The following is a 66157-nucleotide window of genomic DNA, read 5'->3' on the forward strand; positions in this document are numbered from 1 at the left end:
TGTAACTGTAAGGCCACCGCCGGTGACTCACAAGGAGCTACTCTGGGAAGTAGTCTCTCTGGGCGCCCTGAGATCTGCCGTGGCCTCGCACAGGGCCCAGCACACAGCAGTTGCTCAATGGATGTTTGCTGAGCTCCCAGCTACCGAAACCAGCCCCAGCAAGAGGGGCGAACTCTTCTTGGACAGCCTAGCAGTGACCAAGGGCCCATCCTCCTGCCTCTCTGAGGTACACGGACCAGGGAGGTGGCACCTGTCACCCGGCGTCCCCGCATCCGCGGGCACACAGGCCGGTCTGGGAACCAGGCTGCCTGCTCTCCTCTAGCCAGCGGGCCTCGCCTGCCGCCCAGCTCAGGAATGCTGACCGCGATTGCTGACTTCCAATGGCCGGTGAGGAGGAGGAAGGTCGTGGAGGACACTCGGCCCCTTCCCGGCGGGGCGGGCTGACCGCAGGCACAGCCAATGACCCGGGCTGACAGCTCAGGCCGCCTGATCGCAGCCTGGAGGGCTGGCTTGCTGCAAATGTGCGCCTTCCTGCCCGGGGACAGGCATCGCACGGCCGGGGACCATCCTGAGGGGCCCCCGGGAGCCTCCCTCCCTCCCTTCCTTGGCAGGGTGAGTTCCAGACCACCGGGCAAGACTGCTCTAGGAGGAGCCGCCCCTACGCTGCAGCCCCCAGCCCCACGCTGAGGGTCACCTGCAGGGGCAGGTGAGGCCAGGGGAGGGTGTGCGTGTGTCCCCAAAACAGTCCTGGCCGGGGAGCGGCAGGGCAGTGCTCAGCTGGCCCTGCGCCTGAGAAAGGGGCCAAGGGCTGGTGGTGAAGCTGGACGTTGTCAGGGTGGCAGTTGTGAGGCAGGGAGGTGCCTCCCCATGGGTGGGGTTCGTTGCGGGGGAAGCGGGGAGGGCTCTTGAGGGCCCAGGAGGCAGCAGCCCCGGGGATTCTGATCTTGGCTGAGCCCCTGGCCTGTGAGTAAGTGACTCCCCCTCTGAGCCTCAGTTTGCCGTCTGCGAGATGAGAGCATCCGTGCTGGGGCCCAGGACGGTGTGCCCGGGTGGCACGGCGCCGACGGCCCTGGAGAGGAGCAGGAGCCCTGGGCTGGGGGCCAGGTCCCGGCTTCCCCTTGCCTCTAAGGCTGCCCCGCCCGCACTGGGCATCAGCACCGGGGGTCTCTGCTCCTCCTCCTTCCCCCGGCCCCCATCCCACCCCCCAGGGGCCAAAGTCCCTGAGACACTGGGCAGTGGGCCTGAGAGTGGATTTTGAATGGGGACAGGGCGCAGGTGGAAGGGGTGGCGAACGGCCCTGCCCCACGGCCCTGGGGTGTACTGCAGACCTCGCATAGACTGATGGCGGGCACGGGGACGGGGTGGGGTGAGGGGCAGCCCTGTGGCCCAGGCGAGAATGTGGCCCTCTGATCCTCAGGCACCGTGAGCCTGGTGACCCTCCCGCTCTCCCTCCCCCCCTCGGGGGCTTCGGGTCAGGCCCTGGGCTGAGTTTTGTTTACACAAAACAGAGCCTACAATTCTCAGGTGACCTGTGGAGGGGCCTGGCCTCACGCTGGATTTACAGAGGGGGCCCGAGGCTCGAGGGGGGGTAACTTGCCCGAGATCACCCGCAGGTCGTGGCTGGAACCGCAGCCTCCCCTGAAGGCCCGCCTCGGCTTTCCCAGTGCCCCCGGACCGCAAGGAGAGCGCAGGGAGAGCCAGGCTTGGCCCCTCTTGCCCTCCTTGTGCCGCCTAGGGCAGCTCCAAGGCTGGCCCAAGGCCACACGGCGAGTAGGCCTGAGACATGCCCTCTGGTGTCTTTGGGCTTTCAACATTCTCTCTCCACACTTGCAGATTGTTCCACCTTACTGGGCCTCTTTAAAAAAAAAAGATGTGATTTTTTAAGAACAGTTTTATTTTTTTAATTTTAATTTTATTATTTATTTACTTATTTATTTTTTGGCTGCATCAGGTCTTCATTGCGATGTGCGGGCTTCTCGTTGCAGTGGCTTCTCTCATTGCGAGCACGGGCTGTAGACGCGTGGGCTTCAGTAGTTGTGGCGCACGGGCTTAGTTGCTCCGCGGCATGTGGGATCTTCCCGGACCAGGGCTGGAACCCGTGTCCCCTGCCTTGGCAGGCAGATTCTTAACCACTGCACCACCAGGGAAGTCCGAGAACAGTTTTAGATTTACAAAACAATTGCAAATATAGCACAGAGAGTTTTTGTAAGCCCTACCCAGTCTCCTCTATTACTAACATCTTACATGGGTTCGGTGCATTTGTCACAATTAATGAACCAATATTGATTCATTATTACTAAGTGAAGCCCATACTTCATTCAGGTTTCCTTTGTTTCTACCTAATTTCCCTTTTCTGTCCCAGGACCCCAGGACCCCATCGAGGACCCCATGTGACATTTAGTAGTCACATCTCCTAGGGCTTCTGGACTGTGACAATTTCCCAGACTTTCTTTCTTCTTTTTTTTTTCTTTTATTTTTTGAAGTAGAGTTGATTTACAATGCTGTGTTAATTTCTGCTGTACAACAAAGTGACTCAGCTATACATATATATATTCTTTTTCATATTCTTTTCCAGTATGGTTTATCACAGGATATTGAAGGTAGTTCCCTGTGCTATACAGTAGGACCTTGTTGCTTATCCATTCTCTATGTAATAGTTTGCACCCACTAATCCCAAACTCCCACTCTATCCCTCCCCCACCCCCCTCCCCCTCGGCAACCACAAGACTGTTCTCTATGTCTGTGAGTCTGTTTCTGTTTTGTAGATAAGTTCATTTGTGTCATATTTTAGGTTGCACATATAAGTGATATCATATGGTATTTGTCTTTCTCCTTCTGACTTACTTCACTTAGTATGATAATCTCTAGCTGCATCCATGTTGCTGCAAATGGCATTATTTCGTTCTTTTTTATGGCCGAGTAATATTCCATTGTATATATGTACCACATCTTTACCCATTCATCTGTCAACGGACATTTAGGTTGTTTCCATGTCCTGGCTGTTGTGAATAGTACTTCTGTGAACATAGGGGTGCATGCATCTTTTCAAATTATAGTTTTGTCTGGATGTATGCCCAGGAGTGGGATTGCTGGATTATATGGCAACTCTATTTTTAGTTTTTGGAGGAACCTCCATACCGTTTTCCATAGTGGCTGCACCAGTTTACATTCCCAACCGACAGTGTAGAGGGTTCCCTTTTCTCCACACCCTCTCCAGCATTTATTGTTTGTAGACATTTTGATGATGTCTGACTGGTGTGAGGTGATACCTCATTGCAGTTTTGATTTGCATTTCTCTAATAATTAGTGATGTTGAGCATCTTCTCATGTGCCTGTTGGCCATCTGTATAGCCTTCCTTATTTTAATTCTTTTGTTTTTGAGGAGTTTTGGTTTGGTGCTTTGTAAAATGCCCCTCAATTAGGAATTTTCTGATTAGACAGGGATTATGGGTTATATTCTAATGCTAATTAGTTTTTTTTACTCAAGTTTTTCCAGCTTTGGCCACTGGGGGCTCTTTCAGCTGGCCCTGCATCCCTCTGACACGTTCCATCGTGGTGGGATTTCATTCATTTGTTGGTTCATTCATGTCCTTCCTTACTTTTCTGCCACTACAAGCCGGGCTCATCGTGTCTCTATCCTGGCCCAGTCCTAGAATCAGCCATTTCTCCAAGAGTCCTGATTCCTTTTGTGGGAGAAAAGTCTTAGGAACCAAGATTTACCTGCACTCTGTGTGTGCTTGTTGCTGCCTGGGTGTCTTTTCTTTTAGGACCTCTCAGCAGATGTATATGTGTATATGAACCCATGTATAAACACACATGTATGTGTACACTCATGTGTACACATATCCATGTAAATATACATATCTATAAGTTAGCCTGTATATATGCGTATACTAGCCCGTGCATACGCACTTATCTATAAGTGTCTACTCGTGTGTACACGTATCCATATATATACACATATCTATTAGTTAGTGTGTACGTATGTGTATACTAACCCATCTATATACACAGATCTGTAAGTTAGCATGTATATACATGTATACTAACCCGCGTATACACACATACCTAATAAGTGTATCTATATGTAACCTGTGTATCTCTATCAGGTGAAACACGAATTCACAGCGATGTCTCCACCTCTAAGCCGTCACCCATGGGTCACTCCAGCCTCCTCTCCTTGGTTTTCTGTAGCTCCCACTCCCACAGTGAGAAACCCGGCTGTCACCACCCACCACCCATTTACTTAATTATTCACATTCTGACTGCTGGACACACGTATAGGAGCATAAGATTTTGTAACCCAGGCCCCCGTGGGGAACAACACGACCAGCTAGAGCCCAGGGCACATGTGTGAGGCCTTTTGCCTTCAATCTTCAGCCTCCACTCGTTGCCAAACTGATGTGCAGGCACCTCTCCCCTCTCTTCGGTGACGCTGTTTCGTACGCTTGTAATACTGTTCACTGCTTTGTCGCACGCTGCATCAAACCCGGGCTTCCCCTGTCCTCCTAGATTTGTTTTATTTGCATACATTAAGGTTCACTTTGTGCTATAAAGTTTAAAGTCTTTTGACAAATGCACAGCGTCAGGTATCCACGGTCACAGGATCACACAGAGTTTCGCAACCCGAAAAAGTCTCCCAGGCTCCCCTACTCAGCCCTCTGCGGACGCTGATTGGTTGACCCTTCCAGTTCCTTTTCACAAATGCAAGGAAATATGAAGATATTCTAACCTCCCGTTTAGAACACAAAATGTAGCGCACAAATCACTCTGCATCTTGCTTTTTTCCCACTTAATGGGGCTCAGAGATCCTCCCTCGCTGGCACGTGGAGACAGGCCTCGTGCTACTATTCGGTGCGAGTCTGCAGCGTGATTTATTTGACACCTGGGTTACTTCCGAGAAGTCACTGTTATAAAGAGTCCCCGCCCCCTCGGAGCCCTGCCGTCTCAGAAGCAGGCAGTCATCTGCAGAGTGATGCCAGAGGTGGGTTGCCAGGCAAAGGGTGAGCACTGCGGTTTTATAGGAGTTGGCTGGTAACCCAGCCTCAGACTGGCCTGGCCCCGGGCTCCCCGCAGGCCTGCTGAGGGTGTCCTGACAGATGCCGGCGGCTGTGGAGCTGGGAAGTGACAAAGGGTCTCTTGGGACCACTTTGCACTTCCAAGCATCATTTCATGCATGTCATGCATTTCAAGGACACGGACAGTTAGGAACTGCCCGTGTCGAGTCCCCACGCTTTTCTGTAGAGTCACTGGTCTCTTCTTCCAGCATTGAATATGGGGGTCAGCATCTCGGGTGCGGTTTAATTAAAAACAGCTGCTGGGAGAGGGCCGGCTCCAGCCTGACTCGGAACCAAAACCTGCAGCAGATTTTGTTTGTTGAAAATGAACAGTAATTTGGACTGAGAAAAACAGCAGACAAATCCCAGCTGAAGTCCAATCTGCAAAAGTACCTGGCCAGTCCTCAAAACTGTCACAAGTCATGAAAAACATGGAAAATCTGAGAAACCATCACAGCTCAGAGAAGCCTAAAGAGACATGATACTTAAGTGTGAGGCAGTGTCCCCAGTGGGCTCTGGGGACAGAAAAGGACACTAGGGAAAAGCCAAGGAAACCGAATGAAGTATGAACTTCAGTTAATAGTGATGTATCAATCAATATTGGTTCATCAGTTGTGACAAACGAACCATAACAACATGAGATGATGTTGTGGAAACAGGGCGTGAGCACGTGGGGATCTCTGCACTGTCATTGCAACTTTTCTGTAAATCTAAAACTATTTTAAATTAAAAAGTTTAGTTAAAAAAAAATACAAGGACGAGGAGCCACTGAAACAAAACAAAATGAGACAAAAAAAGAGCCACTTAAAAAAGTGAAGGGGGGCTTCCCTGGTGGCACAGTGGTTGAGAATCTGCCTGCCAATGCAGGGGACACGGGTTCGAGCCCTGGTCTGGGAAGATCCCACATGCCGCGGAGCAACTAGGCCCGTGAGCCACAACTACTGAGCCTGCGCGTCTGGAGCCTGTGCTCCACAACAAGAGAGGCCATGATAGTGAGAGGCCCATGCACCATGATGAAGAGTGGCCCCCGCTTGCTGCAACTAGAGAAAGCCCTAGCACAGAAACGAAGACCCAACATAGCAATCAATCAATCAATCAATCAATCAATCTTTAAAAAAAAAAAAAAAAAGTGAAGGGACCAGAGGCTGTGCTCTGCAGCTGCCTGGGCTCAGACCCCGACCACCGAGTCTGAGGGTCTGCTTGCTTGGTCCATGTGCCGCCCCAGAAACTCTCTTTAATAAGTCACGTCCACCCTCAACCACATCTGGAACCTCGGCACCATCCCATAGGACAGGACTGTGGTCCCATTTCATGGATAGAGTGATGGAGGCTGAGAGAGGTAAAATACCTTACCCAAGCCACCCTGTTAGCAAGAGGCCAATCTGGAATTAGGGTAAGTGAATGAGAGCCAGGTTAGAGCCTGCAAGTGGCTGGCTCTGATGAAGGGACCAGAAAGAAGGGGAGACTTGTAGTGGACACACAGGGTGGAGTGTGCAGTGAGATGGTCAGTGCCCACGTGAGGCAGGGGCAAAGGAAGAGCAGTTTGTTCCCCTCTTCCCCTAACTCCTCCCAGAACTGGGAGCAATCTGGGAGGCCTCCCAGAGGAGGTGATGATTGAGCAGGGTTTGGTAGGATGCATAAGGGTTTGCCAGGCAGCCAAGGGAGAAATGAAAGCGTTCTGGGCACTGGAGCAGCCTGAGCTGAGTCCTCCCCGTGAGAAATGGCCAAGTGTGGTGATGTGCGGACATCTCCCTTCTTCCTGCTGCCTGACAGGGTGTGTGGGGTGGGCGATGATGGGAGACCCAGAGGCAGAGGGCTCCCGGGTCTCTCCTGGCCACCCTGTGCCCCTGTCTTTCCCGCAGGAATGCGTGTTTCTTGTGTCTAGAAACCCCTGGCCTCGTCTGCCTGTCCCTTGGGTTCATGATTAGAGTCAAAAACCCAGACAGGAACTGGGGTTGGGGGTCCACTTTGGCAGGAACCCAATCAGCCTCTTGTGAGCCTACCACCCACGGTCCTGGTCCCTGAGCTTCAGTCACCAGGGCCCCCAGCCTTGAGAGCCTTTGTCCTCTTTTGGTCACTGTTGCCTCGATGCAGGTGCCGTGATGAGGTCTGTCACCCCATCCTGTCACTTGGCCCCCATGTGGGCCACTTTCCTTCCCCTTCCTGGTAAGGGACTGCAGGGGCTGGCTGTGCGGGGCCCCTCTCACGTGGCTGCCACCCACCCTCCCTGGTCACTCCCCATCCAGCCCTGCCCTCTGGCCGTGCTGGGACTTCTACCTGAACCTCCCTTGCCTGCTCTGACCTATCTTCCAAGGCACTGCCCAAATGTCACCACCTCCAGGAAGACTTCCCTGACTACCAAGCTGAGTTAATCTCCTCACTCCTCACTCCTGCCACCCTACCCCACCCCTGTACATGCTCAATTTGGGTTCGTCTGATGTTTTTCTCATGGTGACGCTGGGGTTATGGGTTTGGGAGAGGAAGGTCACAGAGGTAAAGTGCCCTTCTCATCCCATCCCAGCAAGGGCACCTGCTGTTGACATGACCTATAACTGCTGAGGTCGGCCTGCGTGCCCAGGCCAAGGTGGTGATTGTCAGGTTTCCTCCCATGAAATTACCCTTCCCCTCTATTTCCATGAAGTGCTCCTGAGAAGCAAGTCACCTGCCCAGCCACGCCTGAGGGCTGGGGAGGGTGGAGCAGCTACATAAATCACTTGGAATTCTACTGCATGGGAGATTTGCTTCTTTCTCCTCCATTTACTACTTAGTTATGCAATCTTTTGTTTATATCAGTATGGATTTAGGAATATTCATTTTATACCTGGGGTTATAATCCAATACAACTTTATTTTGTTCCTTAAATTGTCCCAGCTTCCGCCATCGAGACCTCTTCTGTCATCCCCTGCGTCTCTTGGACATAGTCCCATCATTGTGGGGATCCCTGGATCTATCAGCTATCCATCGATCTGTTGTCTGTCTGTCTGTCTGTCTATCTATCCTCTCTATCCCATTTCCTACTCTCTGGCCCTACAAGATGTCCCAGGCTCCCTGTGTACATTTCCTGCCAGGGAGTGTGTTTCATGTGCCAAGGCCAGGCTCGGAGCCCCCTCGTCCAGGCAGCCCCCCCTGCTATCTCCAGTTGACATGGGGGCTGTTTGGTGGCCCCGGCCTCTCTGCTCGCCCTCTGTCACAGTCACTCCGACTGTTTCCTTGGCTGTCTTTACCACTAGGCCGAGAGCCCTGGAGGGCAGGGTCGCCTGATTCATCCATTCATACAGGTCCCCAGTGTCCACACTGAGCTAAGCACAGGGTGGGGCTGGGCAATGCTGTCAGCAGCCGGACCCTGCCCCCGCTGGCCATAATGATAATACTCGCTCTCCTTTGTGGGCCCCCCTTCCCCACGCCGGCAGGGGCTGGGCCTGGGCAGACGACCCAGGGCAAGAGTGAAGTACTCACCAGGGTTCACACCTGGGCAGAATCTGTGCTCTTCGCCACCTTAGCGCGTACTGTGCGGGGTCAGCATGGCATTAACAAGACTGGCACGTGAGGTGCTGGGATGGAAAATCTGACCTTTGTGAAGCCAGGAGGGCTCTGTGGGGGGAGAGAGGCGGAGGCCGTGCCCACCTGCATGGTGAGGGGAGACCCCGGGCTCACACCTGGATTGGCACCAGATCGGTGGGTGCTCCAGCCAGGCCCCCCACGCCGTGGCCTGTGAAACCTGCAGCTGGGTGGCCGGGCGTGTGAAGGGCGCAGGTGTGGCGGTCCAGCTGTGGCGGGGCTGCTGTTCGGAGCCTGCGGTGGCCCGTGGATGAGACCTGAGTCCCTGCCACCCAGCTGCCACCCTGGAGAGCCAGGAAGGAAGTGGGGAACTGGAAATCGGGCAGGAGGAGAGGGGTGAGCGTCCTGCACGGCTTTGCCCTATCCGAGGCGGTAACTCAGGGGGCTGCCCTTTCTGCGCGTCTGGGACAGGCGGGTCCTGCGCACAGGGGCTCCTGTTCAGGTGCCTGTTTGTTAGTCATTCAACAAACGCTCGCAGACTTCCCCGGCAGTGCCCTTGAGGGTCCTCGAGTGTTAGCCTAGCGGCAGCCTAGACACAAACCCCAGTTACAGCACAGATGTGCCCAGGGCCCTCAGGGCTGGGGAAGGGGTGGCTTGTCCACGTCCGCGAGGCCTCAGAAGGAGGCGATGCAGGAAGGAGACTTTGGAGACAGACAGGAGTTGAGGTCACGGCCTGGAGGAGAAGGTGACCAGGAAGAGGATGTGCAAATGCAGGGGAAGTGGGGGGACACAGGGGATCAGGGAGCCTAAGGACCCCAACCATCGGGGGAACCGGGTGGCCTGAGTGTGACAGGTCAGTGGAAAGTGAAGGATCAGGTGCTGAGTGGCCGGTGGTGCTGTTTTCTGAGATTCGGGGGAGGGAGGGAGGGGTGGGTGGTGGGCAATGGGGGCTGTTGTCCAGTCCCACCGAGAGGAAGGCCTGGCACCGCCCTCAGGTGTGAGGTGGCACCTGGACTGTCAGTGGGGGCAGAGGGCTCTGAAGTCCCCGACCTTCATGCTCACACCTAAGAGCGAGTGTAGACAGAGCAGTGTGGCAGGTGAGGCAGAGGGTGACCGCCGAGGGGCCAGTGAGATGAGGACGGGGGCGAAACCATGGGATTTAGCAACGCGGAAGGTGCTGGCGGCCTGGGCAAGGGCAGTTTTGGGGAGTGGGTGAGTGAGGCTCAGGAGGGGGTACCGAGCTGGCTGGGGTAGAAGGTTCTGGAGGTTTCGCCGGAAGGGAGCAGAGATGAGAAGTAGCCAAATGAATGAAACGGGGCCTGAAACGGGGGCTACCCCCCGAGGCAGCGTCACCCACGTGTAGGCCTGGCCCAGCAGGGAGCGACATCGGGGGGGGGCCTGCAGAAGTTCCCCCCGAGCCCTCCTGCCCTGTCCCACCTGCAGTGGTGGGTCTTGGCTGGCAGGCCTCTGGGAAGTGTGTGCTGGGGCCTGGGTTAATGTTTGCACAGCCAAGTTCAAGATCCATCCCCTGGTGCCTGGGCTGGGATAACGTCCAGAATTCCAGTGGGGTTGCCACACCCCGCTTCAGGAAAGCTGGTGCTCTGGGGAGTGGGGCCCCACGGGATCGGGGTGTCCCTGGGGTCTCGTTTATAAGCTGGGTGGCTTCCCCAGGCTCCCAGGGAAAACGGCAGCCGTGAAGGCCACGCCGTGCTTCCCAGTCTGGAGCCCCCTACTCCCACCTCCTCCAGGCGGCCGCCTCCTGGTCACCCACGACTCAGGGGATGGATGGTCCAGGGCAGTGGGGCGAGCCTGTCCTATGATGGGAGGAACCTCTAAGACACGGCCACTGCCAGCTGTGTGGCCGCTTTGAACCCCGTCCCTTAATTTTTTTATATATATTTATTTTTATTTATTTAATTGGTTGCGTCAGGTCTGAGTTGCAGCTCGAGGGCTCCTTAGTTGTGGCTCATCAGCTCCTTAGTTGTGGCACGTGAACTCTTAGTTGTGGCATGTGGGATCTAGTTCCCCGACCAGAGATTGAACCCGGGCCCCCTGCACTGGGAGTGTGGAGTCTTAACCACTGTACCACCAGGGGAGTCCCCACCCCGTCCCTTATTTTTTTTTTTTTTATTTTATTTATGGCTGTGTTGGGTCTTCGTTTCTGTGCGAGGGCTTTCTCTAGTTGCGGCGAGTGGGGGCCACTCTTCATCGCGGTGCGCGGGCCTCTCACCATCGCGGCCTCTCTTGTTGCGGAGCACAGGCTCCAGACGCGCAGGCTCAGTAGTTGTGGCTCACGGGCCTAGTTGCTCCGCGGCATGTGGGATCTTCCCAGACCAGGGCTCGAACCCGTGTCCCCTGCATTGGCAGGCAGATTCTCAACCACTGCGCCACCAGGGAAGCCCCCCGTCCCTTATTTTTTAAAGGAAGGGGCTGCTTTGAACTGGTGGGTACCACAGGGCCCCCCTAAGGATGTGACAAGGAGGACATGCCAGTCCGGGCCTTGCTCCCTTATAGGCTGTGAAAACAGCCTTTGTCCCTTCTTACCAACTTCCTCCGAGTGCCCTGTCCCATTATCTGGGGTGTTGGCGAGGGAGTACCCCTCTTCTGAATGTGGACGAGTCCCAGGCACAAACACACGCAGGCACCTGGCCAGCTCGTGGGCCGAGGAGAGGACCAGGGCAGCAGAGTCAGCGATTCCTGGGCAGAGGGCGGCGCCTGCCCGGACAGAGCCGGACGGCCTGGGGCCACGGCCACTGCGGGTGGCGTCTCTGGTCCACAGGAACTGCTGACCGCTTCCTGCAGGCCTTCGACCCGGCCCGGGTGGCCATCAGTCATCTGGAAAGGCTGTTTGGTCCCGATATCCTTGTTTTGCAAAGAGCATTTCCTGAAATCACGGGGCCTAGAGCTCTGCTCATCTTTGATCGGGCCTGGTTTCAGCTGCTGAGGCCAGAAACAACAAACACAGACCGAGCTCTGCTGAGCACACACACGGTTCTAGCCCTTTCGGCAGGTCCAGCGGCAGCCGCGTGCCAGGCTCCAGACTAGCAGCTTCTCTCTCTGTCCCGGGCTCCGACCTCAGACTTGGATGTGCAAAGGAAGGACCTCTCAGGCAGATTGCTCCTTAGACCCGGGTGGGGCTCAGGAATGCACTGGCCTTGGAAGGAGTGTCTTTCTGGGAGATTGCTTTAGTCGGGTCACATCTGCATCTGACAGATGTGGAGCCAGAGACCAGGAAAGGTGACGGGGCGTTGCTTGGCGTGGACCAGTGGGAGCCCTGGGTTCACCCCCTCCTGTGACTTTGGGTGAGGGGCTTTCTCTTCCCAAGTCTCAGTTTCCCCACAGCCTGAAGGACGGACTTTGCTACCTCACAACCCAGTCACCTGTCTTTATTGGGAACATTCTTAAGTGCTGGTTCTCGGTAACCCTCGATAATTCAGCAGTTACAGTCCTAACCAGCGGGAGGAGGGAGGAAGGGTGCAGCTTCCTGCATCGTGTCCTGAGCCGGCGTCAAGCACAGGACGGTCTTCAGCTCTCTGGTCATGACTGGTCCTCCAGGCTGCCTGGTGCTGGTGCCGGCTCCACCATTCTCTACTTAGATGCTCTCCTAATGTTACCGAATCCAAGCTCGGTCTGCTCGCTGCACGACAGGCCAATAAATCGGGACGAGGTGTTGAGGCAAGGAATAGCGACTTTATTTGGAAAGCCGGGCGTCTGAGAAGATGGAGGACTAACGTCCTAGAGTACCATCTTTTTTTTAAAATAAATTTATTTATTTATTTATTTAATTTTTGGCTGCATTGGGTCTTCGTTGCTGTGCACGGACTTTCCCTAGTTGCGGCGAGCAGGGGCTACTCTTCGTTGCGGTGCGCGGGCTTCTCACTGCGGTGGCTTCTCTTGTTGCGGAGCATGGGCTCTAGGCGCGCAGGCTTCAGTAGTTGTGGTGCGTGGGCTCAGTAGTTGTGACTCGCGGGCTCTAGAGCGCAGCCTCAGTAGTTGGGGCTCACAGGATTAGTTGCTGCGCGGTATGTGGGAACTTCCTGGAGGGCTTGAACCCACGTCCCCTGCATTGGCAGGTGGATTCTTAACCACTGCACCACCTGGGAAGTCCCCTAGAGTACCATCTTATCAGGGTCTGGATGCCAGTTTCTTTTATAGAACAGAGACAGGGAGGAAGTAAAGCAAAAAGGCTTTTTTTTTTTTTTGCATGTCTTGCAAAATATCTCCTGGCTTGGCCAGCCTCAGGGAGGGGATGTGTTAATTTCTTTTCTGCAGCCATTCACAGGTGGGCAGGGTCAGAATGTCTTCCTGTGAGGTGAACAAAGGCACTTTAGTTTAACATTCAGGCAGAGGGGTAGGGTTCCCTGAGGCAAGCCATTATGCTTGCAGCTAACGGCAGCATTCTTTTAGTGATTATAGTAACAAAAGCAGCAAAAAGCAAAGATTAAAGTAAAAGAAACAGATCCAACATGGAGTCAGATTCTGTTCTTCCCTGTTTCACTAATGGTGAACCTTTCCACATCCCAATTCCAGGGTGGCAGGGGACGTTTTGTGGTGACTCCTTCCTGCATCAGTGGCAGGGTGATCCTGAGGTGCTTTTCCATGAATTCCCCATCCCGGCCCCATTCTCTAGAGCAGGGCCCATACCCAGGGCCAAATCCCACCCCTGTTTTGCAAATAAGGTTTTCTTGGCACTGGGCCAAGCCCACTCATTTCCTATCACCTAAGCCTGCTTTCAGGCTGTAAACATAGGGTTGTGGTGGAGCCCACATTATGACCTGAAAAGCCAAACCTATTTATTCTCTGTCCCTTTATGGAAAGTATCTGCTGCCCCTGCTCTAGAATCACCTGTACGTCTTGCTTCCACTGTCTGGGCTGTTGCAGAGACCCAGCAGGGAGTAGTCCTGTCCCCCAACCCTCCACCCACCCCCTCCCCAGGGCCTCTGCATTCCTGGGATTCACCATTTATGTTTATGGCCTGTTGTAGATTAACCCTCAGGGCAAGAGGGTGACCTGCCCCCAGAATCTGCAGCCACCAGAAGTGGCTGTGGGATGCTTCAGCAAGCTGCATACCTGGAGCAGGCCAGGCTCACGTGCTCTTCTGGCTGGACCTGTCCCCAGGTAGACCTTTACACCTTCTCTCTGCCTAGTCCCTCTTCCTCCAAGATTCAGCTGAGGAGACTCCACCTCCAGGAAGCCTTCCTAGATTTCGCCTTCCTCTTCTTCCCCTTCCTTTGGCACTGCACAGATCGTGCTACATCATCCCAGTCTGTTTCCAAGTCTGTAACCCCAACTTGTCTGAGCCCCCTTGTGGGTGGGGACTTGAAGTCAGAACTGGGGTGATGGAGCCAAGATGGGTGGTGGCAGGGGTAGCTCTGAACCCCAAAGTGCAGAGCAGTCACAAGGCGGAGTGGGGGACCCGTGTGACTGCAAGAGGCTGGACCACGTGCCAGAGAGGCTGTCCAGGGGATCCCAGCTGGGCCTGGGGGTTGGGGTAGGTCACCTTTCCTGGCCCAAGACTGTGCTGATACAGCCCCTCACAGTCCCAGAGGACTGAACATGCTCTAAGATGACATGACAAAGTTAGAAATTGCTTTTTGTCTTTGTAGGACCACAGTTGTTGCTATTTGCTCCATGAGTTAAAAAATAAGCAGAGGATGGAAGGCAGGGCACCCCACAGCCCCTGTCCCCCGGCTCTGGATGGCAGCCCAGGGCCAGCGTCTATGGTCTAGGAATCAGGCGGGAGCCGTCCTGGGGGCTCATTGGGAACCTCCGTCCACAATGGCAGAGCAGAGTCCAGGCGGGCTGAAGGTGGGAGGGGGCCAGCTCAGACCCTCAGGGATGGTTAAAGAGAAGCTGCAGCTGGGTTGCTGGTGGGTGGCCACAGGTTTTCCCACAGGAAGTTCCTGAGAGCTCTTCCTCTGGCTGTGTGTCTCCTGCCTTAGAGTGTCGGGGGTCTGCTTTGGCCCCGGGCGGCCCTGGTGTCTGCCTGGGGGCTGTGTGACCCGACCTGGGGCAGGTCCTGCCTCTCCTAAGCCCGTTTGCTACTCAGTCCAGTGGGATGGCGGTAATACACTGGAATGGCTACAATCCACGGATCCAGCATCTTTTTGGCAAGTGATAATTGGAATTTATTACAACCCTGCAGGGATCAGAGCTGCTGACCTGGGAGGGCACTTAGAGATCTCTAAGCCCAAGTTGACCATTTAAAAGGGGGGGAGCGAGGCCCATGGGGTGACAGGCTCTCTCAGGGGCACCCGAAGCCTGGGCTGGGCTGGGGTTGAAACCAGCCTCTTGCATGCAGGGCTATATAGGGTTGCCCTGTGGTGCAACTTCCAGGAGGGACCCCTTATTTGGAAAGGCCCTCCCCACCTGAAAGGCTCGCATTCTTCCCTGGAAGGCTATTAGGGTGCACTTGAAGAGTTGGGGTGCACTCTGTGAAGTTGGGGTAGAATATGCAGAGTTGGGGTGCTCTGTGCAGAGCTGAAGGATGCTGGGCACAGTGGGGGAGGCTCTTGGAAACCCCCCCGGCCTTGGGCCAAGAATGCAGCTAAAGAGACAAACAGGATACGGGGTCTCGGGCCACAGCGGGGCACAATGGCCAGGAGAGGAAACGTGTCCAGAACCTTTTATGGATGTGGAGCCCGTCTGGGGCCTCTTTCAACACAGTTTCCAGAAAAACAAAGGGAGCAGAAGCGAGCAGCTCATGTTCCGCACAATGTGGGGTTCTGGAGAGCCGGCTGGAGAACTGGGGGGCCCCAGTCCACAGACAGAGGCCAGGCTTGGAGAGGTCACACCTCCCTGCGGGGGAGGGAGAGCTGCTGCTGGGAGCAGTTGCCTGGTCCCCTAGGACCCAGGGGGTGGCGTGAAATCCTCCCCCGTTACTTGGCCTGTGGTCTTGGGGGACAGTGAAAATGGCCACCTGGAGCCTCTGGCTCCTGCCGTGTGGTCCCCGAGCATGTTGGTGGCGTGTGGGGTGCGGCCCAGCTGGGCTGGGGGTGTGGGCAGCCCGAGCTCTGGGCCTGGCCTTTCTGGGGCCCCCAGAGGGAGTGGCTTGCCTACCCTGGACCTCAGTGGCCAGAGCTGCTCCGTGAGGGGCTTGAGCCTCATGCTGGCCCTCAGTGGGGACCTTGCTGGTGTGAGGTGGACACGTGCCCAGCACGTCTCCAGCTGCCCCCTCACACCTGGGCTCTGGCCCACTGGGGAGGGGAGGGAGTTTGTGACATTGGGGTGACTGCATTAATGCTGGGAGTTGTTCTGAGAAAGGACAGACAGGGTGGGAGGGGGTCACCCAGAAATATCTCGGCCCTGAGTGGTTCTCACTCTGGGTGACATTGCCCCCAGGAGACAAGTGTCTAGAGATGTGAATGGTTGTCACAGCTGGGGTCGGCTTCAGTTGGTAGAGGCCAGGGATACTGCTAAATTCCTACAGTGTACATGGCAACCCCCTCCCCAGGACAAAGAGCAATCGCCCCAGATGTCAGCAGTGCCGCAGTTAGAAACCTAGCCCAGGGGCTTCAGTGTCTGTCAGACCTGGTTCTGGGCTCACCTTCTAGCTGTCACCAGCCTTGGGCATGCCACCTCATGTCCCAGGCCTCAGTTTCCCTGTCTGTAAAATGGGCACATTACCACTGAACTCAGAGATGTTCCTGGTCATGAAGCCAGGCCATGAGTGAAAGTCCAGCCTTTCTCAAGCACAGGACGGAGAAGGTGGCCCTCTGTTCTTGATTCCTGGGTCTGGGCTGGGGCCAGCAACCAGAGCTACACCCCTGCCTCCGTGAGGGCCTGAAAGCAGATGGGAGGCTAGGGCCAGGGGCCGACCCGTGTTCAGTTCCTGCTTCTTGTCTGAGACCCAGGAGACCCAGTTCTGGCTCCCCAGGCAGGGCTGAGATCCCCTGCTGTCAAACCCAGGTCGGGCCTGCAGCCCAGCGGAAAGGCAAAGAGGGAAGGAGAGCAGATGCCCAGCTGTCCCCTGTGCGCGTTCCCATTGACTGGGCCAACGGGCCGGGGCAGCACCGGAGCAGAGGGAAGGAGCTGCACATACGTGCATGCACACTTGTGTGTGTAGGTGTGCACATGTGTGTATGTTTGCACGCACATCTGTGCACGTGTGTGCATGTACGTCTTGTGTGTGCACATGTATGCACGTGTGTGCGCGCGCGTATGTGTGCACGTGTGTGCGGTAAGTGGAAGAGGAAGAGAGAGCAGAGCTGAGGTTGGCAGGGCAGCTGTCAGACTTCCCCAATCCTGGCAGCTGAGGCGGGGTGGCCTCCACGTCCGAGCCTGGGTGCCGGGCCGTGGGCAGGCGGGGCACGGCCTGGAGCTGGTCCAGGACGGAGCTAATGATCAACCAGCCCTCGGAGGCGGTGCAGCAGCGTGGGGCCCGCCTCTCTCTGGAGGCACGGGCGCAGGGAGGAAGTGGGGCAGGAAGAAGGGGCGGTGGCGGCCACTGTGCAGTCAGCTGGGGCGGTGGACACGGCCCGCAGGGCGAGCCAGTGAGGAGCCGGGAGCGGCCACCCGGTGCCGCGGTCCTGCGGAGCGGGGCGCAGGTACGGGGCGCTGGACGGGCGGGCGAGGACGGCCGAGCAGGCGTCGTCCACAGAGCTGGGTCTTGCCACGGTCGGATCTGAGCCGTCTTTCCTTTCACTTTCTCGGAGACTTTTCTGACCTTCTGGGATCGGGAGGGAGCAGGACTGGAGTCTGGGGCAGCCCGAAGGCTGTGGGCACTGCTTACCGGACCACCGGGCAGAGCTCCGGGAGCACCCCGTGCCGGCCGGCAGCCATGGCCCCAGTGACGATGTCCGGCTTGACCAAGCACCGTCGCTCCCTTGATCTCGCTCGAGCGCCGCTTCACGCAAGCAGGCAGCCAGTGCGTCCCGAAGGTCTGGCCAGGACGCGGGAACATCGCCAGCAAGCAGGGTTCCGGGTCTAGGGGGCCTCCAGTGGGCCTCCACCCTGGGTTGACGCCACTTCTGGCAGACACCACATGTGTCCCGGCCCGGGTGGCACTGTAGCTAGCTGTGACCCAGTCACTCTGAGGTCACCACCCCTGGGCCTCCTCTCCATCAACAAGTGGGACGAGTGACTTGACCAGGGGCCCCAGCCAGAAGGTTCTAGGGGAGACCCAGACCCAAGGCTTCATAGCACCAGGTCCTGCCCTGGGCGTGTGGTCCCAGCACATCACTGAGACCCTCCCCCGGCCTGCAGTGACCCCGCCACCCCCCGGGAGCCCCAAGCCCTGTCTGTGGGAGTTTCCTAGAGATGACAGATGGCAAAGCCACACTGGCGGGATTTAGTGGTGCGGGTCCCTTGGGGCGTGGCCTCCCACGGGGTGGGGGGCTGGGCACGGGGGGCGGTGCTGTGACTGAGCTTGTGGGTAGAGGCGTAGCCATAGAGGGTGTGCTCAGGTTCAGGGTGGGTGTCGAGGGCTGGACTCAGACCCTCCTGGGGTTAAATCCCACCAGATCCCCCGACCGGGCTGAGCCAGCACAGCTGCTCGTGTAGCCTTCACGGCTCCTCTGTGAGATGGGCGCAGTGGCGCTCCTCCAGGCCGTCATGAGGACTAAGCCAGGACACTTAGCGCCGCAGGGTGGTGGCCCCTGACGATGACAAGCCTTCCTGTATCCGGTGTTGAGCAGCGTCTGATGCCTGAGGTCACTTAATCCTCCTCCCGAAACGCCGACTTTACAGCAGAGAAAATCAAGGCAGGGGGGACCCAGGGCGACTACTGTCCTGGGGCTGCCGTAACAAAGGGTCACAAACTGGGGGCTTCTAACAACAGAAGTTAATTCTCCGCCGGTTCTGGAGGCTGGAAGTCTGAAGCCCAGGTGTGGGAAGGGTGCCCCCCTCCCGGGGGGGGGGCTCTGGGGGAGGCCCTTCAGCTCTTGGCTGCTGCAGGCGTCCCTGGGCTCGCGGGGCGCATCGCCCTGGTCTCTGGTTCCCTCTTCACACCGCATCGCAGGTGTGTCTGTGTCCCTCCTCTTCTTATAAGGACCCCAGGCGTGCAGGGACACCTCGGTCCTGTGTGACCTCATCTTAACCTCACCTGCGAAGACCCTGTTTCCAAATAAGGTCACCTTCGGAGGTTAGTGGCGGACATGAATTTGGGGGTGCACTGGTCACCCCAGTACAGGGGGTGACCAGACAACCCTCAAGAGGTGCTTCTTGGTGAGGTGGACGAGGTCTGCATGGCCCTCGAGGCATTTGTTCAGGACGGGTCCAGAGAAAGCTCTGGCCAGACCTCCCCAAATCATCTCCTCCCTTTGTCCAGCCCACATTTGTTAAATGCAGCTGTAACCCAGGAGCACCATCCTTTAATCCACTGACCTCCTTGTAGGCGGTGTTTTCATTCTCATTCTCTGGTGGGTACACTGAGGCATGGGGCGGCCTCCCAGCCCACTGACCCCAGGTCTCGGCGTTCTGGTGCCAAACTCCCGTCCCCTGGGTTTGGGTGCTGTGGCTGGGACCTGGGGCCTGTTGCCGACCCATCGGGTGGCCCGACAGTGAGCAGAGCAAAGAGGTCAGAGGCCACAGGGAAGGAGAGCCCCCGAGTCTCCGCAGGGCCGCCCGCGGGAGCTCTGGACACCCGCCAGGCTGCGGGCTGGGCGGCCCCTCCTGCAGTCGGGAGCCTGCAGCCTGTTGGGCTGAGCAAGGCTATTTTAGGACCCAGCAGGGAGGGACCCTCCCAGGGAGACAGAGCCCACTTCCTCATGCAGGCTGTGACTAGGAACCCCACGCTTACGACTGTCACCGGCAGCCCTGCCTGATGGGAAGGCCCCTCACCAAGCAAGTGGGAAGTCCCCTGAGCCCCGAAGCCTTCCGTTTTCTCAGGAAACCGGCCCTGAGCTGCTGGGGGCAGGCCCGTGGGGCAGGGACGCAGGCGCTGATGCGCTGGTCCTGACTCCTGGGCGGAGGCGGGGAAGGGAGTCAGACGCCCTGGGTGTGGGTTGTGCAAGATGCCTGGCTGTAGAGAGGGGGGACGAGGACCCCCGCTGGGGGTTATAGAGCCCCCACAAACAGGACCTGTGCAGGACAACGGGTCCAAGTGCCCTACTGAGATGCTTCAGAAGAGCAGAGCAGCGGGGATGGCGGCCTGGCCTCCAAGCCGCGTGCTTCCCGGTCCCGGCACCCACCTGTGCCCAGGCCACGGTGCCCTCGATGACAGGTATGGGGCTCGCTGTTTTCAGAGTAAAGAGAGGAAGGAAACAGACGATGGCTTGGCTGGGGGCTGAGGAGGGCCAGACAGACGGAGCGGCACCCTGAAAGATGCCAGGAGGTCTTCGTGCGTGACAAGGGTGGGGATGGCCCCCGGGGACCAGGGAACGGGGAGTACAAGGCACCAGGGCTTGAAATGACATTGGACATTTAACAAAGGTTGCTGGAGAATTCTGCAGCAATGCTGTGCTCCTGGAACCTGCCGGTCCATGCTGCTTCTTCCTCTGGCAAGGGAGCTTCCTCCGGCCTACTCCCTCCTCCCTGGGGGCGAGGGGCTGCCTAGAAGGGTACCAGGGTGGGCATGGACAGGGGTGTGTGTGGGGCGATGTGAGTGTGTGAGAGAGTGTTAATGTGAGAGTATATATATATATGTGTGTGTGTGCGAGTGTGTGTGTGGGGGGGGTTGAGTTGCCCACCCCTCGGAGCCCAGCCCAGTTTCTCCATCCGTAGAACGGGGTGATGTGCTTTCCCCGCCGGCCGCAGTGAACCTGGCTGAGGCACCCGGTGCGTGCAGGTGTTGACAAATACTTGTGTCTGAGGCCCTCTGGGAGCCGGTGGAGACTCGCCACCGCCCCGGGACAGCCTTGGGTCCGTAGTTCTGAAAATACTCCTTGCTGGGTCTGACGGAGGTCCAGCTCCCCTGATCCTGGTGAAAATTCGAGGCAGAGAAGTGAACCCAAGGCCCCCCCCTCGCAGGTGCCACCTCCACTCTCTCCTCCTCTGTCCTTTCTGCACAAATACAGGAACGAAACTTCCAAGGGATAGAACGCAGCCCTTCTCAGGGTTCACGGTGCTCTGGTGGCTCCTCTGTGCGTTCACGGGGCGCTCAGTGCTGTGCCCCCCGCAGCCCTGCGCCTCACCTGGAACAGCCCGTGCCCCGTGTCCTGTGCCTCAGCCCCCAGCCCCGAGGTGGCGTGACAGCTGCCGCCCTCCGCCTCCGCATCTCCCGCCCATTCTCTGCTGCAGGAAGCGGGTGGAGCTGGGAGACCGGCCAGGGGCTCTCGGGGCTGTCCAGGCCCAGTGGGCCCCGAGCCCCATGTTCCTCGCCAGCGTCCTCTGGGTCTCTCCTGGGCCCCCCGCTCCCCAGCACCCACCGCAAGACGGGGTGTGGGTCTGGAGGAGGCCGGACCCGCTTTCCAGTTTGCAGTTTTGTCCCCAGGGAAGGGGCTCAGAGCTGTGCTCTCCTGTCTCCCCGTGCGCTCTGCTCTGTGCGGAGGGAATGCTCGCCAGCCCGGTCTGGGTCTGGGGTTGAAATCTCCCAGCTCTCCATCAGAGAACAGAGAGACCCGACAAGAGGGGCTTCCCTTGCACCTGCTTCCCGGCCTTGCTCTTGCCCACCCTCCGTGTGAGTGAGCAGGGCCATTCCTGTCCCCTCTGCCCCTGAGGTGGAAACTGAGGGGGACGTGGGTGACTCCCGTCCTTGTGGATGGGGGCAGGGGCTCTGCCTCTGTGCCCAGGCTGCACACCGGCCCTCCCTGTCACCCCTGCCTGGAAGGGGTGCCGTGTCCTCCTGTGTCCTCTAACTGGCGACCAAACCCCAGACCCTGGGAGCACTGTCTGTCGGGGTCGTAAAGGCCCTCGCTCCTCTCTGGCCCCAGGAAAGAGCGGTGCATGATGACCGGCTCTCGGGGGGGAGGCCCGAGGGCACCCCGGGAGTGGGGAGCCATCTCTGGTTCCTCCCCGGCCACTCCCTCCTTTCCCGCCCTCTGCCGCCTGCTTCCTTCCCTCACGGGGCGGCCTGGGACCTGGTCCATTTCCTGCAAAACCGGACGGCGTTCCTTCCGGGGGCTCTGCCGGGGGGCAGGCCTCTTCCGGTGAGAGAGGCGGGGCCCACTGAGCCCCCCAGGACGCGGGGTTAGTTAGAAGAGCAGCAGGACCTTCCGGGAATCCGAGGCTGGAGTCACAGCCCAGCTGAGCCCCGTATGAAATGCAGCTGAATATTCTTCTCTCGGGAGACGCGCTGTCTCTGGGGGAGTCTCTCCCTCCCAGCCCTCGCTGGGTGGGGGGTGCCGTGGGCTTATCTCTAAACCATGGTCCCGGCGTGTCCCGAGAGGACACCTGCTCTGTTCCCTGTTGCCACACGGCCTTTATTGCTTCCATGTCGCGCTCGTTGCGGTGCGCGGGCTTCTCGTTGCGGTGGCTTCTCTTGCTGCGGAGCATGGGCTCTAGGCGCGTGGGGTTCAGTAGTTGTGGCACGTGGGCTCAGTAGTTGTGGCACACGGGCTTAGCTGCTCCGCGGCATGCGGAATCTTCCCGGACCAGGTTTCGAACCCGTGTCCCCTGCATTGGCAGGCGGATTCCTAACCACTGCGCCACCAGGGAAGCCCCGGTGGAAACGTTTTGAGCAGCCTCCAGGTGTCAGGATCTGAGCCACTTCCTCGGGGTCTGTGGATGAGCAAGAATGGGCCCCTACCTGCCCACAAGGACTTCCAACTGGAAGCAAACGCAGGCACGTGTCTCCAACAGAGTCCGTTCCAGGCGGACTGTGCTGTTTGGAGGGGAAGTGGCCGGTGAGCAGAGCTCTGGAAGGATGCTCAAGGGTCCACCAGGCAAAGAGGAGGCATTGTCTCCTCTTGATCCCAACTCTGGCGGCAGCATCTGTGCTGGTGCCGGCCGCCTGTCTTCCTAGAGAGGTCGCACTGCTGACCCCTGCACTCTCCTCTCTCCACAGAGGCCAGCCCGGCATGCCGAGCCCTTGGCGCTGAGGCCACTGCGTCATGGAGGGCCCGGCGGAGACGGCCGCTGAGGAGCCGGCCCCGACGGGGAGGGGGCCCGTGGGGGCCTCGGGAGGCAGCGGTGACCGCGGGGTCCAGAGAGCGGGAGCGAGTGCGTCAGTCGTCTGGCAGCGAGCAGGGCCTGAGGAGGCCAAGTCTACCGTTGGAAGCGGTGAGTGCGGCGTGTGTGTCCACCCGGCCATGCACCCCACCCAGGATGGAGCTGGATGGCTGCGCCCGTCAGTGCTTGTGCCGAAGGAGGATGCGCCCAGTGAGCATTTACGATAGATGCGGGCCCCCCTCGTGCTTGTCCAGGGCACGGCGAGAGGGGCAGGGGTGGGAGAGTCTAGAAATGCAGCCCTGGGTGAGTTTATAGCTCTTGTACAGCTTTGGGTGCCCACAGTTCTGCTTTGTCCTTGGAGGTGAGCCCCGGGGATTACTCAGGACGGGGCGTCCCTCATTCTTCCGGGAGGGCAAACCAAGGCCCAGGGAGGGGAAGGAAGCAGTGCCTGGGCCAGGCCCCCGGCAGGATTACTTCCTGAACAGCGGAGGAGGAGGGGTGTGACAAGGGCAGAGCCACCTCCCACCCAACCTGCCCAGCTGCGCGCAAGAGGGGCTGTGCGGGGGGCAGGGCTGGGCTGCCTGCCGGGGGACCTGGGGTTCCCATCCTGAGTGTCGTTGGGCCACTTGACGTGGAAACCTGAGGGGTGGCCTAGGTGATCTCCAGGACCCCTCTTCCTAACTCCTTGGGTCCTGGAGGAGAGGAGGGAAGGGCGGGGGGAAGGCTGAGGTGGGCCCAGGCCCCTCCCCGAGCCCGGGACAGCCTGTCCTCCTGTCCCTCCCCGGGCTTCCCTTCGTCACATCGTCACCTTCAGCCTGGTCACCTGCTTAGTTGCCTCTAGGGCTCAGCACATAGCAGGTGCCCAGTAAATACTGGAATGACGAATGATCGATGCTTTGGGAGAATGGAAACAAAACCTCATACTCGGTGCCTGGCCCAGAGCCTGACGCCACGCATGCTTAGTGATTAGAGGTATTTTTACACCCGTTTTCTTGGTCCTTCCGGGCGTAAGCGGAGATGGGAAAGGTCGGGGTGGCCCTCGTGGGTGCTGACTCCTCTAGTCAGACACCTGCCTGGCCTGGAAGAGGGGCTCTGAGGAGCTGTGGGGCCTGGCCTGGGGATTCCACTGGGTCGGGCGCCCTCCAGAGCTCGCCAGCACGCGACAGAGGAGCTGGGTTCCGCCGGATGCATGGGGGCCGGACCAGCCTCCCGCATGACAGCCCAGCCCAGGATGGGCCGTGAGTCCTAGAGCGCGGGATTCCTGCTGTCGGTGCTGCGGCCGAGCCAGAAGCATTCTGACCGTGTTGCCAAGTGTTTCCTGCCCTAGCTGCCCCACAGCACAGCTGGCATTGGCTGGCATCGGGGTGGACCTGTGAGCCCAGGCAGCGGGGTCTGGGAGCCCCTCCTGTCTTCCTGGGCTCCCTGGCCCCGAGTAGCCAAGTGGCCAGTGGGCTCTCACCCCATCCACCCAGAGCCCCTTCCCCTTTCAGCTTCTTTTGCAAATTGACAACAAAAGTCACAAGAAATAATATAAATAATTCCCATTTACACCACCCAGGTTCCTCAAATGTTGACATTTTCCTACACTTGCTTTCTCTCTTTCTGCATTTACAAATATATTTATATTTCAGGACAGTTTAAGAGTAAACTGCAGACGTGATGCCCCTTTTACCCCCCAGTGCTTTGGCGTGTGTGTTTCCTAAAACCAGGACCTGCTCGTACAGAGCCATTGTGCAATGATTTCAAACTTCAAACTCTCCTGGTTTAAACAACACCATTATCTAATCTACAGACGGACCTCACTCCCATCCTGCCATCTGTCCCCGTAATGTCCTTTCCACCAAAGAAAACCCTCGTCAAGCTTTGCATTCTGTGGCCATGTGCCTGTGGAGCTTTCTAACCTGGAGGTTGATACTTTGAAGATTCCGGGCCAGGAATTCTGTAGAATGTTTGGGTACAGCTCAGTTCAAGTGTGGCTGTTTCTTCAGGATTGCAGGCAGGTACTTGGGCAGAAATACCCCAGAAGTGTTCGGTTCCTCTCAGTGCGGCTGACCAGGAGAACTGGATGTCCATTTGTCTGGTCCCTGGTGACGTTCACGGCTCACGTCCATCACGTGATTAAGGAGGTGTTTGACAGCGTAAATGTCACTGTCAAAGTCACCCTTCTTCCCTTTGTCATGAGTAAGGAGCCCGTGGGAAGATACTTGGGGACTTTGTGACTAGTCGGTTCCTCTGGTCCTAATAAAGCACTAGTTTTATCATCTGTGCAAGGTTCTTGACTGAAATCATAACATTACGAAGGTTGCTAAATGGTGACTTTCTAATGCTGTGTTCTTCTGACATTTGTTAATGGACCTTCCATGGAAAAGAAGAGTTGTCCCCTCTCCCCAGGTATTCATTTATTTATTTTAGCGTGTGTGGGCTCAGAGGTCTTTATTTCATTCTCTGGACTCTAGCAGTTGCTGTCATTTATTTTGTTGTTCACCTTGCCCCCGATTTGGTCTTGTGATGCATCTCCAGCATCCTGTGAGCACGTCCTACTTTCTGGGACAACAAGAGGCTCATATCTCATCTCTGCTCTCCCTGTCGCAGCCCTGGAATCGGCCGTTCCTCAAGGAGCCCTGGCTTCTCAGGGGGAGGATGGTGCTTAAAGCCAAGATCTGGGTGCCGTGCCCTTGTTTGGATTTGACAGGCATTTCTGAGTCCTCGCTCTGGGGATGCAGAGCAAACAAGGGCTGGAAATGGGCTCTGACCACACAGGCTTAGGGCTGGTGTACCGTAGGTGGGGAGAGAGCAGAAATGAGCCTATCGTTTTGCACAGTCCAAGGCCAACGTGGCAGTACCGTGCCCACGGCTGAGCGGGACTTCCCCGGGGTGAAGAAGCTGCAGTGAGGTTGGTTCAGTACCGTCTGTCGGAACCACAGGTGTTTCCAGATCAGATCCCCTTTGAGCTGAAGGCCCTGATTGCTCATCCCATTCTACAGATGAGAACCAAGCAGGGCGGAGATGGGTGTGTGTGTGTGGAGGGGTCGGGCCAAGGTGCAGACTGGGAGCTGGCTTCCCGGCTGGGGGCTGGGGGCAGCGACAACCAGCAGAGGACCGGCCTCACAGGCCAGTCAAAATCAGGATGCAGCCCCATCTGCCGCAGACCCCGAGTTCCCCCTGGGCTGTCACCTCCCCTCTCTGGTCAACAGAGTAAAGGCCCCCAAAGCAGTCCACATCTTCGTCCCCAGAACCTGTGCACACACACGTTACCTCCGCGGCCAAAGAGACTTTGCCAAGGGGATTAAGGATCTTGAGACGGGGAGATTACCCTGGGGTCAGAATCACAGAGAGGTTGAAGATGCTGTGCTTTGGGGATGGAGGAGGGGCCACAAGCCAAGGAATGCGGACCCCTCTGGAAGCTGGAGAAGCAAGGACACAGATTCTCTCCTGGAGCCTCCAGAAGAAAGGAACCAGCCCTGACCACACCTTGTTTTGTCCCAGCAAGACCCTTCTCAAACCCCAGAACAGCAAGATAGCACTGTGTTGTTTCCAGAAGCCTCTAGGGTAGGGTAATTAGTCACAGCACAGTAGGAGACTCATAGCCTCCCGACCTTGTTGGGCTTTGTGACCCTGGAGGAAGGGTGTGAACGGTGGTTTGTAGGGGTGTGGACATACCTTTCTTCTAGAAATACCTGGGCAGTGGGGCCTGCCTAGCTGAGAGTTGCCTGTTCTCACCTTCGTCACAGGACCCTGCTCTGACACAGATGCCACTCCTGCCCCTGGCGTCTCTCCGCCGGCTGCTGGGCCCTCTCCCGGCCAGATGGGCTCCTACCCCACAGGTAGACGTCCTGGGCGCTACGCTGCATGTCGGGGTTAAGTCTGGGCTGGGGACGTGAATGTGGGATCCCTGGGCGTCCCCCCCTTCCCTCCGGCCTCACCCGTCCTGTGGGCTTCTGGTTCAGGAGCGTCTAACCCAGGCTTCTCTAATGTGGATGCCCTGCTTTAAGGTCACCCTGAATGTGGAGGAGAGGCTTGTTAAACACAGATGCCTGCGTCCTGCCGGGTTCTGATGCAGGGAGTCTGGGGTAGGGCCCAGGACTCTGCATTTTTCACTTGGGGACAGAAGGCTGGGGTTCGCCTGCACGTGCAAAGGCCTTCCCTGGACTCTGTGTTTGCATCTGCCCACACAAGAGGGGGGCGTGGCCCTGGAGGCCGCACGCAGGGGAAGTGAAACCCCAGGAGGGACACCCTGGGGGGCCAGGGGGATGGCAAGGGCCCTCGGGAGAGGCATCGGGGACCTGCTTCCGGGGAGGGGCTCCCAGGACGGGACGGCGGGACTTCCGCAGGGCGCTGATGGGCGGAGGGGGGCAGCAAGAAGCCCCTAACGCTGGAGACCCGACTCCCGAGCCCCAGCTGTGGGGGGCATGGAGACCCCAGCGTTGTCGGCCGTCCACCTTTGCCGTGACAGCCGCCCGTCCTCCAGCTTTTCCTTCGGGTGGGCAGCGCTGCCTGGGGTCACTCGGGATGACCAGGACTGTTGAGCAACGAGGCAGATTATTATGAGATTGACAATTCAACCCCACCCTCTTACGGGAGTAGGAGGGGTCACATCTTAGAACTGGTTGGGAAACGCTGGCCTGGCTTCCTGCTGGGGGAGGGGCCTGATTCCAGATCCCAGATGTGCTCCTCTGCCCCGGCCCCGCCCCCCAGGAGGGGGTGGGGATGTTTGCTCGAGGGTCCCCCAGCTAGAAAATTCCAAGGCAGGTGCAAGGCTTATTCAGAGGATGTGAGGAACCTCTCTCCCTCGCCCTCTCCGCGTTCTGTCCCTCTTCCTCTCTCCCTCTCTCTTCTCCCCTCCCCCTTCCCATCCTCTCCCCTTCATCTCCCCTCTCCAGTTTTGGAACAGCCCATGATCTGAGGATCCCTGCGGCCAGGAGGCCTCTCAGGGAGATGGGGTGTGGGTGGCCAGGGGACATTTGAGCTGGGATCCAGTCATAGGGCACCAGCCAGGCCAGGAATTGGTCTGGGAGAGGGTGCTTCAGGTGGAGGACACGGTGAGTGCAAAGGCCCTGGGGTGGGTTGCGGGGGGTATGCCTCGATGTCTCAGGGCAGCAGAGAGGCGGCCACGGGCTGGAAGGGAGGGGGAGAAGAGGTGGGGCTGTGCGGGGCGGGGTGAAGCGCAAGATGCTCCAGGCTGTGCCTGGAAAGGTGGAAAGGATCTGCATTTTATTCTTCCTGAGATGGAAAACCACCGCGGCTGTGCTGTCTAATACAGTAGCTACAGGTGGCTGTTTGTTTATGTTTAAATTTAACTTAAATAAAATTAAAAATCCAGTTCCTCAATTACACTGTCCACATTTCAAGAGCTCAGGGCCCTATGTGGCTGGTGGCCACCGTGCAGGTCAGTGCAGAGAGCAAACATGTCCATTGCTGCAGAAATTTCTGGCAGACAGCACTGCGCGGAGGGCTGAGAGCCAAGGCGTTCCATAAGCCAGAGCTGGTTGTGAGGGGACCCTCTGGCCCTCTGTGGACCAGAGAACCATCTGGAGGGAGGGCCAGGGCTCACACACTGCTCAGGAGGACCTATGGGGCGGGGCCGTGGTGAGGGGTGAGCATGGTGGGTTCAGCCTGGTTTTGCAGGGGGGTCAGTGGGGTTCGCTGGTGGACCAGCCAGTGGTGTGTGAGGGAAGGAGGTGTCGTTGGTCTGAGCAGGACTGGGGATGCGGTCCTTCTGGAGATGGTAAAGAAAGGAGGACAAGCCAGTTTTGGGTGCGGGGGGTGATGAAGAGTTCTAGGATGCCCGTGTGGTGTCTGCTGGAGTTTGGATGCCCCACTGGAGCCCAGGCGTGGAAGAAGTCGGGGCTGGAGGTCACGGTGACTTGGGACCATTTGCTGAATGCCTGCCCTGTGCTGGCCTGTCTCTGGGCTGTGACGCAGTACACTTCCTCCCATCTCTGTAAGATGTGGGTGGCACGTAGCTCATTTACCACCAAAGAAACTGGGCCTCAGGGGAGAAACGCAGCTGTGCAGAGTTCCCACAGGCCGTGCACGTGGGGTGTGAATCCGGGTCCCCGTGTTTGTGGGCGGGGGCCCTCGGGGGAGGGAGGGCACCCCACAGAACTGGCCTGGGCCAGGGAAACTGCCCACCTTGATCTGTCCCCTTCCAGACCTGACCTTGCAGCTGCTGGCTGTGCAGAGGAAGAGCGGATTGCCCGACCCCAGCCTGCAGCAGGTCCTGCGGGGCCGGCTCCGTCTTCTGGAGAATGACAGCTGGCAGGTGGCCCGTGCCCTCGGGGTGAGTCTGGCTCCTCGGGGGGCCTGGGTGGGCGAAGGTGCAGGGGATCCACACTTGCGAATGGGGTGGAGGAGGACTGCTCGGAGGAGAGGGCAGTGGACCGAGGAGGAGGTCTGTCCATGATGTCCAGACCTTACCTGATGGTGCCACCACCAGGGTGACTTGTCCCCCGTCTGCTCTCCTGGCTCTCTGGCTCCAGGAACGATGATCACACAGCCCCAGACACACATGGGCCACCACTCTCTGAATGCCCCAGTCCCTTTCTCCATGGACACCCCACCCTGCTAGGGTTTTTAGTCTCTTCATAGGGAGCAGAAAGGACTGCTGTGAGTTGATCTTATTCTTTGCTTGATTTGTGGGTGACTGGCCTCGCACAGATGCACGGTCTGCCAGGAGGTTGGTGGAGAAGGAGGCTGAGCTGGTCACCTCCCCATGGCAGAGGAGAAGGAGGCTGAGCTGGTCACCTCCCCATGGCAGAGGTCCTGCGGCTTAGGGTTGACAGGCCACAACCTGACCTTGCACTCAGCCTGGCCTGACCTTGACCGAGGTCCCTTAGCCTCTGTGAACGCAGCTTCCTCAGCCACATACGGGGGATGCTTAGCTTTATTACCCCACGGAGCTGCTGTGAGGACTTGCGAACAGCAGGCATGGTGCACCCAGCACGGAGCTCTGCAGTGGGGCTGCCCCTGTGATGCCAGGCCAGGGTGCGTGCTGGCTCTGGGCTGAATCCCGGCTGCCCCAGGGTCAGACCTCGGAAAGGAACCGGGACCTTATTTCCTAATCCAGATGGAGATGATAATAGTACCCTCTCCCCCTTGGTCAGCGTCAGCTGGTGTCACTTTTAATGCCCCAGCCCCACCAGGAGTGTTCATGGGATGGATGTCAGGAGAGGGGGTGCTGGACCTGCCACAGAGGGTGCAGGTCCAGGGCATGGAGGCTGTGAGCTCTGGGAAGAAGCGGGGCTTGGTACAGCCCTGGGGAGGCACAGCTGGCTTGAGAGCAGGAGAGGAGCAGCTTGGTTGTAAAGGAATCAGCTCTGTGCTTGCTGGCCCTATCAGGGTCCCTTAAAAAAAAAATTAATTAATTTATCTGTGCCCGGTCTTAGTTGCGGCACGTGAGATCTTCGTTGCAGCTTGCGGGATCTTTAGTTGCAGCATGCAGACTCTTAGTTGCGGCATGCATGTGGCATCTAGTTCCCTGACCAAGGATCGAACCCACGCCCCCTGCATTGGGAACGTGGAGTCTTACCCACTGACCCACCAGGGAAGTCCCACCAGGGTCACTTCTGCAAAATGTTTCTACCTTGTTGCTCCGTCCTCCTGATGGGCAGACGCCCCAAAGCCGCTGGGACTGTTTCTCATTTCTGTTTCTTCCCCATAAGGAGCTATCGGCCAGGCTGTTGTCCATCCACAGTGACCAGGATCGGATTGTGGTGACATTTAAGACTTTCGAAGAAATCTGGAAGTTTTCCACCTACCACGCTCTCGGTAAGGCAGTGACCCTCGCAGACCCAGTTATGGGGACGCTTGTCACACACCAAGCATTTTATGTTACCAATCGGGGCTTTAGACTAAGTTAGTTCATGATGGCCTCTCCGGACGTCACCTGTTCTCAGCGAGGTTGTGATGGGCGGAGTCGCAGATGCACACGGGTCTGAGCGCGACTCGCCCCCAGGGCAGCTGAGCTCTCACTGGCCGAGCACAGACCAGGAAACCCTGTTTCGACCTCAACCCAAGTGCTTTCTTTCTGAAACATTCCCTGTTCTAAGGGAGACTTTGGCCGTCTAAGTGCCTCTCCTGGGGAAACTTGCTGCCCCACTCCCAGTCTGAGGGCTGAGGAAGTGAGAAATAAGACTCAGAGTGACAGTTTCTTGTGCCCCTAGAGCAGGGCTGTGCCCACGCCCGCAGCGTACGAGATCTCCTTGAACACTCCTGTCCCATCTCATAGAAGACGAGACCGAGGGTCCTAGAAGAAGTAACCAGACCCCGCCCGACCTTCCCAGGGCACAGGGAGGCAGATGAGTGGTCCACCATCACGGCTGGTCCTCTCGCAGCCCAGATGCTCAGACCTGTGGCCTGCCCAGGTAGTGGGCAGCACCATGAGTCCCCAAGGGCAGGGTGGTCCGTCTCCCTGGGCTTGGTCGGCGCAGGGCTCGACCAACACCCGGCCATGAGGGCTTCCCTGAACCCCGGCCTGGAGCCCACTGGTAACCGGGGCTGTGTGCTCCCCCAGGCTTCACTCATCACTGCCTGGAAAACCTGCTCGTGGACCAGACCTTCTGGCTGCTCGAGCCTGAGGAGGACGAGGAGACGGCCATCCAAGTCCACGTGGATGAGGAGGCCTTGAAGCTGACGCACGAGAGCCTCCTTTTCCAGGAAGGTGAGCGCTGTGCGGGCGATGGTGACCTTGGTCAGCTCCTTGCTGGGCTGGGACGCCCCGGGGCCGCGGGCAGCAGAAGGGCTCTGGAGATGCCGGAGGCTGAGGGGGCTTGGGGCAAGGAAAAGCCCCCCCCCAAGAAATAACAGAAAAGGGGTTTGGCCAGCGCCCCCCTAAGCCCGAGTTCCTGACCGAGCTATTGCTCCAAGTACCTCGGTGGCCTCACAGTTGGGCTCCGAGGCCGCAGCAAACAGGGCGTTAGCTGCCTGTCCTTCCCCAGCCACAGAGCGGACAACAGGTCGCCACTGCGGCCGGACTCGCCGGTGGCGGTCCAAGCAGGAAGGGCCCTTGGGATCACATGTCGAGCCCCTCATAGCCCAGATAGGGAAACTGAGGCCCAGAGAGCCTGAGACTGAGCCAGGCTCCGGGGCAAGTCCCGGCGGAGTGGGGACTCCAGCCCAGGTCCAGCCTCCAGGTCTGGGCCCCTGGGGCCTCCAGTGTCTTTCTGTGGATGCAGAAACTGGGGTGGGGGAGCCCCTGCAGGTATTCCTGGCGGAGAACAGGTAGTCCCGCCTGCAAACTACAGCTGCCCCTGTGTCCAGCCCCCTGAATGACCACCCTCTGCCGCTTTGAAGGGCCTTTCTTTGTCCGGTGTCCTGACCACCATGTGAGAGTGATGAGTGGCCTCCAGCCCCTCAGGCAGGCTTCGGGGGTTCCCCAGGCAGAGGCGGCCCTGGCAGTGGACTCTTTGGCCCCCAGCCACAGCATGTCCTCGGAGGAAGGGACAGCGGTGGAGCCTTTGATTCCGTTCCATCAGTAGGTACCGACCTTTGTTTCTCTGCTTCCTGTGGGTCCAGCGTGTTGTCCGGCCTCCTGGAGACTCCCCCAGGCCCGGGTCCATCCGTAGGCCAAGGCGGGTAGATGGCGACCGGTGTGAGCCCGAGGCAGACCTGGCCATGACCCCTTCTGATATTTTCAGTGTGTGGCGTCAGCAAGCCAGTCCAGCTCTCTGGGCCTCAGGGCTGCCACCTGCACAACAGGACAGTGACACCTCCCGGCAGGGCTGTCCTGGGATGAGATGGCCTAGGAGTGTACAACATGGGGCTCTGGCTTCCTGTTCTAGCTTGTTCTGGAAAGCTTTTGCGGGAGCTACATAGCCTGTGTCCATAGTAAGGGAGCACGCAGGGATCTGTGCAAATAAGAACCAAGGCAGGGACAGCCTGGGGAAGGCAGGGACAGGTAACATGCAAGCTCCTGCTCATGTGCTGAACGTGGGGCATAAACTTGGCTTGAGCTTCCTGGCAGCCAAAGCAAAGAGAGAAACTACATCTCCTCATGTTCAGTGTCTATGAAATGACAGTCTGTGGCTGAGTTTCTCTCCTGGGGTGATGGGGGGAGGTCCCCGAGGATGCCAGTGTGAGGGAGGGCAGGAGACACCTGAGCTGGGGGACGTGGGGCATGGCTGGAGCTGAAGGCCGCACACCTGGGTGTATGTGTGTGTGTGCGCGCACACGTGCAGCGGGGGCAGGTGGTGGATTTTGCTCGGATCCCTGGGAGCTGTTGACCTGTCCAGCCTACACACAGTTTCAATCTGCCCTAAACTTAAAATCCTCTCCCATCCCACTCCAGGTGGGCTCTTAGGGTCCCCTGGGACCCCATCAACGACTCCATGGGTGGACCTGTGACGCCGGACGTCCAGCCGATGGGTAAATATTTCCACTGACCCTCCTCCCCTGGGGAGGAGGTGGGTGAGGAGGGGCAGGCACCAGCATTCCCGAAGCTTCTGCGCCTACCCTGAATCCTCCCCAAGCCAGAAGAGGTAGCTAGAATCCCCTCCAGTTCCTGAGGCAATAACAGAGGCTCAGAGAGGTCCACTGGCTGGTGCAAAGTCACACAGCACGCGGGGAGGCCGGGCTGGGGTCCCTGGTCTCTCTGCCTCTAGAGAGTAACTTCCACACCCTATTTGACCAGCACCTCCGCAACTTCTGCTCTGTTTCTGGCACTGGGTCAGACACCTCGGAGGACCCTCAGACGGTGGAGGTGGGGTGGACAGGGCCCCGGCTGAATTCGCCACGTGGGCAAATGGAGGAGCGAGAGGCAGGGGTCTTGTTTAGAAAAGACGGCCTGGGTCCCTGGTCCAGTGCATTGGCTCTGCCCCAGGCTGCTTGGTGTCTGGATGGCCTGTGGACCCGTTAAGTGGGCATAAAGCCCCATGGGAGGACATTTACAGCTGGGTTTGCCCTGGGTGGGCCCTGGCCTTGGAGGCCGACAGCCCTGGGCCTAGTTAATCAACATCCCCAGGCCTCAGTTTCTTATCCTCAGCGTGGGGATAAAGAGGCCCCCCGCTTCATGTACCGCCTGGATGTCCAGCCCCTCGTGTGCGGTAGCCCCGCACCCTGGCCAGGTGCTAAATCAATTCCTCAGCAGGACGGCATGTTCCCTGGCCGGGGACACCACCCATGTGGCCGAGGGCCGCCCGTCTGACTGCCCGCCCCCCCCCCGGCCCTATCCCCCCCAGCGCTGACCGTGTGGCCTCCTTCCTGCAGCTGTGGGCCTGGCCTCGGCCGTGGCGGACTGCCAGGGCTCAGGGCCCGAAGAGATGACCTTCCGAGGCGGTGACCACATCGAGATCCTGGGTGCCCAGGTGCCTGGCCTGCCCTGGTGCCTGGGCCGGCACGCGGCCTCCGGCCAGGTCGCCTTTGTGCAGACGAGCCACATCCGTGTGCAGGGCCAAGCGTCTGAGTGAGTGGCTGAGGCCTCCCCCCACTCTGACTCCACCCCTTGCCCCCGTGGCAACCCTGCCCCGTCCACCTGCTTCCCAGGTGACAGATCCGCAGTGTCCTGGACGGCACCTCCTGCCCCTCCCTAGCCCCTCTTCCTAGTCGTCACTCCCACCTCTGTCCCCAGGGCCGGGCCTAGCCCAGGGCCATCCCACTGCCCCCAGGGCATGACTTCAGCTTCCTGTCTGGACCCCTCCTGCCCTTCCTTCAAGTGCTGCCAGGGTTGGTCCCTGAAATACAAAGGTGTCCACGCGCACGGGTGTCCTGGGGCTGCGGGGACAGCACCACAAACTGGGGGCTTAAAACAACAGACTGGAGGCCAGATGTCCAAATCACTGTGTGGCCAGGGCCGAGCTCCCTCTGGGGGCTCCACAGGAGGGGACTTCCTGCCTCTTCCAGCTCCTGTGACTTCAGGCGGTCCTTGCGGCCGCATCACCCCAACCTCTGCCTCTGTCTTCACGTGGCTTCCTCTCTGTCTGTGTCCTCTCGTCTGTCTCTTGTAAGGACAACAGTCGTTGGCTTTAGGGACCATCCGGATAGCCCAGGATCATCTCCTCATACCAGGATCCTTCACTTGATCACATTTGAAAAGATCCTATTATTTCCAAATAAAGTTACCTTCTGAGGGTCCAGGGGGACATGGATTTGGGGGGGACGCTATTCAAGCCAGTACACCCTGCCATTCCCCTTCATAAAGCCCTTCGAAGCTCTGGGCCTGGCTTTCAAGGCCTCTTGCAACCCAGGCCCTGGTCACCCCCAGTTTCAAAGGCCACCACTCACCATCGTGTCACCCTGAGGCCAGCGTGCGGGTTGGCTCACCCCTTCTAGAACGACTCTGGGTTATGCGCCTCCCTCTACGTGAGATGTGCCCTCCATCCCGACCATCCCGCTTTCCTGGGGGCTCTCGATGGCCCCCAGTCTCATCTCCAGTGACTCATCCCTGGGTGCACCCTTCCTGGCTGTGCTCTTCTCCCCGTGTGACCTCCCCACCCCCATCCAGGGAATTCTGAGCCAGGACTGTCTGGTCACCTCCAAGTCCCCACTGCCTGGCCCTGGGCAGCAGCAGGGGGGTCTTGAGGGAGTGGTCAGCCGGCACAGCTATGTTCTTGACCTTTTGTTGTCAAGACCTCAGCCCAGGAGTCAGCGTAGAGAAAGGACCCTTCACTGGGTCAGCATCTGCCCCTCGGACGCATTGTGAGATGCTCGTCCTCGGGGTCCAGCTAGCCCTGACATCCCATCTCATTCTTGTCTGGCACCTCAGACAGACCAACGCCTCCCAAACCAAGCCTCAGAGGCCACTTTGGCTTCATGACATGTCCCACCAGTCACTCTGTTTCCTAATTCAAGTGTCTGTCTGCTCCATGGCCTCCTGTTCATCAGAAGCTGTTTGAAGCTGGGCTGGGCTCAGATGCCCAGAGCAGCAGCTAGACCCAAGTTTCCCAAAGTGTGTTCCCCCCAGGGGTCCATCTCAAACTTCATCAGTGAGGATGTGCTTTCCACACGCCCTGGCTGGTGGTCCACAGGGATTCCCAGCACAAGGAAGGCACCCAGAGTCTGAAACGTTTCTTTCTCCTGTTGAAATGCGTTTTTCACACTTGACCTCCAGACAACACTATCAGCTGGTGTTCTGTGGAACACTCTTTGGGCACCCTTGGTCATCATCTCCGGGGAGACCACGACTGCTCAACAGATGGCTGGGCTCCATGAGACTTAAACAAGTCCTGAGCTTGCTAACGGGCTGAGCTGCAACTGCTGTGGGAATGAGCCAAGTCTGTTTTGCCCTCCCTTAACCCAGAAAGGTGACAGGGCCCAGTGCCATTGGTCCTGTTTACAGCTGGAGAAGCCCTAACAACTTCCCTCATTCATTCAACACATGTTTACTGAACATCTTTCCTATTCCAGATCTGAGTCTTTTATCTTTTGTTTAATGAGCATTCTGGTAGCCAGTCATTTCTTTTAACTTTATTTTGACATAATTTCAGACTTAGGGAAAAGATGCAAAAAGGGCATAAAATTCCTGTATGTCCTTCACCCAGGTTGCCCAAATGTTGACATGTTATGACGTTTACTTTCTCCTCTTTTTCTTTTCTTTTTTTTTTTTAAATTACTCAATTAATTTATTTATTTATTTTTGGCTGTGTTGGGTCTTCGTTTCTGCGCGAGGGCTTTCTCTAGTTGGGGCGAGCGGGGGCCACTCTTCATCGCGGTGCGCGGTGTCGCGGCCTCTCTTGTTGCGGAGCACAGGCTCCAGACGCGCAGGCTCAGCAGTTGTGGCTCACGGGCCCAGTTGCTCCGTGGCATGTGGGATCTTCCCAGACCAGGGCTCGAACCCGTGTCCCCTGCATTAGCAGGCAGATTCTCAACCACGGTGCCACCAGGGAAGCCCTTTTTTTTTTTAAATTCTTTTTTTTTGTAAATTCTTTGGGAATCAGTTGCAAACACAATGTCCCTTTACCCCTAAATGATGTAATATGTGTTTCCTGAAATCAGGACATCATTTGCATGACCACAGCACAACTGTCAAAATCAGGAAATTAACACTGATAGAATCCTATTATCTGCAGACCTTAGATTTTACCAATTTTTCCAGTAATTCCCTCTATAGCCAAAGAAAATTCCAGACCCCATGTTAGCACCTGTCTGTCTCTTTAGTCTCATTTCCTTGATCTGAGACAGTTCCTTGTTCTCTTTGTCCTTTAGGACACCGACACTTTTGAGGAACACAGGCCTATTTTATCGAATGTCCTGCAATCTACCCTAAGGTTTTCTTTAACTTCTCAAAAGAGCTCCCTCTAAGTTCTGAAGTACGTTTGAAAGTTTCATATTTTGCGGGTAATTTAGCCCTGTAAGCAGAAGTTGCCTCCCCCTCCCTGTCTCCTTCCCTTCCTCTGTTCCTTCCTGTTTTCCTCTCCCTGACTTTTCAGAGCACATACGTGCCCTGAGCGTGTGTTGTGTGAGGCTCTGAGTGGAGCTTACAGTGTGGAGGGATCGAGTCTGCCTGCAGCTGTCACGGCCGGCCTTGCAGGGGAAGGGGCATTCAAGGTGGGGCTTTGAAGGCTGCCCAGGAGCTCACCTTCCCAGGATGCTGTGACCAGCTGCATCTGTCGCAGCATTTCCTGCTCCTGGGCGTCTGCCTCTGGCCAGAGAAAGCATCCTTAAGGGCAGGATCTATTTTGTTTTTATCTTGGTGTCTTCACCGCTGGGCACAGGATAGGTATGCAGGGACCATCTGTCAAGTGAGGGAGTGGAAAAGGGTCTTTGTGTGAAATCTTGGAAACGTGCAATCTAAATGCACTTTATTTTTTCCAGCTTGGAAAGTGTGATTTTTCTCAATGAAGAGGAAAGGTCTTTCTTCAGCAGCGAAGGACGCTTTTCTGAGGAGGACGCCAGGCAGCTACTGAGGAGGACATCCAGCATGGACGTCTGCACTGTGTACAGCTTGGGTAGGTGTGCGGGGTGTTGGCGGGTGCTCCTCCCACCCCCCTCGGGATGACTGCGGGCCCCTCTCAGGACCCGCCGCTGCTTGCACCCTACGGCCCATGATTTAGGACAGTTTTCTCGGGGCAGACTTCTGGAAAGACCACGAAGGGTGCAGAGCTTTCCCGTGGCTGAGACCCCATCGGCCCTATTCGGTCGGCGCCGGGCTCTGTGAGTTTGGACTGTCCATTCAGCAGAGCTTTGGGTGGATCTGGCTTCACCCACTGTTCACAGCGGCAGCCCCTCCTCCCCCGCACCCACCCCGCTTCCCTTCGGGAATGTTCTGCTTCCTCCGTCATGCCACAGTAATGAATGCCAGCCCCTGGGCTCTTAAAGGTGATCAGACAGATGCTGTCACTGCCTTCCCGGTAGGTGGGGACATGCCAGGCCAGACACAGAGGAGCCAGGGTAAGGGGCCGGGAGACGCAGGAAAGCGGGCCTGAGCCTCCCAGCTGCCCGAGGATGGGCCTCAGCGAAGCCTTTTCTCCGCTGACTCCAGGTGCCAGCCTAAGGCCCCCTGCTGCACTGGGGCAGGGCCAGTGTGCGGGCCTCGGGCTGCAGTGCAAATCGTACATGAAGGAAGTGTGTCAGCAGCCACAACGAAAGGAAATGCAGCAGAGGGGACGGTGCTGGAGCAAACTTACCCCCAACTCCCACGGGTCATGGGGACGTAACGTTACAGCTCATTCCTTCATCCCTCTGGATGGAGATAAATGCTCCCATGTGTACACACCCACACAGATATATGTACACACATGCACACACACTCACATGAACACACACAGACACACCCAAAGCCACACACGTACACATATACCCACATATCCACACATCCACGATGTACATATACATATGCACACGCTCGTGTGAATACATGCATACACATCCGCACACATGTACACATACGTGTACCTATGTACACACATCCACACGTATGTGCATATGTACACACACATCTTTTCTGCTTGCTTGCTGACACGTGTTATAAGGCTTTTCCCGCCAATATTAGATTTAAACTTTCGAGATCCCACAAATCAGTTTTTCTTCCTAAACAGGCATACTTAAATTTGACCTTGGCATATCAGGCTTAAGCCAGCCTGGCACACGATCTCTTCTCTTCCTGAGGAAGCCGCGCTGGGACCCTCGTTTGCGGGGTGTTGTGGGATCCTCTCTGCCGGGTGCTGTGCAGTTGGCAGCACTTCACACTTCCCCTGTGTTTTAGCAGCTCTTTTTCTCCTTTGGTTTCTATGGCAACGCACGGGGCAATTAGTGCCAGCCCATTTTCAGGAGGTGGGAACTGAGGCGCAGGGGAGCGCTGGCAGTGGGAGAGGAGGGGTTCAATCCCAGATCTGCCGCCCTGCCCCTGGGAGAGCTGACGGGATCAGGGGGGAGCGCGTCCCCTATTCCCAGAGGGCGAGCAGCAGAAGCCAGCAGCCTCAGGGAGGAGGGAGTCCTGCAGGGGTGGGCCAGGACGGGGACACATCCTGGAAGACGTGGCTTCTCGGCCAGCACCCCACCCCACCCCGTCCCAGCCCGTTTCCCCTCAGGGAGCTGGTGTCAGGGACATTACGATTCTGGTGCGGCACCCCCCCCACCCCAACTTGGCCCTGGACACAGAGGGTGCTGGCCGGCGGGTGATGCTTTCCTTCTCTCCCTTTTCAGACACAGAAGAAGCTGAGACAGAGCAGCAGGAAGAACATGGTACGTTCTTCGCACACGGCCTGGGGTCCCTCCGGTCATGGGGCTGGGCCTTGGGGTGATGCCGGGCGGGGGGGGGCAGAGCTGGGCTTGGGTGGGTGCTGGCCACGGACCTCACTCCTCCGTGGGGGGGGGCTGGTGGCGGGGAGTCGGACCTGGAGGGGGGACGTTGGATGAGGTGGAGGTGAGGCTCCCCTCCACTGCCGCAGCAGGTCCCCAACAAACGTGCCAGCCCCCCCTGCACCGTGCCCATGTAGGGAGGGTGACCTGTCCACTGCCAAGCCCATGCCTGGTCCCCCTGAACTGTCCCCAGCAAAGATGGGCCATCCCCGCCGTTGTCTGAGCTCATGCCTGGTTCTGGGTTCCTTTCAGGTAACCTAGAACAGCTGAAATTTGCCCCGTGCCCTGCTTGGAGGGATGAAGGGGGTGTGCAGGTTGCTGAATTTGGAGCCTTATGTTGGAAAAGTCCCTTGAGGACCTGCTCTTTCCTGTGGGGGGCTGGTTCAGGGAGACCCCCTCCTTCTCCCTCCATACGCCCTCTCCCCACAGTAGGGGGTCGGCGTCAGGGAGAGCCTGGGGACACAGGTGCCAAGGACCCTTTGAGATTCCCTGGGGATGGGATCCATCTAAGCACAAACACAGAAGGACCACTTTGGGATCTGGTTGAAGAGGCCCGGAAGCCAGCCCCCGGGGTCCCAGGGCTATTCCAGGGCCCTCCCTCCTCCCCAGACCCCCTGCAGGCTTGTCTTCGGGGAGGATCTCAGCTGTCGGGGACACGATAACCGGGATAACGTGGGAAGACGCCCTGGGAAGCCCACTCGCCTCTGCTGGATTGCAGGCGTTTCTTAGCTCATCAAGTACATGGCCAAGTCCCACATTTGCCGCTCAACCATATTTAATTTTTTAAATTCCTGGGCTTTACAGACTAATAGACAGTTCTGAACATATTTTTCTACAAGTGAACTCGATACAGAAGAGTCTTTAGATCCTGGTTCTTTCCTTCCAAACAAATTCCCCTTCAAAGCCCATGTTTTGGCAACAGGAAATGTAGCTTGTTTGCTCCTAGAGGCTGGACATGCCTCCGGGCGCTGAGTCCATCCAAGGCCAACAGCCTCTTGGCGGGCAGCTGTGGGCACCTCCTTGTCCCCAGACTCTCCGGCACTCCTCTTTAACCCTTTAGTGACCGTGAACCTCAGATTCCCCAACCAGCCAAGATGAAGGGGGCGCCCCGGGCTCTGGGAGCCATTCCGTGTTTCCTGTCATAATGACCCGCATGCTAGAGCCGGGCAGATGGACACACAGGCCACTGTCAGTTCTGTGGGTGCTTTTGAGCTCATGCTGGGCAGCAGCTCTGATTGGCTACTGATTGATTTCCTGGGGGCTTCTCACCTGGCTGAGAGGGAAGGACAAAGGTAAGGAGCGTTGCCTGATAAAAGCGTGGCCAACCCGCTCCGTGTTCTCCCAGCAGTCACTCCTACTGCGGCCCCGCACTGCGTCCAGCTCCGCGCTCCGCAGTCCACAGAAATCTCAGGGCAGCCCCGTGGGAGAGGTGACAGGGACCCGGCGGCTCGGGGAGGGACGCCCCTGGCCCAGCCTGGACTCAGGTCACACTCTAACCCATGTGGGCATTCTGGTCACTTGCAGAGATGCCCCCGCCTTGCCTGCACCCAGAGCCACGTGAGACCCTGCGGAAGGTGAAGAATGTCCTGGAACGATGCAAGTCCTGCCAGGGCTGCCCCAAGGAGCCAACGTCCCCGGGTGCCCACGGGGCCTCCAGTGGTGCGAGCTCGCCGGACACCAAGGAGCCCTCCTTCCGCCTGGACGCCGGGGCTGACCGGGCTGACCCGGAGGCCCTGGGCTCCCTGCTGCTGTTCCTGGACAAGCCCGGCTTCGAGGCCGGCTTCCAGGGCCTGTACGACCTCTCCCCGCCCCGGCTGAGCGGCGCGTTCGGCGGCTTCACCGACGACGAGGAGCTGGCCCGGCTTCTGGCTGAGGCCCGGGGGCTGGCCAAGAAGGCGGGGCTGCCCATGGCCCTGGCCAGGCTCTGCTTCCTGCTGGGGCGGCTGTGCGTGCGGCGGCTGAAGCTGTCCCAGGCCCGCGTGTACTTCGAGGAAGCCCTGGGGGCGCTGGGGGGCCGCTTCGGGGACCTCGTCCTGGTGGCGGCCGTGTACACCGGCCTGGCCGCTGTCCACCTGCGGCAGAAGAACAGGGAGAAGTGTGCGCAGGTGGTGCCCAAGGCCTTGGCCCTGCTCCTGGGGACGCCCGGCCAGGTGCGCGGCTCCGAGGCCGAGTCGGGGCTCCTGCAGCTCGGCCTGCGGAGGGCTATCGGCGCCCGCAGCCCGCAGGCCGAGGCCCGGGCCTGCTTCCTGCTGGCCGAGCACCACGCCCGCGTCAAGCAGCCCGAGGAGGCCCTGCCCTTCCTGGAGAGGCTGCTGCAGCTGCACGGGGCCTGGGGGGCCTCGGGCGCCTCGTGGCCCATAGACTGCTACCTGCTGCTGGCCGACGTCTACAGCCGCAAGTGCCTCCCGCAGCTGGCGCTGAGCTGCGTCAAGGTGGCCACGCGGCGGGCGCGGGGCTCGCTGGACAGCGCGCTCCGGAGCGCGGCCCTGGTCCTGCGGAGCAGCCCCCGGCTCCCCCACCTCCCCGCCCAGCTCGCCCCCTACCTCCTGCGGGCCCTGGCCTCCCCGGACTCGGGCGCAGGGCGGGCGCTGCGCGGCCCCATCTACGCCAGCCTGGCCCAGCTGCACAGCCACCACGGGCGACAGGGCAGGGCTATCGCCTTCATGACGCGGGCCGCGGAGACGGACGCCCAGACTGGCGGCCGCACGGTCGTGGACCGCCTGGTGGCCCTCGCCTGGTTGCACGTGCTTCACAGGCAGATCCCGGCAGCCCTGGACATCTTGGAGTCCGTCCTGGAGGCGGCGGTGGCTTCCCTGGACCAGGAGGGCGTGATCGCCAACATGGTAGCTATTGCCCTGAAGAGGATGGGCAGGACTCGGCAGGCGGCCGAGAGCTACTACCGCGCCCTGCGGGTTGCCAGGCGCCTGGGTCGCCAGCGGAACAAGGCGGTGGTCCTGGCCAACTTCGGGACCCTGTGCCTGCAGACCGGCGCCGGCAGGCTGGCCCAGCACTACTTCCTGGAGGCCGTGAAGCTCTTCTCGCGGCTGCCCAGCGGAGAGTGCGGCCCAGACTTCACCCAGGTGCTCCTGCGGCTGGGTCACCTGTGCACCCGTAGGGCCCTTACCCGGCAGGGCAAGTGCTACTACGAGTGGGCCTTTCTGGTCGCCGTGGAGACGGACCATTTGGAGAGTAAGTGTGGGGCACACTGGCTTCCTGGAAAGAAAGAAAACACGTTTTCTTTCCATCTCTGTTCAGAACACACCTGGGGTTTGCGATTCAGAGGCGAGCGGTTGTTTTTGCACCGACAATGCTGAGTACTGGAAACCAGCAGATGTTTGCAGACGCTTGGAGGGTGTCCCACGCTGGGCCAGATGTCACCAGGGCAAACGACTCGTCCCAGTTTGCCTGGGACCGTCCTGCTTTGCGCATTGAAAGTCCCGAGGCCGGGAATCCTGGCGGTCTCCGGCAAACGGGCGGTGGTGACCCGGGACGTAGCTCAGGCCGGGGTGGGGGGGCAGCCGTGCCGAGGAGCCACCTGGGCCTTGAATGCTGGGTGCTTCAGCTGGTGCTGGCATCTCCCAACAGCCCTGCACACCTGGCATCTCCCCTGCACAGAGGGTGCAGGGCAGTTGCTTCATCCAACAGCTACTTGTGTGAATACGCCAGGCTCTGTGCGGGGCTCCACCTGCAAATGGACCCGAGTGGTCCTCACTGGGGGCTGGCGGCCAAGCATGGGAAACAGATGCCTGGGTCACAAGAGCCACAAAAGCAGGAGCTCAGCTTAAATATGGGCAGCACCAGGCCTCAACTCGTGGGTCGGGGCAGTCTGATTAGTCTGGGACTTGAGGGATGAGAAGGGTTTGGCCAAGCACGGGATGGGGGTCTGGCAGAAGGAGCAGCCTGTGCAAAGGCCCTGGGGCGAGTGAGCTGGGCCACACAGGGAGGTGCAAAGTTTGGAGTGGGAGGGTCAGGTGGGGGGGGTGGTGGTGAGAACCTCAGGTGGGAAGCTAGGCAGGGGCCCAGGAGCCCAGGCTGTGGTTTGGTGTTTTTCCTGAGAGTGCTGGGAAGCCACTGAGGGATGTAGACCACTCACTGAGGCTGGAAGGGGTCCCTCTGGACCTCCAGAAGGAACCAAGAGCTGGGTCCCTGACCCACCCCGTGCCCTCAGGCAGGTCCTGATGGGCTCGTCAGTGGAACGTGGCCCCCCCGTGTGCCTAGCAGAAACTTCCTTTGACCCACCTCCCCAAACCCGGGCAATGGGGGATTCAGACTTGGGAATGCAGAGCTGGGGGACCCAGAGGGTCATGTTGTTTGCTCCTCCCCCATATTGAACAGTGAGGAGACTAAGGGCTAGGGTGACACCCCAGGGTCACTCAGTGCTTGGTCTGGCTCCTTTTTTAGCCCCTTTCAGTAGGTTGTGTCTTTCTAGGATTTGTCCATTTCATCTTGGTTACCTAATTGGTTGGCGTACAATTGTTCATAGCATGCCCTTTATTTCTGTGAGATCGGTAGTAATGTCCCCTTTTTCACTCCTGGTCTTAGTCATTTTCATCTTCTTTCTTTTTTTTCTTGGTCAGTCCAGCTAAAGATTTGTCAATTTTGTTAATCTTTTCAAAGAACCCTCACTGGGTTTCATTGATTTTTCTCTATCTTTCTATTCTCTATTATTTTATCATTTCCGCTTGAACTTTTATTTTTCCTTCCTTTTGCTTGCTTTGGGTCTAATTAACTTTTCTTTTTCTAGTTTCTTAAGGGGGAAGTTTGGGGTTTTGATTTGAAATTTTTATTCTTTTTTTGACACAGGCATTTACAGTAATAAAGTCCCTCTAAGCACTACTTTCTCTGCATCCCCTAAATTGTGGTGTGCTGTGCTTTTATGCTCACTCATCTCAGATATCTTCTAGTTTCCTTCCTTGACCCACTGGTGATTGAGGAATATGATGTTCATGTCCACAGATCTGTGAATTTCCCAAACTTCCTTCTGTTACTGATTTCTGATTTCATTCCATTGCACCTGGAGAACATGCTTCGCATGATTTCAATCCTTTTATGTTTACAGAGAATAGTTTTGTGATCCAGCCTCTGGTCCGTCCTGGAGAATGTTCGTGGGCACGTGAAGAACACGTGTTCTGCTGTTGCCGGGGGCATGTTCTGTGGTCTGTTAGGGCTGGGTGGTTCGCGGTGTCGTTCAAGTCTTCTCTTGGCTTGTTCATCCCCGGGTCATTTTTAATAGTGGAAGCTCCCAACGGTTCCCAGCCCTCTGGTTTTAGGAGAGGCAAGTGTGGCTGAGGGCTTGGAGCCCGGCTTCCTGAAGGAGCGTCGGCTCTGGAACTCCGGAGCTGGATTTGATCCCTTCTCCACCGCGTGCCGTGTGCTCCGGCTTTGAACTCAGCTCACCCCTCTGCCACATGGGGGTGTCGGTGATCCCTGTCCTGTCCGCTCAGTGTGAGGGCAGCCCCTGTTTGGCTGGGAGGAGCTTTGTGAAGCAGAAACAGCATCCCGGTGCGGTGGGAGAGCCCGGCCAGGGCGGCCCAGGCTGAGGGTTATAAAAGCGGTCGGTGCTGTCCCTCGAGCCCCTGTGACGTGCCTGGCCTGGCCCTGTCTCGGGATGCTGGCCGGCTGTGTGACCTTGAGCAGGACACTCAGCCTGTCTGCACGTGCAATGACCCCAGCTCACAGAGGCGGGCACCCAGCAGGGGACTTTGACCCTGCGAACGTTGCTGTGATGCATGATGGGGGCCTTTTCCTTTTGTCTCCCGCCCAGGCCAGCTGCACGCCGTCCAGCGGCTGTGTCACTTCTACAGCACGGTCATGCCCAGTGAGGCCCAGTGCGTCGTCTACCACGAGTTCCACCTTTCGCTGGCCCGCAGGGTGGCCGACAAGGTGCTGGAGGGGCAGCTCCTGGAGGCCATCAGCCAACTCTACCTGTCCCTGGGCACCGAGCGGTGAGGGCTGGCCCTGGGGGCGGGAAGGGTGCTGAGGATGCTGGACCACCGTCCTAGGACAGCCCCTCCTCAGGGGCCATTTCATCCCATAGTGTCAGACGGGCTCTGAGCCAGCAGGCCTGGTCTCATCCCCAAGGGAGGCAGAGCATGTGTTTCTGGACCCTTCTTCCTGCCGTGGTGGCTTCTGGGAAGCTGACCGCTGTCTGCCCTGAGTCTTTTCTCGCCGGCCCAGCTCTGGGCGAGGTAGTCTGGTCCTCGTCTGTCCCCTCAGATGCGAGGACAGCAGCCACGTGTGCCCAGAGGATTCTCGTCCACTGGAGACAGCTGACTGTCAGAATCACATGTGAAGCCCACCCAGAGCATCCTGGCCGGGGGTGGGTGACAAATGGCTGGACCACACAGCCTGCAGGCTGGCAGAGTCTCACAACAGCCCCTCCAGCGTGGGCGCTCCCCGAGGGCAGGGAAGGAGCCGGGTTCCCCAGGACTCAGGAGAGGTGCCAGTCTTGGCCTCCGCCCTTCATCCTCGGGCCTCGGTTTCACAGCAGGACCAATGGGCCAGCGACCTAGATCGATGCTCCACAAAGTGGGGACCCCGGATCAGAAGCCTCCACCTTGCCGGGGCGCTGGTGCGAAATGCACATGCCCAGGCCTCACTCCAGACATCCTGAGTCAGCAGCTCTGGGAGCAGAGCCCTGCGATCTGTGTCTGAACAGCCCCCTGGGTGGTTCCGACGCTCCCTTGGTGTGAGAACCAGTAGCCTGGACGATCTCTACATTTCTGCCCGGTGGCCACAGTCCCTGCTGCGTCTGGAAGTGACATGGGCCTGTGTCTGGGGAAGTGAGGCAGACAAACAGCACGCTTCTCCTGCCCCGTGGCTGCCTGTTTCCATCCCAAGGGCCTCCTTCCTCTTTGCTGGACGAATTGCTGTCTGTTCATCCCGGATCTCCCAACAGCCTGGGAAGGGCAGGCTCTGTTCCGGCTCCTGACGTTCCAGGTCCACGGTCACCAGACGGCCCTGGGGAGAGCCCCGTCCACTCCCCGCGGGCAGCCGGCCTGGGAGACCTGCTCTGACCGCCCACATCTAATTCCAGGGCCTACAAGTCCGCACTGGAGTACACCAAGCGCAGTCTGGGGATATTCATCGACCTGCAGAAGAAGGAGAAAGAGGCATACGCCTGGCTGCAGGCGGGGAAGATCTACTACATCCTCCAGCAGAACGAGCTGGTGGATCTCTACATCCAGGTGCGAGGGCTCCGGGCGTGTGCGTGTGGTCACTCAGCCACCCGCCCACTCACCCCTAAGTCGCCGCGTGCCAGGTGCCCGCGCCACCTCCCGCCTCCCCAGATCTCCAGCGTCTTCCGCAACCATCTGAGCTCTGGGGACAGAGGCTCCGGGGACAGTGCCCCCGATTGTGTTGGTACACAGCAAGTGCTCAATAAATGTGCAAATGTTGTGCCCACTCAGCTGACGCACAGAACTTGCTTCAGCAGCGCACGGCATTTCTCCTTAAAAAACAAATTTATCACAGAAGCTCCGTTTTTTGACAGTTTCTCAAACATGACATGATTTGTGACAAACTGAGAGACCCAAGAGCCTTGTGGGTTTTTTCCTTTTTGGGCACCTGCTGTGTACCTCCCCTGGGCCAGGCAGGGGTTGACGAACCAGATCAGGAGCTGGCAGCTGGTGGAGGGCGCAGCCTCCTCTACAAGCAATGCCGCCTGGGGCCAGGGCTGCGGCACAGAAAGGAGCCGGGGGTGCGCTCGGTCAGCCTGGGGTCACGGAGGCTGTTTGAATTGCAGGGCGGTGGTAGGGATATGGGGTATTCCTGCACCAGGACTCATAGGTGCAAAGGCCCAGTGGTGGCCGGGAGTGCAGCGGTCTGGGCTGCAAGCCGCTGGGTGTGGCTGGACTGCGGACCAGGGCCGGTCCCCTCAGTCACTCGGCATTTTTTTCTGAGCACCTACTATGCGCCAGGCACGTGCGAAGCCCTGGACGCAGCAGAGGAGCGACAGCCTCAGTCCTCTGGCGGGAGAGACAAGTGGATGTGCGGTCGGGTGTCTCTAAGTGCTCGGGAGGGAAAATAGGGGGGCCCAAGGAGCCAGGATTTGGGAGCCCCAGGTGAAGCCGGGCAGAGGATGCTGTGGTCTGGGCATGGCCGGCGGGATTCGGAGGCTGGCTCTGAGCTCTGCCCCAAGTGCCTCCCCAGCCCACACGTGCCGGCTCCTGGGGCCTCAGCTGGAAAGGCCTCCTCCTGGGACACAGGGCTTAGATGATTGTCCTCATGCCAGCAGGTGACGAGGGCCCCGCAGGCACAGGGACTGAGGTGTATGCGAGGAAAGAGCCCTCACTCCGTGTCGGTGTGACAGAGGGCCCCGGGCGGCCGGCAGGTGGCTGTGAGCTTCCCCCAGCGGGCCCGGCCACCTCGCCCTGCCGGGTCACTGGGGGTCCCATGAGAGTGTCTGCATTCCCACAGGTGGCACAGAACGCGGCCCTGTACACAGGGGACCCCAAGCTGGGGCTGCAGCTCTTTGAGGCGGCTGGAGACATCTTCTTCAACGGGACCTGGGAGCGGGAGAAAGCCGTGTCCTTCTACCGGGTGAGCGGCTGCCGTGGGTCCAGGCGGGTGGGCCTCAGGGGGCATCCCTTCTGGAGGCAGGGTCCCCCACGCACGTGTTTAGTTTCCCAGTGGTTTGGTCAGGGATGGTCTTGGCCCCCATCCCCAGCCTGGGAGGGACAGAGCAAGGAAGGACCATTGTAGGACATGCATCTCGGTGATCCAAACAGCCCTGGAATGCGAGGACTGTCCCCATTTGACAGACGAAGAAGCAGGCCCAGAGAGGCACAGGGGTGTGCCTAAGGACACACAGCACATCAGGGGGAGGACCCGGACCAGGGCCCAGGTCTGCACGTGCCTGCCAGGGAGGGCAGCTTCTCCCCATCCGTCTGCCCAGCTCGTGCGTGTGGCTCAGCCCCAGGGGACAGATAAGCGCGGTGTATTTAGAGCCTAGAGGGGTGTTGGACCTTCCTGGTCAGGCGCCCATCACCCAGCAGGGGCAGGGCTGGTCTGAGTGTGTGTGGTGTAGCTCGATGGGCAAGGTTCACACCCAGCTTGCTCATGGCCCAGTGACGCTGGGGGTGTCACACCACTCTGAGCTGACCTTTCCCGGGGTGGGCAGAGCTGTGTAAAGCTCCAGTGGGTTAGTGGGGGCAGGACTGGGGCTCTGAGGAGGGTACCAGGCCTGGCTGGCTGCTGCGGCCGGAGGCCTGACCCGCCCGCCTGTGCTGGCAGGACCGGGCGCTGCCCCTGGCCGTGACCACGGGGAGCCAGGAGGCCGAGCTGCGGCTCTGCAACAAGCTGGCAGCGCTGCTGGCCAAGACGGAGGCGCCGCAGGAGGGCCTGGAGTTCGCCCACACGGCCCTGGCGCTCAGCGTCACCCTGGGTAAGCCCCACCCCGGGCCCAGGGCCTCCACCTCTGAGGTCTGAGCGCGGCCGCGGGTCTCCCGGGCTGCAGGCGCCTCTCCCGCGGGCCAGGCTGCTGAGACGGGCAGCAGCACTCCTGACACTCGCGAACCTGCCAGGCGGGCCCACCCCGTGCCTTTCTGCCTGCTGTCCCCTCCCGCTGTCCCTTCCCCACTCGCCGCCAGCGGCCCCTGCTGGCTGGCCAAATCCCAGTCCCCTTTCCGGAGGCCGGTCCCTCAATGCCCGCCATCCGTCTGTCCCTAATGCGCTGTTCCAGGCCGTCTGTCTTCCCCGAGACAGGCAGCCCAAGGGGGCTGGGCACACAGTAGGTGCTCAGCAGGGGAGCCCTGGAAGGGGGAGGATCTTGGAGACAGCCTCGTGTGGTGACTCCCCGAGGACGGGGTAGGGGCCGCTGACTGTACAGCGGGAGGCCAAAGGTCGTGTTTGCAGGTTGACCGGAGCCCTGGCACCTGCAGGTGCACAGACTGCAGGACTTACAGTTCTCCAGTCAAAACAGTAAGCAAAGCCCCCTGTCCAGGAGGGTCCGTGCAGGCCCAGAGCCAGGGCTTCCTGATGCATGACTTTGCCGCATCCCCGAGGCGGACGGGGAGCGGACCTTATCAGGTCCCCGTTACAGATGGGAAGGAGAGTCTGGGGCCAGGAAGGGGCTGGCTGGAGCTCGGAGACGGTGACAGACGGTGACGGCCCGTGTGCTCCTGGCTGGCCGTGCCCCGCCGCCCTGAGCAGCCGTGTCCTCACTCGTGGCCCCTCCCTGCGTCCCCAGGGGACCGGCTGAACGAGCGCGTGGCCTACCATCGGCTGGCCGCGCTGCACCAGCAGCTGGGCCGCGGGGAGCTGGCAGAGCACTTCTACCTCAAGGCGCTCTCGCTCTGCACCTCGCCGCTGGAGTTTGACGAGGAGACCCTGTACTACGTGAAGGTGTATCTGGTGCTCGGCGACATCATCTTCTACGACCTCAAGGTGGGCGGGCGCAGGCAGGGCTGGGACGCTGGGGTGAGGGGGGCCGTCGTGCACCCACACCGGGGAGGCCTGGGTCCAGGTCCTTCTCCGGTCCCAGTGGTCTCTCCGGAGCTCTGGGCTTCCTGTGACGAGCAGGCGAGGCCAGCGGACACTCTCAGAGTTCCCCTGCGCGTCAGGCCCCGCCCTCTAGAGCTCAGGGCCAGTGCAGGCGGCTGACGTGCGAAGAGATGACGCGGCCACTGGGGAAAGGACGAAATGGAGTGTAGTGGCGGCGGGGGGCTCCTGGAGGTGACTGCAAAGCTGAGTCTCGACAGTCAAGCAGGAATTAGCCACAAAATAATCGGGGTGGGGGGTAAAGACATTCCTGGGGCAGGGGAAGGGTCACCATTATTCCCAGAGACCCACATTGCAAGGTGCAACCCAAACCCTGGCTTCTCCTCCAGGAAGCTTGCCAGGCTGTGCAGAGCTCTTCTTTCCTGGAATCCTCACATCACCTGGATGGGGTAGGGACACTATTATCACCTCACTTCACAGAGACGGAAACTGGGGCTCAAGGTGGGGTGCCACAGGTTTTACGGCAGGGATACCACTCCAGCACCCTGGCTGAGCCGCTGCCCTGTCAGAGCTGCAGGGCTGGGAGGAGAAGGGGACCGCTTTTCCATTTGTCTCTGAGCCCCGCAGTGGATGCAGACAAGGGGCTGGAAATGTCTCCTCTATTGTTCCCCGCCACTCCCCGCACGCGCAGACACCCCCCGTCATCCCCACTCTGGGTCTAGCGCAGCACCTGCGCAGTGTCCCTGCTCTGTGTTGGTTGAGGGGTGAGGGTGCCCCAGCCCAGGGGCTGAGCTCTTCCCTTTCCCCTCCCCAACTAATGGCATCTAGGAGCTGGGGCGGCCCTGGGAGATCCCCCATTCCCTGCAGGTAACCCCCTGCCTAGGGCAGACCTGGCTGTGCACTGGTGACACATGGTGGTCAGAAGTGGTCACTGCAGCCTCCGCTATGTCAGGGCCAGGCAGTGCTGGGGGGTCCCAAGGGCAGTGATGATCCCTGCAGCTGAGCCCCACCGGGGTCCAGACTCCGTGCTCTCCGGGCTCCGTGCTCTCCGGGCTCCGTGCTGTTCGGCTTCCGTGCTCTCCGGGCTCCGTGCTCTCCGGGCTCCGTGCTGTCCAGGATTTGTGTGGTTGCCTCTTCAAATGCTTTGCTGCGGGAGGAGCTGGTGACCCCACGGGACAGGGAGGAGACTGAGGCTAGGAGTGGGCAGCTAATTACGGTAGGATGGGGAGCAGCACGCTGGGCCTTCAGCGCCTGGGACTCTGCAGCCCTGTGGCCCTGTGGGCCTGGGACTCTGAGGCTGACACCCTGGAACCCTGGGGCCCTGCGACCCTGCTCACTCTCTCCGCATCAGGGCCCCCCCTCCTGTGCGGGGGGCCTGGTGGTGGAGCGGGACTGGGGCCAGCCTCTCCTGAGCCAACCTCTCCGTACGCCCAGAGCCCTCTGCCCTCGGACGGTCTGAGGATAGGGCCACATCAGAGCACGGGCCACCCCTGGTTCTGCATGATCAGTTCTGTACCTCAGCAGGGAGCCGTGTGAGGTTCCTCAGCTCAAAACAAGAAGGGGAAACTGAGGCTGGGGAGGTGAACAGATTTGCCCAAGATGGGGAAGGGGGGATGAGCCAGGCCAGGGTCAGCTCCAGACCCCAGGTGTCTGATCTAAGCCCAAGTGGAACGCTCGCTGGCCCCTGACACTGGGAGGGAGCCCTGGGGATGGGGGCTAATCTCTCCACGGTCACTCCGGGCAGGAAGGAAAGGGCAGGGCTGTGGCTGAGGCCAGGTTCCCTTGGCCGGGCAGCTGGGGTCAGGGGGCAGAGAACTCCTCCGCTTCTCTCCAAATGGGCTTCCCAGGCTGCGCTACCGTCCACAGCCTCACCGTGATCACCCTGCCAAGGCCACGCCTGCCTTTACCACGCTGAGGCCTTGGAATTCCCTCACCTCATATCCTTCCCCACGTGCCCAGGAGGGAAAGCGGCCCCCTCATGCTCTGCGTGTGACCCAGGGGCTCTCCTGCGTGGGACAGGGATGGGAAGGAGAAAGAGGGGCTAGACAGAGGCAGGACCATCTTTAGCCTGTGTGTGGTGGGTCATAGCTGAAAGAGCGAGGCTTGGACTAGGAAAGATTTGGGTGTGAATTCTGGGTCTGCCACCTGCTAGCTTCTACACACACATGTGCACACATGCACAGGAATGCACACCACCCCCCCCCCCAACCGCCCACTCTGGCCAATTACTTCCATTATTTGGGATGTCTCCTCCTCCAGGAAGCCCTCCCATCCCACCCCAGGCTGAGTCAGGTGCTTCCCAGGCTCCCACAGCTTCCCTCTGTTTCAGTGCTGGTCGACCCTTGTGGTCCTGTAGTCCCAGAATCAGCCGTGTGGGCCGCCCCGCCCCTGCCATCCACACAGGGTCCTGTGCCTGGCCAGGGCCGGGGCTGGGACAGTGTCACTGAACTGCTACACACACCTGCTTTAATTGTCTTCTGGATCCTGGCTTGGGGTGTTGGGGGGGGCAGTGAGGGGCCAGGGCTTGGTGACTTTGGACTTTGTCCTCTGTCCTGGGCAGCCATTGTGAGCAGGGCGTGGCCGGGCTGGGTTTGGGTTTAGAGCAGTCCCTTGGGTGAACTCGGGTGGAGGACCTGGGGAGGCTGGGGTGGGAGACAGGAGTTGGCAGGGGTGGGGGAACATGCCAGCCTGGGGACGTTGGGTTTGAGGCAAAGATGTGTCTGAAACGGAATCCCATGTCCTGGGGGAAGGCACGGTCCCTTGGAGTCGCAGGGGATTCTGAGATGACGCCCGTGAGCGGCTTTGCGCTGGGCCTGGCCCGGGGAAGGCCGTTCGTGCTGGCATCAGTGTGGACATGGGCTGGAGGTAATCAAGCCATGGCCCCGCTGGGCCGGGGTAGCCCTGCTGGGGGCTCTCAGAGCAGCCGGTCAGACCCCAGCTCAGCCCAAGGGGAAGCCACAGATGTCCCCCCAGGCCCCAGGGGTGAGCAGGGAAGAGGCTTCCAGGACGAGGGGACGCTGGGTGCTACGAGGTTCGAGGCCCTGGCTCCAGGAAGGGGGAGGACCAGTGGGTCTAGAGCGCAGGAGGGACCAGGGCCAGCGAGACCCCAGTCAGGCCCCCGCAGACCTCCAGTGGCTCTCAGGCAGCCCCGGGAGCAGGTGGGCGCCTCCTTGGGGGAAGCACGCAGGGCCAGCCCAGAGGCACTGAAGCTGTGGCCCGTCTGGGGCAGTGAAGCGTCCTGTCCCCCTGGAGCCCTGTCGTGGGCCCAGTCCTGGGCTTGGAGGGCACAGCCTTGGGGGAGACCAGCTCCCCCAAAGCCCCTGGCGCGGAGCTGTCCCATCGGTTGGTTGCATGCCGTCTCCCCTGCAGGACCCGCTCGACGCGGCTGGGTATTACCAGCTGGCGCTGGCAGCGGCCGTGGACCTGGGCGACAAGGAGGCGCAGATGAAGATCTACATGCGCCTGGCTGCCATCTACCACAACTTCCTCCTGGACCGTGAGAAGTCCCTGTTCTTCTACCAGAAGGCTCGGACCTTTGCCACCGAGCTCAACATCCGCCGGGGACACCTGGCCCCTGGGCGGTGCTGCGGGCGGGCGGCCTGGCTGGTCCCCGGGCCCCCGTCCTGAGCCGTGGCCTCCGTCTGTCCCAGTGTCTCAGGGGGCTCGCTTCCTGGGAAATGGGGGCACGAGGGCAGGGGTCAAATAGCAATAAATGTTTTTTGCAGAAACCTGGAGTCCTCAGGCTCCCCTCCCTGGGCTGCCTCCCGGGGAGTGTCTGGGGACTGGGCCCTGTCCCCGGGGGCCACCCCGCTGCTGCATCCCGACCTCGGGTGTGAGCGGGCAGGACTGTGGGTCTAGCCGACCCAGGCCGGGTCCCCCCAGCCGGTCACTCACCGTGTGGCCTTGGGCAAGTCCTTCCCGCAACCCCCAGTTTCAGGTCGTGGGATTCCCTGGGCCTCTCCTCCCTCCCTGGACCCTCACTGAATGTCCAGCACTGCACTCTGTCTGCCTGTAATCCTCAAACCACCCTGTGAGGTCGGGATAGTTATATCTGTTTACAGTTGAAGAGACAGAGGCACAGAGAGGTTAGGTCTGTTGCCTGCAGTCACACAGCAGGTAGGTAGGGGCAGAGCTCCAGAGCCCAGCATAGTAACCACTGCACCACCCTGCCAGCCTGCCCCATGTGATATGTCCCATTAGGACCCAAGGGCGGGTACATGGTTCCGTACCTCTCTACCCCAGTTCTGTGTCCTGAAAGTGATGGAGACAGGAGAAGGGGGTCTAAGTGCCCCCCACCTGGGTGTCCTCCTGCCCAGCCTGGCCAGTCCCACCTCCAGCCCCCAGTCGGCCCTCAGGACACGTGGTGTCAGGGTCTCCAGCCCGACGTGGAGTCCACTGCTGAGTGTATTTAAAGGCTTACCTGGGCCGTCTACCCCAGCCCTCCCCGGCCTCTCTCTCCCCTTCCCTCCCAGCAACCCGCCAAGGACCAGGAATCTAGGCAGGGTTGAAATCAGCTCCCCGACTTCCAGACAGGGTGCCAGGTTCAGAGGCCGTGGGCATCCCCAGTGGCTCTTACCCACCCCACAGTACTATTCCAAGCTTCTCTCTCTCTCTCTTTTTTTTTTTTTGGCTGTGTGGCATATGGGGTCTTCGTTCCCCGACCAGGGATGGAACCCATGCCCCTGCAGTGGAAGCTTGGATTCTTAACCACTGGACAACCAGGGAAGTCCCGAAGCTTCTCTTTTTGATGAGATGGAATGCACATAACATAAAATCAACCGTTTAAAGTGAACAATTCAGTGGCACTTAGCGCATTCGCAATGCTGTGCAACCACCACTCAGTCTAGCTCCAAAACATTTTCGTGTCCCCAAAGAAATCTCCTGGACTGTGAAGCAGTCATCGGACTTCCCATCCTCCCCGTTAACAGAAAAAAACGGAGCCTGGAGAGGGGCTCCCGAGTCAGGAGAGCCCTGGTTTGGTTTTGCGCCCAGGATGCAGAGCCTGGAAGGCCCGGGGGAGGAGGGCAGTGGGAATCCATCATCCTTCCTCTGGTCCTGGGGTCGGGGAGCCCCAGAGAGGCCCAGCCACGCTGCAGGCCCCTCCCAGGCCTCCCCCACCAGGGGGCAGCAGAGAGCTTTCCAGAACTGGCACCTCCTGGGGGAAGGAGCAGGTCCCAACAAACCTTCTATTTAACCCTGACCCCAGGCTGCCTTCTCTGTGGGCTGGGCGGGTTTGGAAGGTAGGAGGAGGCCAGCTGTAATTGGAAACGGAGGCATGATGACCTGCGCTGGATGCAGCAGGAAGCCCCATCACAATAACCCGGAGGACACAGCTCCCTGAGGTCATGGGCCTGCAGCCTCGGCGCAGGGGGTGGGGACAGTGGCCGGGTCACTCCTGGCCCACCACGTGCCTTGGAACCCGTGCCTTCCCTGACCTTCCACAAGCTGTCATGCCCCTGCCCCTCCCGCCTGGGGTCCCGGCCCCCCACCCCAGGCCCCCCTGGGGGCTCTGGCCTCCTGAGACCCCTTGCTCTCGGGCGGCAGACCTGGAGGTCCAGGCGAGGCTCGGTTGTCCAACATCTGGGTTCAAATCCCAGCTCCCCACTTAGAGGCTGTGGGGTTTGGGGTGAGAAAGTTTCTTTCTCTGAGCCCCAGTTTGGTCGCAGCTAAAGCGAGGCTGATAATCCCTGCATCTGGGTTGAAGTGAGGATTCGAGAAGCAGAGGGCCCAGCGCAGTGCCAGATCCAGGGCCAATAGTGGCCTGTTTCCTATTAACGGTGCTTATTGCTACGGGAAGAGCGCCAGCAACCGCAGGCTACAGAACCCTGAACCAAAGTTTGAGTCACTCTGATCAAGTCACAGCCTCTCAGACCCTCAGTCTCTTCTGTATCTGTAACCAAAAACAAACCCTACCTCAAGGTTCTGAGCATGAAGAGAAACTGTGTGCCAGCACACAGTAGGCACGCAGAACAGGGTGGCCAGCCCCCCGTTTGTGGCCAAGGCGAGGAGCAGGCCGCTGGAGGCCAGTGCTCAGCTGGCTTGGGCCCCAGGCCAACCGGGCTGCAGTCCTTGTCTGTTCCTTTGGTGGCCGGGGCCCCGAGCAGCAAGGCCCCAACCTCCTCTTTCAGCAGAGTAGGCGTGAGATTGGCGTGCGTCTGGCACACAGTAGGCACACAGCCCAGAAGCCCTGCTGCCCCAGTTTTAGAAACAGTGTCTCCACTGGGTCCATCCAGTCACCTTCTCACTTAGGTTCATTGCACACTTACTGTGCACATGCTAAGTAACGACCGCGGGCCAGGCACAGGGCTGAGCCATGTGCGGAAGCGGGGACAAGTGGCCCCTCCTGGAGGAGTCCCTGGGGCTGGGGATAAAATTCACGCTCCTTGTTGGGGGGTGGTACCTGAAGACTCTCCCACCTGCTTTCCCAAACAGAGAAGGAAAGCAACCTGCCCAGGGTCACACAGCACCCTTCCTGACTGCGAGGCCCTGAAGCTCCCTGCCAGCACGCTGTCTCCACCCTTGGAGAACCAAGTCCAGGTTGGTCCCTAGCTTTGGATGAGGAAACTGAGGCTCAGAGAGGGAGAGTGACCATCTCAAGTATGCACAGCATCTGTCATCTTCATCATCATGGTGGAGCCACAGCAACCCATCGCCTCCAAATAACGGGCGGGTGGGAACTGCAAGGAGGTGGGTGTGTCTCGGCATGAAGCTGAATTCTCGGGCCGAGTTCTCAAGAGAAGGGAAAGCTCACCTCAGGGAGAAGGGAGCTCTCCATCAGCAGAGGGGTTCAAGCAGGCCACGGAAGGTCTTCCTCCTGAATGGAGGAGAGGTGGGTCTAGGCAGCTCTGAGAGCCTTCAGGGGATGTAAGATGCCCCTCGGACTAGGGTCTGCACCATCCGTGATCCCACTGCATTTTGGGGGAGCTTGAGAGCAGTCAGCTTGTGCTTCCTTGGGTGCCCAGTGCCTGGCTGGGGAGGGGCTGTCAGTCACAGGCTGTGTAGGTGGTGGGACCCGTCGGCAACCGGGTGGGGGTCTGTTTGTGCAAGGTCAAGTCCAGGCTTTACCTCCCTCCAAGCTGCTGTGACCTGGAGCAGCCAGCAGAAGGCACCCTTCATGTGCCCTTCACACGCCAATGTGCCTTGAGCCTCATTTTTCTCATCTGTAAAGGGGGTATGTTCCTCGTCAGACTGTTAACAAGATTAACAACAGCATAAACACCTAGCATTTTCTCCCGGGTTTAAGGTCACCGGGGTTGATGTGAAAATATGAATGAAGACAATGATGTGCTTTCACCCAGAGGGAAGGCAGAATTCCATCTTTTTTTTTTTTTTTTTTGGCTGTGCCGCATGGTGTGTGGGATCTTAGTTCCCTGACCAGGGATGGAAACTGTGCCCCCTGCATTGGGAGCGCAGAGTCTTAACCACTGGACCGCCAGGGAAGTCCCAAGGCAGAATTCTAAAAGGGCCAGTATAATCTGAGTGAAACCGTGAATGTGATGGGATTTCACTCCCATAATTAGGTAATGTATGTGCAAAGGTGAAGACTTTGCAGATGTAATTAAGGTCTCTAATCAGTTGACTTTGAGTCACTCAAACAGGAATTACCCTGGGTGAGCCTGACCTAAGCAGGTGAGCCCTTTAGAAGGGGGTCCAGGCTTCCCCGCAGGCAGAGATTTGAAGCTGCAGAAATTCTCCTACAGGCTTGAAGAAGCAAACAGCCATGGAGTGAAATTCCTATAGAGGGGGCCACATGGCAAGGAGCTGAGTGGTCCCCAGCTTGCAGCCCTCGAGGTTATGGGGACCTCTGCCCTGCGACCACAGGGAACTGAATTTTGCCAACAACCACGTGGCTTTGAAGGGGCCCCCGATTCTCAGATGGGGTCACAGCCCAGCTGACACCTTGAATACAGTCTGCTGAGACCCTGAGCAGAGATCTCTGCCGACTCCTGACCACAGAAAGTGTGAGGTAATAAATGGGTGTGTTTTTAGTCACTACATTTGTGATTATTTATTATGAAGCACAGATAACAAATACCAAGGCCAAGCCCCAGGTGTCCCTGCAGCCTGGAGCCCCACCTTGAAGGACCCACGTTCTGGCCTCCCCGCAGACCTCCATCCTCACCCTCCCACAACCCACCTGCCCATGCTCTCCAGGCTCTACAAGTCCACGTGTGAGGCCTTGAAGTTCAGCTCCTGCACCAGGAGTAAAGGCGGGGGCGGGGGGCCCGGGTGTCAGGACGCCAGACTCTTAGCCATCCTCCAGCACAGCTGCAGCCCCCAGCGCAGCCTGGGCTTCAGGGCCTCCCTCATGGAGCAGAGAGCAGTCTTCTGGGGTGGGCCTGGAGCCGTGGGCATGAGGGGCTCTGAGGGACATCCCTCTGACCCAGGCGCAGTCGCTTCTGGCGCAAGCATGACCCTTGCTTGCCCAGGGCTGTGCTCAACAGGCCAGCCCTCTCCCCCAGCCAGAACCAAAATTTCACAATCTCTGTGGCCTCAGGCTGGGTTTGCCCTGTGTCCCAGGAAGGGGGAAGGCAGGGTAGGGGCGTCTCCAGGAAACAGGGGCCGTCCCTCCGGGAACACACAGACAGGGTGGGCTCCACGTCTCTGACGGCTCCGGTGCCCCATCCGCAGGGTGAGGAGACCTCTCCAGGGACCTATCAATCTGGGGAGGCCGTGAGGCTAGGGGAGGGCGGGGCTGGGATTCCAGAGAAGTCAGAGGGAGGGAGAAACAGCTCTTACAACACTGGTATCTCAGGCTCTGGCAGGCTCGCCCCTCGGGGAGGGCAGCGGGGGTGGCAGGTCCCCTCACCAGGACTGGGACAGGCCCAGGATCAGGCCCCCTTCTGCCCTCCACCCCGTGGGGCAGCCCCTGCCTGCATCCCGCATCGCGCATCCGCCGTGAGCCGGCTGCTACCCAGGCGCCCGGGAAGCCTGCTTGAGGCCAGCAGGCAGGACCCCGCAGAGCGCGGTCACGGCTACACACCGCAGGCTTCGCTGCCCAGTACGCGCAGACACGCCTGTTCCCGACATGGCCTGGACCCTGGAGCCGAGTGGGAGGATGGGCGGGCCTGGACGTCTGCTTTCCTGGACATGGCCAGAGGGCCCCGCCTGGGACGGGGTGGCCGAGATGGAGGGGCCCCTGGGGACAGCCCTCTGTGTGCGGATGGGTCCTGGCTGGAAGGAGGGCAGGGCCTCCGTGAGCTCAGCTGCTCACCTCGTGGCCTTTCCCAGGCCTTGATGTCTCACTCCAGTCCCCAGCCGACAGAGCAAAGGAAGACCCCTAGACCCACCGCAGCGGGCGCAGGAAACGCATTGCGTGTTCTTTCACCCAACCCGCGATAAATCCTCTCAGCAAATAAGAAGCAGACCCCCTCGACCTGAGAACGGTTTTCTACCATATTTAGTGGAGCCTAAGACGTGTTCCCCGTAAGTTCAAGGATGAGGCCAGGTGGCCTCCGCCACCACTTCTAGTCAATATCGCTTTGAGGGTCCCAGAAAATGCAGCAAACCAAGGAAAAAGAAATAGGTTCAAAGGTTGTTAAAGAAGAAACAAATGGCCATTATTCACCAATGATAATTGTTTACACAGAAAACCCCAAGCAAGTCTCAGACAGCTTTTAGGATTATTACGAAGCCAAGTTTCCTGGGAAAAGAGTGAACAAAAGTCAATTTCATTCTTACAGACCAGCAACCATGAGTTAGGAAATGCCATTTGGAAAATCATACAGTTCAGAATCCTTGCCCTATGAGAGCCAATGGTTTATTACAAAGTTACTTCATGGATACAGGGTAGTATTGGGACAGGGATAAAGAAATAACTATGGAAAAAATCAAAAGCCTAGAATTGAACTACCCAGCATGTGGACACGGTATAAAGTGTGCAGATCTTCAGGGAGAAGTTAGATATTTTAGTTACCACCTAGGGACACTGAGTTGCCCACCTATGAAATGGTATCCCTACCTCACAGCCTCCTCAAATACCCATTCCTGTCAGATTAAAAACCAAAATATGGAAAGAAGAAATGATGTGAACTTCTTAAAAAAAAAAAAAAGAATATTTTCATGAGCCAGGGTAAGGAAGAATGTCTCCAGCAAGACACAAGTAGCACAAGAGGAAAAGATTGATGTTTGTTTACCATTAAAGTTGTAAACCACTGTGTGTGAAAAGACATCTCAGAAAAAAAAAACAAAACAAGCCACAAGCTTGGAGAAGATGTTTGCAATGCATGTATCCAGAGCAGTGGTAACAATCTGTGTGCGTGTGTGTGTGCACGCGCTGTGTAATGCACATATATGTATATGCACGTGTATATAATACATAATAATATATAACTATATACACATGTAACTGTATATAAAGATAGATAATCTCAAAACATCATATATAACCAAACACACACACACACACACACACACACACACACACACACACACACAGTCATTTTACATAAAGGGACAAAAATAGAAGCAGACAAATTATGGAAGCAGAAAGCAAATTGGCCAATAGCATTTGCAAAGCCTCAACCAGCAATCCTGACAATGAGCTCCAACCAGTGAGATGCCAGCGCGGGAAGCACTGGCGAGGTCACGGACAGGGTAGTGTCCATACACTGCTGCTGAGATTAGGACAGGCACAGCCACTTCCAAGAGCAATATGGCACCTTCATATACAGCAAACCTCACACAGGCCCCAGGGGCGCGTGGGATTGCACAGAAGCGCCTTCATGACGGTAAACGTGGCAGAAGGTAACGGACACAGTTCTTCCCTCCCCTCAAGAGATGGAGTCTCCTACCTGCCCACTGAATCCTGATTGGTCAGGGGAGTGGCTTTGGCCAGTGGGCATTAGCGCATGGGATGCAAGCAGAGGCTTGAAAAGCGCTGTGCACGGGGGGCTTGGCTGCAATGACTCTTTCACGCGAGAAAGCTGAGCCTCCTGCAGAACAAAAGGCCACAAGGAGGAGGACCCAGGTACCCTCATCGATCTCTATCCCCGTGAGCAGGGCCATCCCAGATCACGCGATCACGCAGCCGCCAGCTGGCCACTGGGGCATGAGAGAGCTCAGCGGCCATCAGCCAGGCCAGCCAGTCAGAGCTGCTCAGTGGCTCAGGGACGCCTGAGCTACATAAAAGGGTCATTGTATAGACCCACTAAGTGTTGAGATGGCTTGTTACATCGCATCTGCCAGCAAAAGTTGACAGATACAATGAAGAACTGAAGACTTCATCAACATCCAATGGGAGAATTAAGTGCATCCTGATGTGTGCAGTGAGATGCCATCCAGCAGTGAAAGTGAAGGAATTAGGGCCATTCTTAGATGAATCTCATAAATATTGATTAAATGAGAAGAACAAATTACACACGCTGTACACAGTCTGACACCACTGATACGAGGTTTGTTATCAGGAAACACTGGTTCAGGTGGTGCAAATCCCCCCATCCTGGCCAGTGTCCGGGCTTATGTCCTGCAGTCCAGAGCCTGCCCCTGCCCCGACGGCACCCCTCTCGCCCCCTCTCTCTGCTCCATCTTGACTCAGCAGCACTTGACATGGAGTGGGCTTTGTTTTTAATCCCGGAAGGGCTTGGCTTGGACGGTTCAGAGCAAAGGCTAAAGGGATGAAAACAGTTTTACAATTATGAGCCTAGGTTAACAGATGGGAAAAGGTGCCACAAAAAGTAGTTTCCTACTAAATTTGGATTAGGGCGCCACAGACCTATCAGAATGACCAAAATCCAGAACACTGACCGCAGCAAATGCTGGTGGGAACGCAAAATGGTGCGGCCACGCTGGAAGGCAGTGTGGCAGTTTCTTGCAAAACTAAACCTACTCTTATGTTTGGTAATTGCAATCATTGTTGCTTTTGTTGTGGTCATCCGTGTACAATGCTCAGTGTCAGTCTATTTATCTCTTGTAAAAATAAAATACAGTGTGTGTGTGTGAAAAAAAAAACAAAACTAAACATACTCTTAAAAACAGGCATAATCAATTCATAGTGATTCTCCTTAGGGGGTGGGGGACAGTTAGTGACTGAAAGGGGCTCAAGGAAACTTCTGGGGTGCTGGTATTGTTAGGTGTTTTGATCAGGTTGCTGATTATACGAATGTGTTTGTGAATATTCATCAAACTGCCTTGCTTACAATGGATACACTTTTATGTATGAATGTTACAATTCATAATAACTAAAATGTAAAAAAAAAAAAAAAAAGTAAACGTTAGACTTGATTGGACTATTCACAAGCCCAGTGCTTAAAAACAAAACAAAACATACTCTTACTATTTGCTCCAGGCATATGGCTAAGTGACAGAAGCCAATCTGAAAAGGCTACGGACTGTATGATTCCAACTGTAGGACATCTGGAAAAGGCAAAAACTGTAGAAACAGTAAAAAGTCCAGTGGTTGCCCAGGGTGGTGGGGGGAGGGATGAAGAGGTGGCGCATAGGGAGTTTTTAGGGCAATGAAACTACTCTGTGTGATTCTGTAAGGATGGACGCATGTCATTATACATTTGTCCAAACCTATGGAGAGCACAACACCGAGAGTGAACTCCGACGTAAGCTGTGGCCTCTGGATGACGACGCTGTATCAATGTAGCTCACTGACTGTGACAAAGGTACCACCCTGGCGGGGATGCTGACGGGGGGGGGCTGACGGTGGGGAGGAGGTATACGGGAACTCTCTGTGCCTTCTCCTCAACCTTTCCGTGAACCTAAAACTGCACTTAGAAATAAAGCCTTGGGCTTCCCTGGAGGCTCAGTGGTTGAGAATCTGCCTGCCAATGCAGGGGACACGGGTTCGAGCCCTGGTCTGGGAGGATCCCACATGCCGCGGAGCAACTGGGCCCGTGAGCCACAATTACTGAGCCTGCGCGTCTGGAGCCTGTGCTCCGCAACAAGAGAGGCCGCGATAGTGAGAGGCCCGCGCACCGCGATGAAGAGTGGCCCCCGCTTGCCGCAACTAGAGAAAGCCCTCGCACAGAAACGAAGACCCAACACAGCCAAAAATAAATAAATAAATTAATTAATTAATTAAATTAATGGGTTAATAAAAAAATAAAATAAAGTCTTTTTTAAAAAAATGGGTAAAGGGTCCACTGAAGGCAGGCGGTGCGGTGGAGGTGCTGTGAATCAGAAGAGGGTGACAGTTCCGAGGGACGCCCCACGCCCTGCCCTCTGGAAACTGAAACCCATCAAACTCTCTTAGGGGAACTGGAGCGGGGGCAGGGGGGAGAGAGGAAGGTGGTCCAAGGTGGCTCCTCGTGGTGCAGTGGCCGTGGCTGGGGTGATAGCCAGTCAGAGGGCCCCGGATCACAGTTTGGGGTCCAGGATGTGCTAAGAGGCCCCCTGAGGGGTGTGAATGGAGTGGGGGGCTCATGTCGGGTGACCCGGGCAGGACCGTGGCCGCCAGCAGTGTGACATCCAGGACTGGGCGGTGGGTCTCCTCGGCAGCTGAGGTCCTCCCTGGCGGCAGAGTCGTCTAATAGCCCCCGAGAACTGACGGGAAGGGGGAGATGCCTCTCCAGGTGGCCGAGTTCAGATCCTAAGGCCGCCCCGTTTAAAGCCGAGAGTAACACAGTCACGGGAATGGAGCGAGCATGGTCACTGCCCTGAGTTTCCTGTTAATTGGTTCAAGGTGGGGACCCGGCATCAGAATTGGTTAAAGCTGGGACTTCCCTGGCGATCCTGGTTCAGACTCTGCGCTCCCACTGCAGGGGGTCCAGGTTCGATCCCTGGTTGGGGAACTAAGATCCCGCGTGTCACGCGCTGTGCAGCCAAAAAAAAAAAAAAAAAATTGGTTAAAGCTCCCTGATGACTCCGAGAGCAGCCTGAGTGAGAACCTTGATCTTTCCAGCCGCTCAGGACCATGACTCCCACGTAGTGGGCTCAGAAGCATGAGGTCTGCCCTCCCCATACCCATACCTGCCAGCTTTTCCAGGGCCCACAGGTAACTTGGGAGTGCTCCAAGCGTTGGTTCAAAGCAAGCCCTTCTCCTCTGCAGGCTTCCAGTGCAGGGTGGGCCCTTCTGGAAAAATGCGGGGGGTGGGGCAGGGGCACAAGAGAAACACACCAGGTGCACACAGGGATCTGGATTGGGGGCCAGTCCTTCCTTTTAACTTTTCACTCATTTATTCAGGTATAAGAACCTATTAGTTTCCTGTGGCAGCTGTAACAAACGCCCACAAACTGGGTGGGTTAGAACAACAGAATTGTATGCTCTCAGTTCTGGAGGCCAGACGTTTGAAATCCAGGGTCAGCAAGGCCCCCCTCCAAAGGTTCTGGGGCAGAAGGGCTCCTTGCCTGTCCCAGCACCGCTGGCTGCTGGCATTCCTTGGCTTGTGGCCGCATCACGCCAGCCTTCAAGGGCAGCGTCTTCAAATGCCCCTGCTCCATCTTCACATCACATCACCATCTGTCTACTTCCCTCCCATAAGGACACTTGTGAGTGTGTGCAGGGTCACCCAGATAAGCCAAGAGAATCCCCCATCTCAGGGTCCTTAATGTAACCACATTTGCCATGTAAGGTCACAGAGTCCCAGGTTAGGGAGTGAGCATTTTAGAGGGCACCATCCTGCTGCCCACAGCCATCAAAGGCAACTCAAACCCTATAGGTGGACTTACAGGTGAAGGAGATGGGGACGCAGGTGCAGTTTTCAACAGACCCTCGTCTGTGTGCACCCCGCTGCCAAGCGCCAGAGGGAAGTGGGCAGGGGCGGTGGTCCCCTCCACACCAGCAGCCTGGGACAGGCAGTCTGAGTGCCCCAGAGCGAGGGAAAGGGGGTGGCCTGGAGCCTGGGAATGCAGATCCTGTGTGGGCACCGCTGGCTCTGCAGGAACACAGGTGGGGGCTGGCGGGTTCCTCCAGGAAAGTGCAAGCCCTCCGGCTGCTGTGTGTGTCCCTTCTGCCCTTGAGGGCTGCTTTGTGCTGGGTCTGGGGTCTGGATTCTGAGATCTGGGTTTTTTTTCCTTTGAGAGATGTGTGTGTGTGTGTGTGTGTGTGTGTGTGTGTGAGAGAGAGAGAGAGAGAGAGAGAGACAGTGGTGGGGGGAAGGAGGAAGGAGAGGAATTGGCGGGAGGGAGAGAATGCAGCCGAACGGTGTTCCCACCCAGGTCTGCCCGGCTCCATTGCCTTCCTTGAGGGCATTGACCTTGTCTCTAATTCAGGAAGCGGCCACCCCTAGAAATGCCTGCCCACGTGGACAGACAGACCTAAGAACGGAGCTGTCAGGGGCGTCTGGCACTTTTGACAATCGCACCGGGCATATGAAGGACCATGTGGGACCTGTCCAAGGCATAGCCCAGAGCTCAGAGCTACCTACACCTGTGATCAACTTAATCCCCTTGGAGTCTTGGTGTCCTCATCTGTAAAATGGGGGTAATGATGTCGATTTCAGGGGTTACCGCAAGGATCATGTGAGGGTGTGTTTGTAAAGTACAAACCCTCAATAAATGGCACTGTTCTTATCTTTTTCTGGGAAGAGCATGTCAGGGATGACCCAGATGCACTGGGCCATAATCCACCCATCCCACCTCCTTTGCACATGCGTGCTCCCTCCTCCGCCCAGTGGGCTCCTACTCACCCTTCAGGACCCACTATGAATGGCCCCTTCCGTAAAGCCTTTCCCGGCCGCAGGGCTTCCTCGCCAGGACCCCACTTTGCTCTCTACACCTCACTGTGCAGCACTCTTCACACTAGACTGTCACCGCCTGCTGGCCCGCCGGGGTCCTGCTCACTATGGGGCCTGGGGTGGGTCCATCCACCGTCTGTGCCACGCCCAGCACTGGGCTGGTTCCCAGGAGGCTTAGCACAGGAAGGCAGGGGCGTGAGGCCTCCTGACTGAAGGCGGGTCCGGGAGGAGTAAGTCTCCCGTGAAGATGGTCAGGAAGCGGACAGAAGTCTCCCGAGGGGTTGGGGTTTGAGGGAGCCTCTCAGCCTCCCTGGGACACGGCAGCAGGTTTGCCTTGCGTGGCTGAGAAAGGGCTTTGGACCCACGTGGAGGGAGACTCGGAGAATTTCTGCACAGAACAGAATGTTCTCTTCTCAGAAATCCCTTAAGCGCCTCTTTCCCAGGCCATATTTTTCACCATGAGTTATTGTCATATATATTTTCCCACCGAAGGACGGGCCAGGCAGATCGTTGTTGGATTTCCTGCTGCAGAGACTTTGCCAGGCTACTTCTGTGAATTGCGTGTTTGACAAATGCACGTGTGGGAATTTCTGTTCTGAACTACAGTACATGTCCTGGGTGGATGGTTGGAGCCGTGGCTTTTTCAGGATGAAGTACCTGCAGGGACCGTATGACCGCAGCCCCTTCTGGAAGCTGAGGCCCAGGGAGGCGACGTGGGCTGGGAAGGACAGAACCCAGGCCCAGCCTGTGGTTCCCAGCTCCCCCCGACCTGCACCCTGGGTGGCGTGTCCTGGTAACCCTGGGGTGGTCAGCACATGGGGG

General features: G+C 58.2%; 1 protein-coding gene across 3 annotated transcripts; it reads left to right on the forward strand.

The window, feature by feature from the left end:
* The first annotated feature begins 16943 nt into the window (after nt 1-16943).
* On the forward strand, nt 16944-53440 carry SH3TC1 (SH3 domain and tetratricopeptide repeats 1). 3 transcript variants are annotated; one of them, XM_082391453.1, is made up of 18 exons: nt 16944-17101; nt 22438-22652; nt 26273-26365; nt 28694-28821; nt 30203-30308; nt 31054-31200; nt 31833-32013; nt 32827-32903; nt 33744-33939; nt 37287-37420; nt 39117-39155; nt 40797-42461; nt 45037-45217; nt 46309-46459; nt 47691-47813; nt 48507-48657; nt 49462-49658; nt 53082-53440. In XM_082391453.1, the coding sequence occupies exons 2-18, from the start codon at nt 22484-22486 to the stop codon at nt 53337-53339; spliced, it is 3996 nt and encodes a 1331-aa protein (XP_082247579.1). In that variant the 5' UTR covers nt 16944-17101; nt 22438-22483; the 3' UTR covers nt 53340-53440. The 3 variants fall into 3 exon arrangements, with proteins under 3 accessions (XP_082247579.1, XP_082247580.1, XP_082247581.1); XM_082391454.1 differs by lacking the exon at nt 16944-17101 and adding an exon at nt 19287-19716; XM_082391455.1 differs by lacking the exons at nt 16944-17101; nt 22438-22652 and adding an exon at nt 22659-22751.
* Nucleotides 53441-66157: the final 12717 nt, after the last annotated feature.

This window comes from Balaenoptera borealis (assembly GCF_965194805.1).
Source record: "Balaenoptera borealis genome assembly, chromosome: 4".
Lineage (NCBI taxonomy): Eukaryota > Metazoa > Chordata > Mammalia > Artiodactyla > Balaenopteridae > Balaenoptera > Balaenoptera borealis.

What these genes read in the sequence shown, in the direction of transcription:
- SH3TC1 (XM_082391453.1), top strand. Translation starts at nt 22,484, where the DNA reads ATGGAGGGCCCGGCGGAGACGGCCGCTGAGGAGCCGGCCCCGACGGGG. An exon ending in TTCCACCTACCACGCTCTCG is followed by an intron (nt 30,309 to 31,053) that starts GTAAGGCAGTGA and finishes GTGCTCCCCCAG; the next exon opens with GCTTCACTCATCACTGCCTG. An exon ending in AAGCCGTGTCCTTCTACCGG is followed by an intron (nt 47,814 to 48,506) that starts GTGAGCGGCTGC and finishes CTGTGCTGGCAG; the next exon opens with GACCGGGCGCTGCCCCTGGC.